At 40.0% G+C, this 67,866-nt stretch overlaps 1 protein-coding gene across 2 annotated transcripts; it reads right to left on the bottom strand.

Annotated features, from left to right (window-relative positions):
- Nucleotides 1-25,682: 25,682 nt before the first annotated feature.
- On the bottom strand, nucleotides 25,683-65,820 carry RNF168 (ring finger protein 168). Of its 2 annotated transcripts, none has more exons than XM_082654244.1 (7): nucleotides 65,727-65,820; nucleotides 64,924-65,260; nucleotides 42,506-42,582; nucleotides 39,089-39,268; nucleotides 36,764-36,885; nucleotides 31,456-31,537; nucleotides 25,683-28,696 (listed from the first exon to the last, which is right to left on the bottom strand). In XM_082654244.1, exons 2-7 carry the CDS (start codon nucleotides 65,222-65,224, stop codon nucleotides 27,743-27,745), a joined length of 1,716 nt encoding a protein of 571 aa, XP_082510370.1. In that variant the 5' UTR covers nucleotides 65,225-65,260; nucleotides 65,727-65,820; the 3' UTR covers nucleotides 25,683-27,742. The 2 variants fall into 2 exon arrangements, with proteins under 2 accessions (XP_082510370.1, XP_082510371.1); XM_082654245.1 differs by lacking the exon at nucleotides 65,727-65,820 and adding an exon at nucleotides 65,349-65,657.
- Nucleotides 65,821-67,866: the final 2,046 nt, after the last annotated feature.

Below are 67,866 nucleotides of genomic sequence, written 5' to 3'. Positions count from 1 at the left end.
CAACTCCAGAGCCCTCTGCTAGGTTTCCTGCAACTCCTATCAAAATACAAATCCTACATCGTTGCACTAAAGCGACTTTCGCACCTGCTCCCCAGCCTCTAAACTAATTGATTAGTGCGGCAGCCCATGCATCAGAAGTAAAATACCAGAACCCGTGGTCCAGTCCACTTTCCTTCAATAAATTTGCAACACAGCTTCCCTCAAGGTCTCAGTTTCCTCACCTATAAAATGAGAAGGTGTCATTTATGTAAGGAAAAAAATGTGTATATGTATATACAGTATAGGAAAGAAATGTATAGAAAGGTCACTGGAAAGGTGTCCTCAAAACAATAATGGTTACCTCTAAGAGAGGGAAGCAATGGAGGACATGGTGAAAGCGGACCTTGAGGGGGTTTTTATCCTTTATTTTTAAACAGAGGTGATATTAGTATGTTAACTATATGATTTAAAGTACTTTAAAAAACAATTACAGGAGTACACTCAAATCTGGTGATCCACCCACCTTGAACATAAAGAGACTCAGTTTAGGTTCTAGCCTCCCACCTCCCACCCACATATTTTGCATCTACACAGAAAAATGGCCCAATAAAAGATGAGATGAGTCATCTGGAGAACTGACCCATCCTAAGAGTCTGTAAATGCGCTATTGGGATGAATTAAAAAATAACCAAGTTAAATCAAAGTAACCATAGGGTTATATGATTGGTGTATAAGAAAGCAGACGCCTAACCAAGAGTATTGTCAGTTAAATGACAACCTCCTAGGTTGCTGCAGTTTTCTAGGTGGGTTGAGGAAGCCCAGGAACCAGTTGTAGATTTGGGAAGCTGTTTGGTTCACATTAACACAAAGGTGCAAAAATGGAGGTGAAAACCAAAGCAAGAAACAGTGTGACCTCTTCCTTCCTAAAGGCCTTAATCCTAAAGTCTGTGTCACTATAGCCAACCATGCAAAATGGGGTTCCAAATAAAATAGTCTCTCTACAAAAACTAGATGCAGTTATTTCTGTACCTCCATTAAATGGAGAGACTAACAATGAGATCTGTAGGTTTATTTCCAAGGTCTTAGGGTTCAGATATAGTGATGTCATTTTTAGATTAATCTTTTGAAAAACTGGTAAAGACCGTGGTATCCACAACTCTAGAAAAGATTTTGTAGAAATTAAAATGTAGGCTAAAAGAAAAGGAGGCAGGAAACTAATAACAAAACCTTGAAAATCAGTTTTGGATTGTTAAAGAATATGAAAGAGGGACTTCCCGCCGGTGCAGGAAACATGGGTTCCAGCCCTGGTCCAGGAGGATCCCACGTGCTGCAGAGCAACTGGGCCCGTGAGCCACAAGTACTGAGCCTGTGCTCTAGAGCCCCCGAGCCACAACTACTGAGCCTGCATGCCACAGCTACTGAAGCCTGCGCACCTAGAGCCTGTGCTCCGCAACAAAAGAAGCCACCGCAATGAGAAGCCCGTGCACCGCAACGAAGAGTAGCCCCTGCTCTCCACAGCTAGAGAAAGCCCATGGGCAACAACGAAGACCCAACACAGCCAAAAATAAATAAATAAATTTATAAAGAAAGAAAAGAATATGAAAGACCTTTAGAATCACAAGAAAATATATTTATATATATATCCCCCAAATCATGGAAAATATGTTCTTTAAAAAACATGGATTATCCTCAGAAAATTGAACTGCAAAAGTATTATACATTGAATGACGGAAAATTAAAGTTTTAGATGACAAAGAGCAAATACCCAAAGCTAAACATCAGTTACTATCTGAATTCTTTCACCAAATTGCACTAGGATTTTGTTTTTATTTTTAGGTCTGGTTTTAAGAGTCCCTGTCGCAAATCAATTTGTAACATGTTACTGTAATTGAAGGGAATGACAGTAAATGAGCTAGAGGGGATATTCAAGATAATCTGATTCAACACTTCTATTTTATCACTACTGTCCTGAGAGAGAGTTTGAAAGAGTTGCTCAAGGTCACACAACGGTGGGGTAGAGACGGGAATCCAAATCCCTTGAATCCTAAATGTACTATACTTTGATTGTAAGCTAAAATGACAATATTTCTTTTATTTAAAAACCAGATAATTAGATTATGTAGCTTAAAAAAAATCCAACTATATGCTGTTGATACAAGATATACCTAAAACATAAGGATAAAGAAATATTAAGGGAAAAGTAAAAAAGACATGCAGAAGTACTATTAAGGAAATGAAAGGTGGAGTAACTATATTCATTTCAGACAAAATAGGCTTTAAAGCAAAATGTATCATTAGAGATAAGGGGGGGGGGGCGGTCAATGACAAAAAGAACAAATCACCAGGAAGATAAAATAATTCTAAATCTGTATGCATCTAGTAACATGATCTCAAGTGTGTATAAAGAAAAATTAATTTTTAAAGAAGAAATGACAAACATACAATTATACAACCCCCATCTATCAGGCAAAAGTAGTAAAGGTACAGAAAATAATTATTCTATTCAAGCACCTGTGGAACAAAATAAAAATTGACCACAAAGCAATTCTCAACAAATGCCAAAGAATCATGATGATATAGAACATGTTCTCTAAATATTGATCAGTTAAAAATTAGAAGTTAGTTTTAAAAGAATAACTTTTAAAAAACTCACATACTTGGAAATTAAAAACAAACTTCTAAATAAGTCGTGGACCAAAGACAAAATAAAAGTGGTGTATCATTCAGGGTTCCAACAGATAACAGATGGTCACTCAATTTTTAAAAAACAAATTTTAAAGATGTGGGCAGGATATATGGGAATCAAGGGACAATGGAGGATCTGGGACTAGAAACAGTGGAACAGTCACAACCTCTAGGTCCAAAGGGACAGGAGATAGAGGAGTTACTGGAATACCAAAAGAGAATCTTATTTGCAGAACAGGCCATCTTTTAAGAAGCAGTGACCTTCTGTCAAGGGATGTAACCAGCAATCTCACAGAGAAGAGACCAGGAAAATAAATACCCTGACCTCGTTTTCCTTCTCCTCTACCATCTCTTGCCAGGAATTCCCACTAGCAGAACCCAGCTGGAAGACAGAGGACACAACAGCCTGTGGGGCAGAGAGCAGGGTGGAGAGGGGAGGAAGTGAGTGGGTCTGGAGGGGCAAAGGGAAGTTGATAGAAACAAATGGAAAGAGAGAAATATTTAAAACTGAATTGTCATGGAAATACATATCAGAATTTGTGGAATGCAGTTTTAACAGTGCCTAAAGTAAAAGTTTATAACCTTAACTGGTTATATTAGAGAAGGCTAGAAAATGAACAGCTCAATAACTAATCAAGAAGTTAATAAAGAAACAGCAGAGTTAACCTAGGGAAATTTGAAGGGGAAAATGCAGAAATAAATAAAATAGAAAACAAAATACAAAAGCTGGTTCTCTGAAATAACAAGTAAAATTTAAATCCTTTTACAAATTAGATTAAGAAAAAAAGGAACATAGCAGATACAGTGATTTTTAAACTAAGAGAATATTATGAACATTATGCCAATAAATTAGGAAACAGATAAATGGCAGTTTCCTGGAAAAATAAAATTTACCAAAATTGACTCAACTATGAGTAGACTTATGAAAATTAACAAAATTGACTTCACCACACAAATAAACAACGAGGCCCAGATGACTTTACAGGTGACTTCTACCAAGAAAAAAGAAAAAAGAAGAAGAAGAAGAAAAGAAACAGATGATCCCAAACTTATGCAAATTATTCCAGAAAAAGAAACAAAAGGGACAAATAGCTCTTTCTGAAAACAAAGCAGTAAATGAAAGCTCAGCCTCACTTATGGTTAACTGAGATAAAAATGTTATACTGAACCAAAATTTAGAAATCCAATAACACAGACACATATGTACATACATGTACACATTTATTTTTTAATCAGATTTATTCAGGAATGAAGGTATAATTTTACAGTAAAAAGATCTTTCAATGCAATCACGATAGTAGAATAAATTAAATATGAGAAACCATTTGATCCATGTGATCAGATACAGAAAAACATTGGTATAAATCAATATCCTTTCACAAAACAAAACTAAAAAAAAAAATCCTTAATGCTCTAGGTAGAGAAAAAAACTTGCTTAACCTAATAAAGTATATTTACTAAAAACACAGAGTAAACAGCTTTATAGCTAATAATAAAACATTTAAAGTCAAAAACAAGATAAGTGGGCTTCCCTGGTGGCGCAGTGGTTGAGAGTCCGCCTGCCGATGCAGGGGACACGGGTTCATGCCCCGATCCGGGAAGATCCCACATGCCGCGGAGCGGCTGGGCCCGTGAGCCATGGCCGCTGAGCCTGCGCGTCCGGAGCCTGTGCTCCGCAACGGGAGAGGCCACAACAGTGAGAGGCCCGCGTACGGCAAAAAGAAAAAAAAAACCAAGATAAGTATGCACTCTATCACTATTTCTATTCAGTGATATACTAGAAGTCCTAGCCTTAGCAGTAAGACAAGAAAGAATATATTAAAAATTTTTAAAGAAGAAAAAAATTGTTATTATATACTCTATGACTATTTACATAGAAAAATCTAAGCAAACAGACAAATTTTTGAACCAATAAAAGAGTTCAGGGACATTTCTGGATATAAAACTAAAATGCATATTTTAAAACTGTGTTCCTAAAGATGAGCAGCAAATAGTTTGGAACTGTAATTTTTAAAATATCCCATTCACGGGACTTCCCTGGTGGTGCAGTGGTTAAGAATCCACCTGCCAATGCAAGGGACACGGCTTAGAACCCTGGTCCAGGAAGATCCCACATGCCACAGAGCAACTAAGCCCATGCACCACAACTACTGAGCCTGCTCTCTAGAGCCCGCATGCCACAACTACTGAGGCTGCGTGCCACAACTACTGAAGCCCGCAAGCCTAGCACCTGTGCTCCCCAATGAGAGAAGCCACCGCAATGAGAAGCATGTGCACCACAACGAAGAGTAGCCCCTGCTCACCGCAACTAGAGAAAGCCCGCACGCAGCAACAAAGACCCAACGCAGTCAAAAACAAATTAAAAAAAAAAAATCCCATTCACAATAGCAACTAAAAATATAAAATACGTTAAGTATAGATCAAGAAAAATTCACAAGGTCTTATAAAGAAAATAATAAACTTTATTGATAGGCATTAAATGCCTATGTAATTAAATAATTAAATTATATTCATGTATAGGAAGACCCAATGTTATAAAGATACCAATTTTCTATACATTAATCAATAAATTCAGTGTAATTCCAATCAAAATCCCACAGGATTTCTCCAGTATTTTAATAAGGTGATTTTAAAATTCAAAAACAAAGGATCAACAATAGTCAAGACACTTTTAAAGTAGAAGAACAAGGTGGAAGTGTTGCCTACGAGATATCAAGAATTATTATAAAGGTACAGTAACTAAGACTGTGTGGTATTGGTGGGGAATAGACAAATAGAGTACAGAATAGAGATTCCAGACACAGACACAAACGTATATGGACACTGTGACAGAAGCAACATTACAGATCAGTGAGGGAAAGGTGGACTAAACAATCAATGACCCTGGGACCAAATAAAATTAGATCCTAACCCTATATCAGATACAAAAATAAATTACAGATTTATTCAAGATCAAGTAAGAAGAGCAAAACTTTGCAATTTTCATAATAGCATATGTATAGGGGCTTCTCTTAATGACTTTAAGTCAAACTGCTTTGCACAACTCAAGGAGGGGATGCCATGCACTTAGTACTCCAGGGGGTGCCATTCACATAGGCCAGAAGGTGATTGGAAAGCCCTGAAGTTGTGGATCAGGAGGTTCTGATCAAGGAAGGGAAAAATTTTCTTAAAGGAAACATAAAATCACAAACCATAAAGGCAAAAAAGTGATGAATTTGACTACCTTAAAACTAGAACTGTCTGTAATGTAAGGGATGAGATTTGAACCTAAACAAAAGGAGCTGACAGGAAGGTTGAGGAGTGGTGTATACTGCAAATATAAAAAGAAAATCCAAAGAATAAAAATATCTAGTTATTTTTTCATCTTTCAGGTGGGCTGAGTGTTACTGTCACCAAAAAAGGTATATTACGTTGTGGGACAGGCATTAAGTATTATGTATTCTATCAGGAAATTCCTACTCAGCTGGCTTAAATAATAAAAGTTAGGGCAGTGTCTATGCCCAGTACCACAGGGCTCCAGGCCTGCTTCTCTCTTGACTTTCCCTCATCTGTCTGAGCTTTGTCTTGAGCTGTTAGCAGGAAAGCTGCAGCAGTTCCAAGCATCACACCCCAAGATACAATAACATCCAGAGGAAGAAGAGCCAACTTATCTCTTCTGCCTTTTTTTTCTTTTTTTTAATTGAGAAAGAAAACATTTCCTAGAAGTCCCTTGAGAGACTTTCCTTCAAAATTCATCGGTCTGAATTGAGTCACAATTCTGTTCCTGAAGCTGTCCCTGCCAAGGGATATGAGATAAACATAACTGGTTTAGTAAAGCATATGGCTTTGTGGAGGAAGGTGGACACCTCCCTAAAGTCTGGTGCTTTTAGGAAGAAGGAGGGGAACGGGTGTTAATTAGGTAATTGTCAGAATCTGCTCCATTCATAAAGCTTCACTCTGAGCATGATGAAATATTCTTCTACTTCCTTTGTTCTGATTTTACCTTTACCTAGAATCCTTCTGAGTGATACTTAAATCTTCCAGGTTCCTTCATACCAGGAGAGCGGTGTAGGAATATGTTGGTCATTGGAAACTTCTGTCTCTCAATATGAGATTTAAAAACTGGTATTTTGGGGCTTCCCTGGTGGTGCAGTGGTTGAGAGTCCGCCTGCCGATGCAGGGGACATGGGTTCATGCCCCAGTCCGGGAAGATCCCACATGCCGCGGAGCGGTTGGGCCCGTGAGCCATGGCTGCTGAGCCTGTGCGTCCGGAGTGAGGGGCCGCGTACCGCAAAAAAAAAAAAAAAAAAAAAAAACTGGTATTTTGGTTTAGGGTTAGAGTTTTCTGTTCCTATGTTTTTTGCTATTTCCAGAATAATATGTAAATAGAATATACAGGGTAGAGCCTTTTGAGTCTGGCTTCTTGCACTTAGCATAATGCATTTAAAATTCATCCATGTTGTTGCCTGTATCAGTATTTCATTCCTTTTTATTGCTGAATATAATTCAATTGTAAGCATGTACCACAATCATTTTTGCACTCATCAGTTGAAGGGCATTTGGGTTGTTTCCAGCTAGGGGCCATTATGAATAAAACTACTATCAACTCATGTACAAGTTTTTGTGTGAACTTAAGTTTTCACTTCTCTTGGGAAAATACCTGGGTGTAGAATTGCTGGATTGTATAGTGCATGTTTGACTTTATAAGAAGCTGATAAACTGTCCAGGGATTTTTAAATTTCATTTTGGGGAAGATGTCTGGCAATCATCACCTCAACCGAGAGATCAAAGTTAATTAATATTACTAAGAATGGGGCAGCCTGATATTTTATATTCCTAATGTGATATGTTAGGAAATACACAGCATCACCTATGACACATTCTTGGCAAAAATGTTAAGCAAACTTCTAGGCCTAATTTCCAGACTACAAGAAAGATCAAGAAATAAGTTAAAGGACTCTATAAGGAAGCACTTAGGCAAATCCGGAATATGGGCATTCACAAGACAACCATACTGGTCTCTTCAAAATGTCATGTCATGGGCGGGGGCAGGCAGGTAGTGGAAGAGGGAGAAGGCAAGGGGATTGTTCTAGATGAAAAGGGAGTGAAAAGGAAAACAGCAAAATCAATGCCTTCATTGGATCCTAGTTATAAAAAAACAAAAAACGAAAAGAAAACAGCCATAAATACCTTTTTTTTGGACTTCCCTGGTGGTCCAATGGTTAAAACTCTGCACTTCCACTGCAGGGGGCTCGGGTTCCATCCCTGGTCAGGGAAGATCCTGCATGCCACGCAGCTCAGCCAAAAAGTAAAATAAAATAAAATAAGTTTAAGGCATCTTTGGGAAATGAAGGTAGAGTTTTTTTTTAAAAGAAAACTTTTTTTCTGCAAACTGAAAATTTTAATACAGACTCAATATGAGATGACATTAGGCAATTATTAATTTTCTTAGACGAGATAACATTGTAGTTATGAAAAAGTGGTTTTTATTTCTCAGAGATGCATTCTAACATACTTAGGGGTAAAATATTATGATGTCTGCAATTTACTTTTAAATGGTTCAGCAAATTTAAAAACTATAACAGAGCTATGATAAAATGTTAACAATTGTTGAATCTAGGTAGTAGTATACAGGTGTTCTTTCAAATTTTCTGTATGTTTAAAACATGAAATACCTTAAAAAAGCTAATTATTGTATTTTTTATTTCTATAAGTTCTATTTATATTTCAAATCTGGTTAGGTTTTTTTTTCCTTGGCCACGCCGTGCAGCTTGTGGGATTCCCAGCTCCCCGACCAGGGATGGAACTCAGGGCCCTGGTAACGAAAGCGCTGAGGTCCAACCAGTGGACCACCAGGGAATTCCCAGTTAGGTATTTTTTTTAAAAAGCATTTCTTGTTCCTTGCGGGTGCTTTCAAGCTAGTATTTTATTTCCCTAAACATGATAATCATAGTTATTTTTTAATCCTTGTCTGGTAATTCCAATATCTGAAGACTTTGCACGTCTGTTCATTCTGTCTGTTATTTATCCTGTTTCTCATCCACTGTGACTGGATTTCTCTGTGTATGCTTAGATTTTTTTTTTTAATGTGAGGTGCTTATTTTTTGCAAAATGACTTATGGGAATTCTTTGAAGTTCAAGATGAAATCACATTTCTCTAAAGAAGATTTACCTTTGTTCCTGCCAACCATTTAGAGGCACTACTGTAAAAAACTGATAAATAGAAACCTCAATTAAATAAGAATCTTGAGACCAGAAGGGGGAGCTCTCATTCACTGTGTCCATAGCAGAGCCCAACAGGAAGAGGAAAGATTTCTTTCCTAGCTATGGCTCAGCCAATGAAAAGCCATGGACTCCTTGTTTACTCTAGCCCTCCCAACTTCCTTTTCCTCTCTATAAAAGCTTTTCCTTCCCTTGCTGTGTGGGAACTTACACATGGCTCACCATATTCATAGGCCCCCAGCTGCAGTTCTCTGGTGATCCTGAATAAACCCATCTTTGTTGGAGAAATATCTGGCAGTCTATTTGCTTTACGTCAACACTACCATGGCAGGAACAATTTATAACTCTTTTTTTTAAATTAATTAATTAATTTTATTTATTTATTTTTGGCTGTGTTGGGTCTTCATTGCTGTGCGCGGGCTTTCTCTAGTTGCGGTGAACAGGGGCTACTCTTCGTTGCAGTGCGCAGGCTTCTCACTGCAGTGGCTTCTCTTGTTGCGGAGCATGGGCTCTAGGCACATGGGCTTCAGTAGTTGCGGCACATGGGCTAAATAGTTGTGGCTCGCAGGCTCTAGAGCACAGGCTCAGTAGTTGTGGAGCACAGGCTTAGTTGCTCCATGGCACGTGGGATCTTCCCGGACCAGGGCTCGAACCCGTGTCCCCTGCATTGGCAGGCGGATTCTCAACCACTGCACCACCAAGGAAGCCCCAGGAACAATTTAAACTAAGCTCATGAGGCTTTCTGAACCATGCAGATGATATGAACTGGGGCTGCTAATCAACATGTGAGAGCAGGCCTGGGGCTATGGCTTCTCAGAGACAGTTCCTACACCCCATGACCCATCACTCAGGCAAACTTCCACGCAGGCAGCCCCACGGTGACATGGGGTGGAAGAGTTATTTACTTCTGGTTCTCCCTCATCAGAGGGGTCCTAGTGTTATGGGAGTGTTTTATACTGTACTCCTGGGCTAAATTGAGCCACCTTCAGATTTGCATGTTGGAAGTCTAACACCAAGCACCTTAGAATGTGACTGCCTTTGGAGATAGAGACTTTAAAGAGATGTTTAGTTAAAACTAAGTCCTGGGCTTCCCTGGTGGCGCAGTGGTTGAGAGTCCGCCTGCCGATGCAGGGGACACGGGTTCGTGCCCCGGTCTGGGAGGATCCCACATGCCGCGGAGCGGCTGGGCCCGTGAGCCGTGGCCGCTGAGCCTGCGCATCCGAAGCCTGTGCTCCGCAACGGGAGAGGCCACAACAGTGAGAGGCCCGCGTACAGCAAAAAAAACAAAACAAAACAAAACAAAAAAAACTAAGTCCTTAGGGTGGCTGTAATACAGTCTTCCTGGTGTCTTTATTAAGAGGAAATGTGGACACAAAAGAAGACACCAGGGATGCACGTGCACAGAGGAAAGACCGTGCGAAGACACACAGAAAAGGTGGCCAACTATAAGCCAAGGAGAGAGGCCTCAGAATTAAACCAAACCTATGGGCACCTTGATCTTAGACTTCTAGCCTCCAGAACTGCAGGGAAAATAAATTTCTGTTGTTTAAGCCACCCAGTCTGTGGCATTTTGTTATGGAAGGCCGAGCAAACTAATACCACTTCCCACGTTGCATGACCCTGACCTTTGACTTCTTTACTCTAGACCCCAAGAGGCTGTGAAATTGCAGCTCATGTTTGCCACATCTGGCATATGCCCTCGAAAAGAGGAGACTTCAGAGCTCCCTCTTCCTTTCTGAGATTCCACATTCTCTTTGGCTTTGGCCCAGTAATTCCTCACTATCTTGTCATCTCTTTGATGGTTTTAAGAAGTTGTGTTTGTTTTAAAATAGTATCCAGCATTTTTAGTCGTTTTCTCTGGGACAGTCTGTCCAAACACCTCCCTCCACAGATCAGGTTTGATGGAGCTGCAGCTCCACTGTGGGGAGGAGTTAATGTACTAAAAATGTCAACAGTCCCAATAATGGAAGGCTTCAAGAAGGAAAGGGGGAAAGAGAGGGAGGCAAGTGGACAAAGAGGGTGGGGAGAGAGTGGGAGAGGAGAGAGAGATGAAAGAAAAGCAAGAAATAATAGATCAGATGTCAAAAGAGGGAAGGAGATGAAAAAGAGGGAAAAGTGAAGGACAACCTCAAGCCTTCAAGTTTGGGAGGAGAAAGAATGGTGATTTCTATCAAGAAATGTAGAATAGAAGTGAATTTTCCGAGAATGACCATGAGTACTGTTTAGAGTGGTAGTAAGACTTCAAAGGGTAAGACAGGAATAACATTTTCAGTCAGATGACAGTTACCACATGGTAAGTATAAATCTTTTTTTTTTGGCTGCGTTGGGTCTTCACTGCTGCGCACAGGCTTTCTCTAATTGCAGTGAGCCGGGGCTACGCTTTGTTGCGGTGCGCGGGCTTCTCATTGTGGTGGCTTCTCTTGTTGCGGAACACGGGCTCTAGGCGTGCAGGCTTCAGTAGTTGTGGCACACGGGCTCAGTAGTTGTGGCTCACAGGCTCAGTAGCTGTGGCTCACGGGCTTAGTTGCTCCACGGCACGTGGGATCTTCCCAGACCAGGGCTCGAACCCATGTCCCCTGAATTGGCAGGCGGATTCTTAACCACTGCACCAGCAGGGAATTCCCTACCATTTGGTAAGTATAAATCTTAGTGTACAAACTCATGTAACGAAAAATGCAATTTTATTTTTTCCATAACTCAGTTTAACTTTTATTATTTCCAGACCAGGGAATATTTATGTGGTCTAGGGGTTGGGTAGCCATCATTTAATCTCCCAAACGTATTGCCCATACCCTGAGGTTGTTTGTGGTTTTGTTTATCCTGTTTCCTACTTTGTCATTGGCATTAGTTAGGAAAAGTTATCAATAACAAAGGTTGACTACAAGTGGCTTAAGTAATAGCAAGTTGTTTCTCTTACATAACAAGATGTCCAGGGGTAAGCAGGCTGGTACTGGTTCAGTGAAGTCAGGCCTGATAACGCTTAGCTTCTGCATTAATAGCTGTAGGTTCTCTTTGTGAATTTAGGAATTGTCCATTTTTACCACAAAGTAGTAGTGGTGGGGGCCAGGGAGAGAAATGTTTGCACTTCCCTAAACTCTTAGCAGCAATCTTAAGGTCCTAAATAATTCCTCCCCTGGGTGCCAGGGGCTAGACAGTACTGTAGAGACTAGCTTCATCCTCCAAAACTCAGTTTCTCACCACCTATCCAGGCCACCAATTTTACAGCAGATTAAGAGGTACACCAGTTCTGGAAGGGTTTTGAGTGCCTCTCTACTTTGGCAACTGGGGTTAGTGCCATTGAAATTACTATTCCTTTCCTAAAAAGAGGCTCAGTCTTTTAGAAATTCCCCCTGGGACAAGGGCATTATAATAACTGTAATAGTTTCCTAGGGCTGCAGCAAATTACCACAAAGTGGGAGGCTTAAAACAACAGAAATGTATTCTCTCACAGTTTTGGAGGCTAGAAGTCTAAGATGTCAGCAGGATCATGCTCTCTTGAAGACTCGAAGGCAGAATTTATTCCTTGCTTATCTCTTAGCTTCTGGTTTCACCATCAATCCTTGGCACTTGGTTTAGAGCTGTATAACTCCAATGTCTGCCTCTCCCATCACACAGCGTTCTTCTGTGTGTCTCTGCATTTTCAAATGGCCGTTTTCTTGTAAAGAAACCAGTGATATTGGATTAGGGGCTTGAAATAATCCAGTATGACCTCAACTAATTATATCTGCAATGACCCTATTTCCAAATAAGGTCACATTCTGAGGTACTGGGGGTTAGGACTTCCAACATATATGTATTTTTTAGGGGCATGTAATTCAATCCATAACAGTGACCTCACTCCTCTCTGATTTAGGAAATTTAATCATAAATGCAAACTCTAACAAGGAGCCCTCTTTTATCAATCACCCTGTGTCTGTCAAGGAATTTAATCATTCTGTAGGCCTCTTTCATACTTGGTCTCATCACTGTACACTGGTATTTCTGAAATCAGCAGAGACTTCTGAGGGGTCACATCAGTTCTACACACCAAGTTTCCAATCAGATCATGGTCTTTGTCTCAGGATGGCTCAGCTCTAATCCTAGTCTAGGGTTAGTACTCAGTCTTTAAGCAGATACGGGTTACCCCAGAATTCTAAGACATCCTAGATGAGCCCCACAAATGGCTGATACTAATTTTTGTTTTTTAAGTTGATACTAATCTTTCTTTCTTTGCAGTATGCGGGCCTCTCACCGTTGTGGCCTCTCCCATTGCGGAGCACAGGCTCCGGACGCGCAGGTTCAGCGGCCATAGCTCACGGGCCCAGCCGCTCTGCGGCATGTGGGATCTTCCCGGACCGGGGCACGAACCCGTGTCCCCTGCATCGGCAGGCAGACTCACAACCACTGCGCCACCAGGGAAGCCCTGATACTAATCTTGAATGAGAAGTAGTTGTACAATATCTTTACTCTTCTATAATTTAATTTAATTTCTACTGAGCCCTTGTCATCTGGGATGGTAAGTTTCAGTTAAGTTGGTTTCCTCATGTTTTACCCAAGTTGTGCCTAAGTTCTAGAGTGTCTTGATTAGTTCCCCTAGGGGATATATGTGGTCCTTGGTTGTCATCTATTCATACCACCATCTTTGAGATATTGGCACAGCCTGTCTGGTGCTTAGTGGCCCCCAGGCATTGTAGGGTTCTCCCTTGCTCCCATCTGCAGGATTCCTTCGGGTCCAGAGGCCCTCAGGGCTACATGTCTGTGTCACTCTTGAGCATACAGGAAATGCCTTACTGCTCCTATTCCACAATGGGGCAAAGCAAGCTCTAAGGTTGTCTGCTCTATTTCCATGTTGTTTTGGATATGTTTCTGAGACATGCATAGATCTGGGCAAAGGGTCTCCTTCTCTAGGGACACATACTGCACCTGAACTTGTAATGCTTCTCCTTCTTCTCCCCTCTACCAGCCCAGAGAGTCTTTATTTGGGCTGAGGTCAGGGAATCCTGTCTTACTCATGTAGGGGAGGAAAAAACTTTTTCCTCTACTCTTAAGTTTAGTTATTGGGGTCATGAGAATTAAACTGACAAAAGACAGTTCAACAGAAGAAAAAAAGTTTATTTTCACATGCAATGCACATAAATGCAGGAAAACTCAGTGATGAGTAATTCAGAGTAGTACTTAGAATTTGGGGCTTATAGACCATCTTAGTAGGTAAAAGAGAGGGAGAAAGGCACTTACAGGAAGATAAATGACTTTTTGGAAAGATTTTTTTTTAATTGGGGGTTTTAGGAGAATAAACAGGATATAAAAAAGTCATAATAATCTTTGTCTATATAGGTATGAGTGGTCTTTGTGTCTACTTCAGGGCCATAAAATTTCCCTGGAGAAGGAATTTGGGGTAGGTTTTATTCGTATTCTCCCTTCTGGGAGTAGGTCTGCCCTGAAGAGTAATTTATGGCAGCCTTATTTCCAAGACATTGTTGCTTTGAGTCACATAAAGAGGCTTTGAGAAGACTATTTTTCTATGTCTGTTGAATCTCAAATGTCTTCAGCTTAAAATAATCTTTATACCAAGTAGCATATTTTGTTTTTGTTTTTGTTTTTGTTTCTTGCGGTACGCGGGCCGCTCACTGTTGTGGCCTCTCCCGTTGCGGAGCACAGGCTCCGGACGTGCAGGCTCAGCGGCCATGGCTCACGGGCCCAGCCGCTCCGCGGCATGTGGGATCTTCCCGGACCCGGGCACGAACCCGTGTCCCCTGCATTGGCAGGCGGACTCTCAACCACTGCGCCACCAGGGAAGCCCCCAAGTAGCATATTTTGGGTTGGCAAATTCTGATTCCCTTCACTCAGCATCAGGTATTCTTACAAATATATACTTCTTGTGTTGAGTTCTCTCTGGGGAGTAGATTTTGAGACTGAAAAGCATAGAACTTCTTTTTCCTCTGCTTCTTCCTGGGTGAATCTTTCCTGAAGGAATAAACGTCCAATAGGCCAGCTGACTAAATGTGGGAAGGACCAAATAATGCAAAGACAAGGTAAAACATTGGTTACTATTCCAAAAACCTATCCTGACACACACTTGCCATATCATTTCGTATCCTCAACAACTCTGTGAGGAAGATCTTTTTGTTTCTGTTTTACAGTTGAGGAAACAGAGAGGTTAAGAAGACTGCCCAACCAGAAGCAAAATTTGAATCCACATCTATCTGATCTTAGAAAATTCTCCATTTTCTCCCCTCACCTCAGAACCCGCTCCAATATGATTTCTGCTCACAATGCACCCAATCCACTTTTACTGGGGTCACCTAAGACCTCAAAGCTAATTCCTATAGACATTTATCAGTCTTTATCTCAACTGACTTTTCACTGGAATTTGGCATTTCCTTACTCCCCATTCTTACAACAGTCTCACTCTTGGCTTCCTGGGACCACACCTGCTGATTTTCGACCTATCTCTCTGGTCCTTCCCTCCTCTTCTGCAGTTTATTCTTCTCTACCAGCCATTCACTGTGTCCTGAGACTTGCCCAGGCCCACCGCTCTTTCCCTCTGTAGGAAAAGGGAAATCTTACCATACTCTCAGCTCTAATCACCAGAAATAAGTACGATTTACAAATTTCAGGTGTTATATAATCCTTATATTTATTTTATATAATTTATATTTAACGAGGCAGCACATTTTGCTTGAAAGAACATGGGCCTTAGACTCCAATCTGGATGCAAATCCTGGCCTTTTCCACTTACTATCAGAATGCCCTTGGGAAGTGACACCTGCCCCGATCTCACGTTCCTCCTCTGTAAAATGGGGCATGCCATCCCTTTACTGGGCGCCTAAAACTGCACACAATCCCTTCCTTTTTTATTATAAATCAGATCCTAGCTTATTTCCTTTTTGAACAGAATAGAAGAGTGAGTCTGAGTTCAGTATCTAGAGTCAAATAGTCCTGTATTCAAATCCTGACTTGGCCTCATTCTTACCATCTGACCTTGGGCAAATAATCTCTTTGAGGTTCTGTTCATCTGTAAACTAAGCACAGTAATAGTGTCTACCTCATAGAATTGTTGAAAGGATTAAATGAGATATCAAGCACACAGTGCAGTGCCTAGCCCGTAGTTAGTTTTCAGTAAATGTTAGCTCTTGAGAATGTGATCGTGTCTTACCTTTATGCAATCATATTTCAATTTTGATTAGTTGGGACTCTATACTTGTCCCCAAACAAGACTTAATTTAGAGGTGATGAATGAAATTGAATAGGTTGAGGCTCTTGGCACACATTGTAGCAAGGTTAATATCAGAATAAATTATAATCCTGAGTGTGACTCATAAGACTACCTTAATCCCAAACCCTGATATTTATGCCTGCAATTAGGACTTTAAAAATATGTAATGATAAGTTGATTTCTTTTCTTTAGAGTAAGGGTGGAGAAATTTAATTGTTTCTGAATTTAATTAACATACTTATATTTATACCAAAAAGCATGTGATATTAATAGTGCAGCCCTTGACTGATGTCCAAGTTATAAAAGGATACACACAAAAGACCACACAGTCTCTTTCTTCCATGATACTGCTGCTGTAGCCCCCTCACCTAGAGCCCCATTACCACAATAAGCCCTGCTAGACATTTACAAGAACCTGGAGATGCACAAACCTGAAAGGTGTTTTGAAAAGCAGAAATTCTGGAGAAAGTAACTTGAGAGGGAGAGCAGATACTGGTAGCATCACAGGCAAGGTCATTTTTCAACAGCATTTCCAGGAATGTTCTGAATTTTAACTTTTCTTCAAAGAAAATGCCTGGAAACCTGTCATTGAAATTAATAAATAATATTTTGAATACAATAGGTAGTTATATAATAGTACATGGGAATAGGTGTCTTTTCCTCCTAACTACTGGTTGAAAATAACTAAAATGAGGAATGGCAGGGAGAGAGTAGAGGAAATAGATGACAGTCTCCAAACTTAAAGTAAGGCTGTTGGGACTTCCCTGGTGGTGCACTGGTTAAGAATCTGCCTGCCAGTGCAAGGGACATGGGTTCGAGCCCTGGTCTGGGAAGATCCTACATGCTGCAGAAAAACTAAGCCTGTGCACCACAACTACTGAGCCTGTGCTTTAGAGCCCGCAAGCCACAACTACTGAGCCCGTGTGCCACAACTACTGAGCCTGTGCTCTAGAGCCTGTGCTCCGCAACAAGAGAAGCCACTGCAATGAGAAGCCTGCCAAAATAAATAAATAAGTAAATTTATTTTTAAAAAAAAGTAAGGCTGTCATTTCCTAAAATGACAGGAAGAAGAAATAGAGATGCACACATGCAGCTGAGGTTCAGTTCTCTCAGTACCTTAAGATTACAAACTTTAAAAAATATATCTTTTACACAGTACTATATATAAGACAGTTAACTACTAAGGACCTACTGTACAGCACAGGGAACTCTACTCAATACTCTGTAGTGGCCTGTACGGGAAAAGAATCTAAAAAAGAGTGGATATATGTATATGTATAGCTGATTCACTTTGCTGTACACCTGAAACTAACACAACGTTGTAAATCAACTATATTCGGATAAAAATTAAAAAAAAAAAACTTTACCTAAGGTATATTTAAATCCAAAAATCTAAATCTAAAAAAGAATATATATGCATATATATGTATAAATAAATCACTTTGCTATACACCTGAAACACAACATTGTAAATCAACTATACTTCAATTAAACAAATATATATATATTTGTATATACATCTTTATTCAGAACAAATATATAGAACTAGCATAGCAACTTGAGCAAGCCATGAAGGTTTTTTTTTTTTCCTCTGTTAACTATTTTTCTCTGTGGTTCAGGGATCTCTTGAGTCACAGGGGAGCATGTAGGCAGGGGTCTCTTGTGTCATGGGAAATATGCAAAGGATCATCAAGTGAGCCATGGGAGCCAATGGGTATGGGTCCATTTCAGGGGCTAATTTTGTAAAAATCAACTTTATTGAGGTATAATTTACATGTAATAAAAGTGCATCCATTTTAATAGTACTGTTTAATGGGTTTTCAAGATATTTGAACATTTCCATGACTTTTAATATCTGGTATGCTTCTTAGTGTAGCTAACAGTACCAGTCAGGGGCCTGGCGAGAAATAGATGGCCCAGTTAAACTGGATAATTTGAGAAGAGGGATTACTTACAAAGGCGTGGGCGTGGTGTAGGGAAAGCACAAGATGGTTCTTTGTAGCAATGCCAGAGAGCTGTTCCCACCGCACCAGAGGGGCAGAGAGGAGGAAGCAGCTGCCAGAACCTGGAAAGAGAGGCTGTGTGGTGAGGGAGACTGTGTGGAGGGTGCACCTTCACAGGAGCTCTGACTTCCAGTTGAGGGGCATAGCCAGCCAGACTTCGGTGATCCTGCAGAGAAGTCAGGGAGATAAATGTTCCAATCGTATTCCCCTCTCTCTCTGATTTCCTGCTAGGGCTCCTCTTGGCATAATTCAACTAGACACCAGAGGGTCAGGGAGCCCCCCGATTTAGTCCTTACAGGTTACAGTCCTCCCGGGGCATTCCCAGGACAAGGGTGAAAAGGAGGGGCAATCAGAAGATATGTGTTATACTGTTTAGTGAGTTAGGGTTAGTTTAAGGACAAAGTAGCAAGACTTCTTGTGAGAAGGTGTTTTGGGGGCGGTGAATGGGGAGGAAAGGCCATTTCAAGCTGGGTGGTTTCTCAGTCCATGCCATAGGGCTTGTATTAGTTAAGTTGATGCACAACAATATAACCCTAATGTCTTGATATGACACACCTATATTATCTCAGCCAGGGATCTGCGCACGGTTTAGCTATGTTTTCGGCTAGGGTCTCACCAGGCCGCAGTCAACGTGTTGGCCAGGGCTAGTTCTCGTTTGGAGGCTCCACTGGGGGAAAGACCCACTCCCCTGCTTGCATGGTTGTTGGCAGAATTAAGTTCCTTGCAGCTGTAGTACAGAGAACTTCAGTTTTTTGCTGGCTGTTGGGTGGAGGCCACCCTCTAGCTCCTAGAGCCCATTTACAGTTCCCTGACGCATGAGGCTCCCCATCACGGCCTCAAACACTTTTTACCAGAATAACCAACCTGGGGAGCTAAAAAGGTGCAGTGGGGAAGAATGGGAAGTGCCAAGGGGTCCTAAAGGTAGGATCTCAGAAGAACATCAGCAAGCATTCATCTGCAGAAGGTGAGGGCCCCGTTCTGAGTGGATCTGAGAACAGATCTGAGCAGATGAGCAGATCTGAGAACAGAGTCAGGCAGAGCATTTGGAGAGGGTGGCAGGGGGAGGTGGAAAGGAAAAGTCAAAAAATTACATAGGTCCAGTGGTGGCAGATTTAAGAGAGGGAATCCTTTTAGAAAGCAGAGGCAGTATCCCTTGGTAGCAGCCACTGGTGATGAAGCAAAGGAAGTGGCTGGGGGTAAGAGACTGACAGCAACAGAATGAGATTCTAGAGTTGATATGGAAAAATAACAAGAATAGCTGAAATACTGTGGGAGAAAACAAAAAGCAATGAGAGGTGACTTGCTGTATCAGAAAACTTCAGTAACTAAAGCAATATGCTATCAGTGCACGGGTGGGTAGCATGCCAATGGAACAAAGCAGGAAATCCAGAAATAGACCCTAACATGTACGGAAACTTAGCATATAAGTAGGCTCTCGGATTAGTGGCAATAATGGACTTAAAAAAAATGGTGTTGGGGAAATTGAATAAACAATGAAAAAAATAATAAAGTTGGACCATACCTTACTCCCTACACCAGGTTGAACATCAAATGAGAAAAAAATATTGAAATGTAAAAAATAAAACCATATAAAATATACATGTATTGAGGGGAAAGGGTAACATCTTTATAGCTGTGAAGAAAATTCTTTCAACAAAAAAAATCCATTTTTTCAAATGATTGAAAAATTAAACTATTTAAAGGTCAAAAACTTCAGCATGGGGGGAAAAAAAGCACCTCATAATTAAAGTCAAATGATAACTGGCAAACTGCTGTCAAAATATAAGACTAAGGAATTCCCTGGCAGTCCAGTGGTTAGCACAGGTATGCTGGTGGTCAGGTGACTGCACTGCACAAAGAAAACCTCAGATCTCATAGGGAAGTGTGACGGTGTTGGCTGTGCAGGAAGTGTGTTTACTGGCCTGAGACAACTGATGATTAGCTGGCTTTCAAAGCATGAGGCTGTCACTGATTGGTTGGTTTTCAGAGGTGTGTTCAATGAACCAAGTTGTCATTGATTGATTAGACAGGTTTATAACCTGTTCTGGTGGTTACTTGTTACCATGGCTATCAAACAATCAATCTTTTCCCAGGTGTGTGGGGACTCATTCCCATGGGGAAAATTTTTTGTAACTCATTACTTAAAAGGGTCAATCTTCCTAATACATTAAGAGGCCCTAAAAACTGAGAAGAATGTCTGACAACCTAATAGAAAAATAAGCAAAGAATGCAAACAGAAAATAAATACAAATGGTCTTAGAACATTGAGAAAAAAAACCCAAAACAACAAAAACCCTCAACCTCATTTAAAATAAATGTTTTCTGTAGCGACTGCTCTCAAGACCCTGGAGAAAAACACAAACCACGTTCCATAAAATTAAAGTGTCAAAATAAAGTTTTGACATTTAAAGATAATTTAATGTAGAAGCCACTAAATTTGTTTAGATTTTTTAAAATATATATTTTAAAACATTTTATTAAGTATAGTTGATTTATAATGTGGTGTTAGTTTCAGGTGTACAGCATAGTAATTCATATATATATATATATATTTTTTTTTTCTTTTTCGGATTCTTTTCCCATATAGGTTATTACAGAATATTGAGCATAGTACCCTGTACTATGCAGTAGGTCCTTGTTGGTGATCTATTTTATACATAGTAATGTGTATGTGTTAACCCCAACCTCCTAATTTATCCCTCCCCAGAAGCCACTAAATTTGGAATAAAGGTTTCAGTAAAATACATGATGCATAAATTATTATTATTATTTTTTGCGGTACGCGGGCCTCTCACCGCTGCGGCCTCTCCCGCTGCGGAGCACAGGCTCCGGACGCGCAGGCCCAGCGGCCACGGCTCACGGGCCAAGCCGCTCCGCGGCATGTGGGATCCTCCCGGACCAGGGCATGAACCCGCGTCCCCCGCATTGGCAGGTGGACTCTCAACCACTGCGCCACCAGGGAAGCCCCATAAATTATTTTTTTAAACCAAAGAAAAGAGGCATGGTTGGTTCAGTTCCCATCTTTTTGGTAGTTTTTGCTATTATGCAACATTAAAATTGCCACTTCTCCCCAACCAAGGACCTAAGTCTTAGGTAATTAGACCTCTTATCTACTTTTTGGTTTGTGACGTGCTAATCAGCACCAAAAAAAATATTTTTCTTCTAAAAGTAAACCAGTTAACTAATGTAATCTGTAGCTTTATACAAATAAAAGCTTTAATTATAAGTTTTCTAAGCATTTTCCAATAGAAGGAATCAAGTACCTTTTTTTGTTTACAAGGTGCTTTTCCAAAAGGACAATCATTTTGAACACTTTTCAAGACGACGAACTTAGAATACATTTGTATAAACTATAGTACTTCAAGTTCTTTGGGAGTAGAAAGATTCTGTCACACTGAAACCAAACTGATTAGGTATTATCTCAGTGTCTCTTGCTAAGATTATTACATAATTCCTGTCATCTTATTTTTTGCAATCTAGGATTACTCTGGAGTTGCTTCATTATGATCTATTCCAATTACTAAAATGCCCTCCTTTAAATCTTATCCTGGTGTTCTATTATTTCTAGGGCGTACCCTCCTAGGATCTCTGGGAATTTAGCGATGATGTCTGATGGCCTTAATTTTCTGTAGAAGAAATTTCAGAGGGGTTCTTGGCATCCTGGTAGGTGAGGAATTAGAAAGCTTTGTAGGCACTCGGGACAATGGTGGCTTTAGGTGATTGTTAGCTTCTGTATAGAGTGGCACACACAAACCTTACTCTCTAATCATCAGTTCTGGTCGAGATGGGGACACTTGGGTATACAGGAACTGAACAATTGGCAGGGCTCTCTACACGTACTTGGGAAGGTTCTCCAGTTTTCTTCCATAGATCCTTTATGAGGTTTTACTTCTTCTGGGCATTTGTGCTTAAGCATAATTTCCCACATATATTACTCCATCTTAACAGGATAGGAACTTTCCAAGTTTTTGCCTTAGAGATTTCAAGACATCTTTGTACTAGAATCTATTTACGGAAAACTTCTCTGCTGTATTTTTCCCCCTCTCTTATCTCTTAGCTCCTGCCTGTCTTCTCACGCCTGCCATTCTAAACTCCGCTGGGATATAAAAAACACTTTTCCAGATTCTCCCAGACTCCTTTGCCAGCAAGCTTCCTATTAAGTTCTATTACCTATAAGAGGTACTAGAAGGGAAGGGAAAAAGGGACATTTTTTTTTGCTGTTCCTATCAGTGTTGCCCCAGCAGTGGCAGTTGACCCCAGCTTCCAAATGCCTTCAACTCTTCTAGAACCAGACTCACCGGGCCCTTTCAGAGTACCAGCAGTAGCTGGGAGGTGTTTCTTTCTCAAACGTCTGAACACCAAGTCTGCAGGGCCCGCTCTCCAAAATAATCCTGAGCACCTACATTCTAGTAACCAAAACCTTTCCTGTGTGTTTCCCAGCTTTGAGGGTGGTAGCCACTTCCTGCAGTTATCATCTTTGGGTTATCTGTGTTTCCTTGTTTCAACACCTGTCTAACCAATTTCCTATACTGCATTTCCTCTGTTGAAATACCTATTTTGGTTGCTTTCTTAAGTGGATCCCAAGCAACAGATCCAGTATAATCTACATTTGTCTAGTATAAACTGACAAAGGAGTGGGATTCTAATCCTGCAGTAAAAAACAGAGACACCCAAACTTTTTATGGGTCTTAAGAAATGAAGAGGAATGATACAAAAGATGGGCAAACTCAATTTATGATCTCCAATTGAGAGAAAACTTTCTGGATTCAACTAGTTTCATGGGTAGAGCCTAACTGCAGCAGCCTGGGACCACAAAAGCCAAGTTGAAGAGAAACATAAAGTGAAATGTAAAGTAAGAGAACGGTCCCCTAAGTTGAACTCAGGGTCCATGTTGCTCCAAGTCCTGCCAAAACAAGGAAATATGTATTGGGGAGAACAAAACTGACTCAAAACTTGAAGTCATGGTTGTTTATTAAGATCTTTACACAGGAATTAAGATATGGGCAAACATACAGTAGTGGCCCAACTCCCCATTTCAAAGTCTGCAGTGATTTACAAACCTTTATCCATACCAAAGGTGTAGAACTTGTATAGGAATTTGAGGAAGCCACAAAATATTTCTGAGAAATGGTTTCTTCCGAGGCCAAAGTCTCTTGCAATCTGGGAACTGTGACACAGGGGAACTTATGGGCAGGGGTCTCTTGTGACATGGAGCTGTAGATACATCTGGTAGGGGAGAGGTGAGTAGTCTTCATGAGTAGACAAAAGGTAACTTGCAATTTACTGGATGCCACACGTGGGTACTTACGGTACACAAAGTCACTGGATAAAGTGAAACTCTCCCAAAAGTGGGAGTGATGGAGTAGTGGGGCTGAAGGATAGCCAGGAGAAAGTCACTATCACTTATTAAGGTTCTTTTTTGAGTCAGGGCCTGTGCCAGGTGCTCTATTACTTCCCTTAACTCTTTTTTTTTTTTTTAAATTAATTAATTAATTAATTAGGCTGTGTCGGGTCTTACTTGCGGCACACAGGATCTTTCTTGCAGCATGCGGGATCTTTCATTGAGGCACATGGGCTTACTTGCCCCGCGGCATGTGTGACAGTTCCCCGACCAGGGATCGAACCCGTGTGCCCTGCATTGGAAGGCGGATTCTTAACCACTGAACCACCAGGGAAGTCCCACTACCCTTAACTCTTGATAGCAACTCTTGGTTACACTGATTCCCATTTACAGATTAAGAAAGTGAGATTAACAGGTAGAGACCAAGTTAAGAAGGAAATTATTCTTTCTTCCCTCCTGCACGACATGCCCTTGTTTTGGTGGTCCAAAACTCATGCACAAATGACTAGTCCCATCGTTCAATTCCTTATATGTGAACTAAGGAATCGAAGAGCCATTTAAAACCATTCTTAGCTCACAGGCCCTATAAATATCGGCGGCATGCAGATTTGGCCCCTGGGATGCAGTTTGCAGACTTCTGTGCTAGGGCTTTCAATTGAGGCCCTGGTGTGTTCAACAGGCTTCCTTCCCCGGTAGGTCCTGAACTCTGTTCTTGTCTCATCAGCAGTGTGAGCCTGACGACAACTCCTCTCTGCTTTTCAGAGGTTTTCAGCCTTTTAGCCTCTGCTCTGAACAGTTTCAAAACTGCAGTTATCTTGATGGGAAAACCGACCTTGTGTTTGATGACCCTCAAGTCTCCAATACTGTCACTCTAGCTTCATGAGATGGCCCAGAGCTCTGCCGGTTTCTCTGTTCACCAGCAGCAGCCCTGATTCTCGTCCTGCATTCAGAATAGGCACATGCTACAAACAAAAAAGTGTTTGCAAACATCAGTTTACCTCTCAAATCTCCCCTCTCTAGAATCTTAGCCCCTAAGTTAGTCCTCATTGTTTCAGTAGCTTTCTGATGCTTTTAAGTAAAGCATTTTAATTTTTAAATGTAAAAATTTTACATTTTTATCTGGCTTTTCTCATTGTTCTCAGCAGGACTGCAGGTCTGCAGCATTGCTACCTGAAAAGCATAAGCTTTGCTTTCAAATAATTTAAAAATAGTATATTAAAGCTAAATATATTCAAATTCATTCACAACACTATTTCCAAAAATTTGCGTTATTTTTTTTTTGCACTGAAAAACCTTCCTATGATTCTTAGAATTTAAAGGCAAAAAAGCACTGTCTAGAGTGGTATAGGTTGAGATGTCTAAGTATCCTTAATCTTGTAATATTTTAAGAACATTTAAATTTTGAGATGATATATTCAATATGATTGAAAATTTTAAAAGTATAAAAGAACATATAGAGAAAAGTCATTCTTCCACTCCTGTCTCCCAGCCACCCAGTTTCTCTCCCTGCTGGCAACACTGTTTATCTCTTAAATATATATTTCTCTTCTTTGGATAAATGGTTGCACACTATGTACACTACTCTACATCTTGTATTTTTTGTTTAACTCTATATCTTATAGTTCTTTTTGTATCAGTAAAGTGGGTTTTTTGCTTAATTGCTGTATAGTATTCTATTTTACCATCATTTATTTAGTGTTTCTTGATATGATTAAGGTTGTTTCTAAGCTTATTACAAACAATGCCAAACAAAAATGTTTTATGCATGCCATTCTACATATATGTGAAAACAGCTTTAAGAAATTCCTAGAGGTAGATTGCCAAGGTTACCTCTCTAGGGCTTTAAAAGTTTCTATACATACCAAGCAACATATAAGAGTGCCTATTTACCCACATGCTTGCCGAGACGGGGGGGAAAAAAAAAACCCCAAAACAAAACACCTTTACTAATCTGAAGGGTGGAAAAATGTATGAGTATTAGTATAAGTGACATTATGCATCTTTTCACACATTTAAGAGCCACTTATATTTCCTTTCCTGGGAACTATGTTTCTTGGGGAAATAAACTTCTAATTTTCCTTTTGGGTTGTTGGTCTTTTTCTAAAAGTATTGGCAGACACTTTATGTAAAGGAAATAAGCTCTTTGTGATGAGTTGTATCTATTTCTTCGCAAGTTTGCCATGTCTTCCAATTTTCCTTTATGGTAGTTTTTGTTATGCAGAACTTTTTATTTTCATGTGTTAATTTTTATTTTTAACTGTGAAAAACACATAGTCCATTTCAATTTTTAACAATTATTTTAATTTTCAGATTCTCAACCTCTGCGTAGTTTTAGCACTCCCTGAGAAATTAAACACACTCATATCCCTTCCATAAAAATGGGAGGAAAGTATCAGTAAATTCTAATGACTGACACAAAACATTTACTAGTTTCTCACAAAAATGCATACGTGGTAGTATCAGAAGGACTAATTGAGAAATTATCTTATGGGCTTCCCTGGTGGCACAGTGGTTGAGAGTCCGCCTGCCGATGCAGGGGACGTGGGTTTGTGCCCCGGTCCGGGAGGATCCCACATGTCGCGGAGCGGCTGGGCCCGTGAGCCATGGTCGCTGAGCCTGCGCGTCCGGAGCCTGTGCTCCGCAACGGGAGAGGCTACAACATTGAGAGGCCCGCATACCGCAAAAAAAAAAAATTATCTTAAAACCAACTTTAGTCAGGAAGACTTCTTCACAGACAAATGAGTGGTTATATATGTAAATCCTAAATACATTACACTATTTTCCCCCCTTTTTGGTCATGGACTATTCCAGGAAGATTTAATTATATAACTTTTAATTTGCAGAGTCACTAAAATGTAAAGCAAAATTGGTCTTAAAAAATATTGGTTTGATGAAAAGATATATTTTAGACAAATTTGGTTAGTTTCTAACTACATTTCAGCACAATCATTACTCAGGGGACAATCACTTTTGAGAAAAGGCAAACTAAAATTTAAATCAGCATCAGAATTCTACCCATAATTACCCAATCAATATTGAAGTAGACGCCATCAAGTATGCAAAGATTACAGAATTTCAGTTACAAAATTTGGAGGAAAAAAATCTTAATTATGTATAAAAACACTGACAAATTTAAGCTAGCATTATTAGCTCTAGGACAGTTCACTGCATTATTACCTTAAAAGGATGGCTAACTAGATATCAGCAGCAATGCTGTTAAAACAGTTGTTTGCTCAAAGTTGTTCCTATTAATGAAACAAAAGATTAATAGTCTCCAAGTTAAATTTCACAAAATGAAATCGCAGCCTTCTGATTTAACTTTCAGGGGCAAGACAGAGCAAAACCCAAATATCATACTTTCTATTTTTGTCCATAAACACAAATAAAAGTCAGTATCAATACAAAGGTTAACATAAGGAAATAAAAACATGATTAGTCAGGTTCTACAACATAGGATACTGCGACGTAACTCTCCTACAGTAAATTCCCCCCCCCTCCACTTTTTTGGAATAGCAGATTAGATAGTATGGTATGAAAAGCTGTTAAAACCCAAATGTTTTCTGTGCCATCTAGCAAAGAAAGCACGAGGAAGAATACTTTGCCAAACTACACCTGCTACTCCAGCCTGGACCCAGTTGTCTGATCATCCACTCAGTTTCAAGGCCTCCAAATTGTCAATCTACCCCACTCAGCCTCATCCCAAGCTTAGCTACTTTTGCATCAAGAGTCTAGTTTCCTTTCTGTCAACTAAGTCCTAATTTTCCAGAAAACTCTGATTTTTCTGCTTTCACGTTGATCCTAACCCATTTTAAGTCAAAAAAAAAAAATGCTGTAATACTTAAAGTAATTGAAGTGGACATGGAAATTAGATTACTTTAGTGTTATGAAAGATGGACTTCAAGTGCTCTGCAAATATATGGGAAAGTTGCAAGAAAACTTAGATTCTAAACCCTGCCTGGATTCCTTAGCTACTTGGTAGATTATAATGTTGCTTTGATTACTAGTCAGTACAAAAAGGTGCGTGAAGGCCACAAAACACGCGTATGGGGGGAAATGCATGGAAATGAAGATTTCTTGGGAGTTGGCCAAGGCATTTTTATATCCATAAGGACTGTCAACTTAAATTTAGTACACCAGTGATTAAAAAAGGAAAGGAGTGGGACTCTTGCTTACAACCGAGTTTGGCAGAAACACATTTGTATATTCCTCCCCTGTAATCACACCGTCCTTTAATTAAGGACAGTGAGTATGCCCACGGAGCAGAATTAATGAAAAATTTAAAAAGAATCTATGATAGAGAGCTTAACTAGATTATACAACACTCCCCTTACCCAAGCACTACTTTGTGTATCGCTGAAACATCTGAAAAATACTTTTCTGTGACTTACTAGGCTGTAGGGAATGAGGAGTTTTAGATACATTACAATTATCTCTAGTAGAATTTGTTATCTTTCTTCCATTAACTGAACGTTTCAACTGGATCTTAAAAGAAGGTTGCCAATTTTCATTTTTTGAGCCTCTCCTAGGTTTTGGATGCTCTAGATTAGTCTGTCTTTTGAAGTTTCTATCTTTGGAATTCTTCCTTTGTTCCTTTAGTAATCTGTCTGGAGGTGAGGATGTAGCACGTAACTGATATTCATCTGGGGATCCTTTTTGCCGGTTTGGCCTCATCTGTTCTTGATCCACCTCTTTCTGAAGCTGTAGTGCTAATAACCTGTCCTGTTCTTCTTGTTTATGTCTCTCAAAAAGTAGACATTCCAAATCTATCAGTTTTTGGGTAAAGTTGATTTCTGTTTCTTCTTGGTCTGAGGAAGCTTTGGGGAACATTTTTCTTCTTTTTCCAGAAAAGCATGGATCCCTGACTGCTTCAGACAAAGATTCCTGGTTTTTTCTTTTGGAGATATCTTTACTGATCAGTAGGTGAGACTCTTCATTTTCTGTCTCAACTGTGTTATTTCTAATTATCTGTGTCATATCTGATACAGTGCACCGACTCTCTGTTTTGCCACAAGGCTTAACTGCAGCTTCTCCAGAGTAGGGAACTCTGGCTTCAGGTCCCTCATGATTTATGACACACAACTCTTTTTCATGATTGCTTGGTCTTGTTTTGACTTTTCCTTCAAGGCACCATTCTTTACCACTGGCACATAACTGAGGCATAGGTGACTCCACTGAAGATTGTGCACCTTGTTCATGAACTTCAAGGCATATCTGAGGAGAAAGTGTTGGCATATCTTCCTCAATTTCTGTGTCTTGCCATGTAGGGCTCTTCACATCACTGCTGTCAGTTTCCTGTAGAGAACAGAAAAACACTGAGTGAACCAGGGGAAAACATCAAGTCGTAATACATAAGTCTAATTACACTGATACCAAAGCTGAGTTGTCACTATAAGGTAATTATTATTATTACTAATAAGATATATTAATTCTTAATAGTATTTTTATTCTGTGTGCCAATTTAGATTAAGGTATTTCTTCATTTTCACTCCCATGAAGACCTACAGTTTAAAATCCACAAACTAGTTCTATATATGGCCAGGAGCTGGCACCATGACTTGATTTCTCATCTTACAAACTTCCTCTAGCCCAGGGATTTTTAATCCCTTTTTGTGTCACAAACTCTCCTCCTTTTGGCATTTTTGTGAAGCTTACAGACCTCTTTGAGAATAATATTTTTAAACATAACAATAAATACATAGGGGGACTTCCCTGGTGGCTCAGTGGTTAAGAATCCGCCTACCAATGCAGGGGACATGGGTTTGAGCCCTGATCTGGGAAGATCCCACATGCCGCGAAACAACTAAGCCTGTGCGCCACAACTACTAAAGCCTACGCGCCTAGAGTCCGTGCTCTGCAACAAGAGAAGCCACTGCAATGAGAAGCTCACATACCGCAACAGAGAGGAGCCCTCACTGGTTGCAACTAGAGAAAGTCCGCGTGCAGCAACAAAGACCCAACACAGCCAAAAATAAATACATACATATGGAACAATTTATATTGCAACACAATTATTAAAATCTTACAATTTATGATGTAATAATGCATATCTATTAATACATTAAATAATAAGATCTAGTGGCAAGTCTAATAATTTGTAACACTGAAGGAGGGATGAGTATAAACGATATTTCAAGAGATCTGCAACAAATGTAATGTGATTAAAAACCAGTGTTATCTATTGGTGACAAAGTCCCAGGTACTGTTAACAGTATTATGGTTTACTGGTTTGCTGCCTACATTCATAACTAAAGGAAATGCCAAAATGAGAGGTCAGGTGGAAGTAAAGATAAACTTTTCCTTATATCTAGGTTCATATGTACTCTGTGGATTCTACCCACAGACCTTAGGTTAAGAACCCCTGCTTTAGCCAGTATAATTCTTCTCACTTACAGGTCTTGGGTAAGTTAAGACCTAGGATTAGTTTTGACCATGAGAAAGCCTTAAGAAGAAAGGTTTCGGTACTTCCCTGGTGGCGCAGTGGTTAAGACTGCACGCTCCCAATGCAGGAGGCCCGGGTTCGATTCCTGGTCAGGGAACTAGATCCCACATGCATGCTGCAACTAAGGAGCCAGCGAGCCGCAACTAAGGCATGCTGCAACTAAGACCTAGCGCAACCAACCAACCAACCAACCAACCAAATAAATGAAATAAATAAAAAAGAAAGGCTTCAATGAGAACTTGCTTCAAAACAAAAATTCCTCCTTGTTTGCGATCTTAAATCTGTTCTTTTACCTACTTTGCTTTGCATTTATCATTCCTCATAAGATTTTTTATGAACCAATGTAGTTTGGATTGGACAAATTCTAGGTTGCTTACCTAGTTTTGCTGTGAATATTAACACCAGGATAGGAAAAAAAAATCCCAGCCTACAATGCCTCTCCCATCAATCCTTAGTTCCAGCATAAGCCAGACCATCTGGACTTGAATTCTCCCTCTGATACCTCTACTTAAGGGACACTGAGCAATTCTCTTGCCTCTGCATGCCTCAGTTTTCTCAACTATAATTGGGCACAAGAAGGGTACCTTATAGAGTTGGTGGCTGTGATGAAGATTAAAGAAAATAAATACATTATTTGGCACATAAACGTCCATTAAATGTTAGGTGCTATAAAACCACCTAGCTAAACTGAAAAAAGTTTAGGAACCTGTGAGTAAAGGGCTAATAAAACTTCTATGTAGGAAACTGACCTTGGTGTCACAGCTGGCTTTTCCTAGTTCTATTTTCCTGGAAGCCTGATACAGGTGAAATGTCACCTGTGTTACTAGGCCACATAGCTTATGGTAAAAATGACCCTTACTGGTGAACTGCATCTGTACTAGGAGAACTAGGAGTGATCTATAAATACCTTGCAGGAAGCCAAAGCTCAGGCCTTCTGTAAGTGACTTACAACTCTTTGACTGGCTGTGTTCCTTCCCAAGACCCCTGGAAGCCACACCCATGAGTTGTTACAGTAAATAATTTACTCTTATGGGGCATGGGACTTCTAAGTCTGGGTGGTTACTACACTCCTCTGCATGGTCTCACTTCCAGGCCATCACTTAGGAGCTCTGCAGTGAGGACTCTTGCTGAACAGATACGCCTGATGTCTGATGCTACCCTACTAGCACGCTTTGTTTACCATTGTGTAATCCTTTAAGTGAAGCTGGTACCAGGGGTAGCCTATTTAGTTTTGTGAGTCTGATGATCTCGGTCAGGGATGTACAAACTACAGCCCATGGACCAAATTCAGCCTGGTGCTTGTTTTTGTACGGTTTTACTGGAACAAAGAGAAGCTCATTTGTTTATATATCGTTATGGATGCTTTCAAATGACAACAGCATCATTGAACAGTTGTGACTGAGACCATTTGGGCCACAAAGCCTAAAATATTTACTATCTGGCTCTTTAGAGAAAAGGTCTGCTGACTCCTAGCCTAAGTGAGCCTAAGGTGACTAAGAAAGGTTGTTCCATTTACTATAGTGACTTAAAAAAAGTTAGGAAACTGCAAGTATTAACATTCTATAGCATTAATAAAACTGCCAAGCCAAGAACATCTTTAGCATCCACATACCTTAGACATGGAGTCTTCCCTGTCTTCTTGTACAACTTCAGACTGTGATGCTGACCAAGGCTGAGATTTAGGTGACAAATACCTTAAAAAAAAAAAAAAAAGTTTGCCAAAATTTGAATGCTTTGAAACACAAGTGGCATGTATCCAACATAATAAAGCCAGATTAGCTATTTATGCTGAAGGCTGTCTGGCTTGCTGCTTGGCTGATTTATCAGAAAGAGTGTAATTCATCTCCCTGTCTCAGGTATTTTGGTCTATTTCTGGAGCAAAACTTAGAAGTCTGAGTATTGATATATTTTAGTGAAAAACAGCAGAAAAGGAAGTAAAAGTCAAATCTAAATTATTCCTTAATTCTCAAAAGAATTTAAACGGGTAGGTACTAGCATCAAAACAACGTAAGACTGTATACAGTCTTCCCCAAAGTAATGGAACTGACATTTCAAGTCAGGAGAAGGAATATGTTAGTTTCTTTTTAATGCCAGTAATTCTACATTTTTTATCTCTATTTGAAAAATGGTCTATGATTAGATTCTTTACCATTTTGGTATAGAGATTTTATTATATACATATTTTATATCAACTATCTACTTAGAGATATAAAAGATTTATCAATGTATCAGCATAAGAGCACATCTCTAAATATCTAAGCATCTTTAATAGGCTGTTTGCCACTAAAAATATTAAGTCTGTAATATAATGGAAAACATAAAAGAAATGGGAATAAAAGGACAGGTTATAAGAGGTTAGGTATATTTTTTAAATATTTTTTTTTGGATTTTGTTAAAAAAAATCCAAACACATACAACTCTGCTCAAAAATGGCACAAATGTTGGCTGTCTTCAAGTGGTGGTAACTTTGGGTGATTTTCAAAGAGAAGCTATCTTTTATAATTAAAGAAAACAATGGAAAAATGTCTGATTGCAAATATGTAAAATCATAAGTTCCATTGTCCAAAGCACCAACGTGTAGCATATAACATTAAAAGATCTCATATAAAGAATAAATATCCCTTATAGACAAAATAGTATCCAAACCGCATATTTAGTTGCATCAACCTAAATATTTACTCTGAGAACTTATGAGAATAAGAACTACCTCTCAGTTGATAAAACAGGAGTCCAGGTTTAGTCTCATTTTAATTTTGTTTCCCAAAGCTGAAGAATTCCTTCTGCCAATGTTAGATATTAGTAACCAAGTATATTAAAACCAACATAGAATTATTACAGCTTAATAGTTGTTCAGAAATCCATAAGCAGAAAACAAAACAAAGTGTGATCAGATACCCATCTAACATAATTGGTGAAGATTTGTGAACTCTCTGGGATATTGTTTATTTATAATAACCAAGTAATATATGAATACATGTAGGAAATATGTGTCATCATCCCTTTCCATTCCTATTTGCTTCCTCATATGTAACCAATTTTTTAAAAAATTATTTCTATATACTGCATACTATCTTTTTTTAAAGCTATCATATTCTTTTGTGATTTCCTTTTTTCACTTATGTCTTATAGATCTTTATAAAAAACTATATACATAGGCCTACCTCATAAAAACAAATAGTTTACAAGAAAATAGTTACAAAATATATGTAAGGGGTGGTGGTAGTGGTGATGTAATTAATTGGGCGATTGGGATTGACATGTATACACTAATGTGTATAAAATTGATGACTAATACATCATAGTTACAGGGAAGGAGATACTGACTGGGAAAGGATACGAGTGAACCTTTTGGAAACAGTCTGTATCTTAATCTGGAGTGTGGTTTATACATATGTAAAAATTCTCCAGAAGTTACATTTAACATTAATATATATATACTTTAAAAAGTTTTAAAATCTTATATTATCATAAAAACCCGTACACTTATCACTCAGTTTAAGGGGAAAAAAATCACTGATTTTAAAATTCTTTATGGGGCCTTCTCTTTGTGCCCCAGCTGACAGGCTACAACTATCCTAAGATGCTCTTATCTCTTGCTTTTATTTATTTATTTTTCCCTTGGTCTATTTTATTTTTATTGGGGTATAGTTGTTTTATAATGTGTTAGTCTTATGTCTTGCTTTTAAAAATAGTCTTAACACACACTAGTACCCCTAAACACTTTATTGCTTAGTACTGCATGATTTCTGAACTTTACATATATGGAATTATACTACATGTATCTTTCCACAAGTTGACTTCTTCACATGCCTTCCTGAATCAGGCATGTTTTCCTTAGCCAGAATTCATTTTCATTGCTGGAAAGTAACAGTATTCTGGTCTACTGTTGGACATGTGGGTGCTTCTGGCTCTTTACTGTTACTAATAGTACTGCTGGGAACATTCCTGCACATGTCTTCTGGGGTTTTAGTGTCTACACTCCAGTCATAGAGCATCAACCTTTTACACTCCCACCTATAGTTTAAGTGCTTCTTATCCTCTAGGATACTTAATATTGCCAGAAAGTTTAATTTTCCAATAGGGTGAGTATGAAATGTTACCTCATCATTATTTTGTTGCTGTTTTAATTGAGGTGCAATTGACATATGACATTATATTAGTATCAGGTATACAACATAATAATTCAATATTTGTATACATGAAATGACCTCACTGTAATTTTTAAAAAATCCTATTGAAGTATAGTTGATTTACAATGTGCTAATGTGTTAATTTCTGCTGTACAGCAAAGTGGTTCAGTTATACAGATATATATATATATTCTTTTCCATCACGGTTTATCACAGGATATTGAATGTAGTTCCCTGTGATCCAAGTAGGACCTTGTTCACCCATCCTATATATAATAGTTTGCATCTGCTAATCCCAAACTCCCAATCCTTCCCTTCCCCACCCACCCTCCCCCTTGACAACCGCAAGTCTGTTCTCTATGTCTGCCTCACTGTAATTTAAATTGAAATTTCCTTGATTACTAATAAAGTTCAATCTTTTCACATGTTTTGGCCTTCAGCTTTCGTGTTCTGTGATGTCAAAAGTTTTTGCCTCTTTTTCTGTAGTTCTGTCTTTTTCTCACAAATAGGTGGGTATTCTTTAATAATAAACTTTTTCCAGTAAATAAGTTGAAATATCTTCTTTTAGAGGGCAGCTTATCTTTTCATTCCCTAAAGGTATTTTGATAAAGACATTTTAAATCTTATTATAGTCTATTTGGTTTGCTCCTTAAAGCATCCCTCTCTACAGATATCCTCCTTTGTTATCTTCCTAAAGATTTATTTTATGTATATATGTATATATTTACATATTTGCTTGCTTACTTATTTACGCATGCTGCGCTGCACGGCTTGCTGGATCTTAGTTCCCGGACCAGGGATTGAACTCGGCAGTGAAAGTGCCGAGTCCTAACCACGGGACCGCCAGGGAATTCCCTTGTCTTTTTAATAGGTCTTTAATTCGCCTTAATTTTTATAGATAGTATGAATAGAGGTCCAAGCTAATTTTCCCCACATATTATCCACTGTCCCACAGGCATTTATTGACAAGCACCTCCTTTCCCCACTGACCAGCAACGATGACTACTGTGTTGGTTACCCAAAGTACCCCAAAACTTAGTGGCTTAAACCAACAAACATTATCTCATAGTTTCTGAGGGTCAGGAATTCAAGAGAAGCTTAGCAGGGTAGTTCTGGCTCAGGATTTTCATGAGGGTCCAGTCAAGATGTTGGTCAGTCATCTGGTCAGTAGCCTGACTGAGGCTAGAGGATCACCCTCCAACAAGGCTCACGCACAAAGCCTATTCTGGAGGTCTCACTTCCTTACTGGTTGTTGGCAGAAGGCCCCAGTTCCTTACCATGTGGGACTTTCCATAGGGCTGCTCACAACATGACAGCTAACTTTCCCAGAGCAAATAATCCAAAAGAGAAAAGTCACTTTAGGACTTAGTCTCTGAAGTGTACAATGTCCCCCTCTCTGAAGTGTACAATGTCCCTTCTGGTAATTCTATGTGTATACTTAAGTCCAGCTCACATTCAAGGGGAGGGGAATTAGGCTCAGCCTTCTGAAGGGAGAAATATCAAAGATTTGTGAACATATTTTAAAAACACCAAAGCTAGGGCTTCCCTGGTGGCGCAGTGGTTGAGAGTTCGCCTGCCGATGCAGGGGACACGGGTTCATGCCCCGGTCCAGGAAGATCCCACATGCCGCAGAGCGGCTGGGCCCGTGAGCTATGGCCGCTGGGCCTGCGCGTCCGAAGCCTGTGCTCCGCGGCGGGAGAGGCCACAACAGTGAGAGGCCCGCGTACCGCAAATAAATAAATAAATAAATAAATAAAATAACCACTTTAAAGCGTACATTTAGTACATTTACAAAGTTGTGCAACCATCACTTCTATCTAGTTTGTTGTTTATTTTTAAGAATTCTTTATATATTCCAGAGACTAGACCTTATCTGTTTTTAACTTTGTGTACCTTTAACCCACCAGTTTCTCCAATTTCTACTTTTAAATTCATCAGTTTATTCTTATATTTCTAGTAAAGTTTTATCTTTATATATTTCAAAATATATATTTAGATTCATGAGTTATATCCTTTATGCAGAATAGTATTATATCAATATGAAATATCCCTGCTTTTCTTTTAATGGTTTTTCTCGACTTCTACTTTGCATTATATCAGGCATTAACAATATTGATGTTACACGTCTATTTCTTCTTTTAATAGCAACCACCTCATTTAATGCTGCCCTCTTCCCATCTATCTCCATCTCCCTGTCCCAAATTTCCACCATCTAAAATCCTAAATTTCTATGAATTTTGAAAGGAAGCAAATTACTTGCACATACTCAGCTGAATCAAAAGCCCTTACATGTTTTTGAAGTCTAGATTGTAGTTGATAAACTTTTTCAACTACGAATTACTATGGAAAAGCTTATATCCTCATAGAGTCATCAACTCTTCCTGCTGCTAAGAGGGGCACTCTGGGGCAACTAAATTCACTCCACTGTTGACTACCTGACTCATGTTTTTTGTACAGTGGGGAAGAAATGTAATATATAAACTGGGAAAAAGAGGGTGGGGTAATGATCTAGATGCCAAACTGTAAACTCCTTCAATGAGGATGACCTTATATGGAACTAGATTCTCACTTGAATCTAAATCAAGAGAAAAAGGAAATGGGAACAACATGGAAATCCTGAGCAATGAAGATAAAAAAAGGTTTCACATCCCTCTTCATGCTAGCCAGGAATCTAAGCTATGTGAGCATCTCTCTTATTTTCACTTTACATCAACCTCAGACCATCTGGAGGGTTTTCATGCAGAGCTGATGGGCCAAATTTTGATATAGCAGTAAACTATATTCACTTACTTCTGAATATCTCCAGTGTTCGTTTGTTTGTTCTTACTTTTCTTCTGTGACTTGGTTGTGACTGGATCAGATTTTTCAGAATTCAAGGGCAAAGCCAAGATACTTCCCTCACAGAAATTGTTCTTCAACAGCAGAAAAAGCATAAAACAATTTTAAAATAAAATAAGCTATTAATCAATTCAGAATCCACAATAGAATTTTTCAGGAATTATTAAATTCTATATATCCTTTGAATAATACTGACCATGAAAAAAATTAATATAAACAAGATAAAGTTTATCTAAGTTGGTCTAAATTGCATTTTTACTCTATATTATAAACACAAAGAGCATGATGGTACTAACCTCATTAGCTGATAATTTCTGCTAACTTTTCTAATGAATAATTTCATATTTATAACTACCGTAATCTGTAGGGAAAAATTCAGAGCTGTGGCTATACCTGGTATAAAATTTATTTTACGTTAAATAATTTAATTTGGGGATTTAAGGGCATACCAATAAATATCATCAATATTTACTTGCTATCTCATGGCAGTCTCATAAGTTTCTTACTACACTATTGGAAAAATTAATATACTTGGTGGTGGTAGACATCTGGCCTAGGACGACCAAACTTTTACAAGTAAATGAAAAACTATTTTAAAGTATCAGTAGATCTGCTCTTATAAGCCCATGTGAAAACACGAAGAATTAAAACAATAACTCTTGAAAGACAAAGTTGACCCCAGATTTTCCTCTCTGATATATTTTCTCTCCTATCCCATTTGTTATTCTATTGATCTATGTCTTTTTTTTTTTTCTTGGCCACGCTGTGCAGCTTACAGGATCTTAGTCCCCAACCAGGGATTGAACCCAGGGCCACGGCAGTGAAAGTGCCAAGTCCTAACCACTGGACTGCCAGGGAAGTTCCATGGTCTATGTCTTTTATTTAATTTCTCAATTGTGTACTGCTCCAAAGCTATTCCACTTAAATTTTAAAAGGAAATATATTTTTTAAAAGGGCATATAGGGCTTCCCTGGTGGCGCAGTGGTTAAGAGTCCGCCTGCCAATGCAGGGGACACGGGTTCGGGCCCCGGTCCGGGAAGATCCCACATGCCGCGGAGCGGCTGGGCCTGTGAGCTATGGCCGCTGAGCCTGCGCATCCGGAGCCTGTGCTCCGCAATGGGAGAGGCCACAACAGTGAAAGGCCCGCGTACCACAAAAAAAAAAAAAAAAAGGGCATATAATCTAAAACTTGGGTATATTATTATGAATGGCAGGCCTCTCAAAAATGGGGGAAAAAAACCACAACCCAATTCTGGATATACTTCATTTTGGTAAGTATATTTTAAGATATTTGTTGTTTGAAAGCAGAGGAATTGTTTTTAGAGGCTCTCAAACCTGAATGTACATCAGACTTCCCTAGATGCCTCTGGGAGTGGTATTCCTTAAATCCCATCCCCAGAGATTCAGTATTTTAAAAGAACTACAAGTGATTCTGCCAGGTTCTTTCAAATCACTGGGTCCCACTGTATCCTTTGGTCTTACAGTATGTGTTTTATCATCCTTTCTTTAATTCATTGTCCCCTGGGCAGTAATTTAACTACAGCAAGATAACAAAATCCAGGGTTAATATGTTATTTAAGAATTTAGGGACTTCCCTGGTGGTCCAGGGAAGCACAGTTAAGACTGCGCTTGCACTGCAGGGGACACTGGTTTGATTCCTGGTTGGGGAACTAAGATCCTGCAAGCCACACAGCGTGGTCAGGGAAAAAAAAGAAGTTAAAAAAAAATTTAATGTGCTTCAATTTCAAAAAGTGATCTGCATCCATACAATGGAATATTTTGCCACTCTTACAAAAGAATTATACACTATATGTAGTAATATAATAGGAAAAATCTCTAAGAAATAGCGAGTGAAAAAGGTCAGGAGAAAAACAGTGTGATTCACACATCCTTTTTAGGTAAAAAAAAAAAAAAGTTATAAGAAACTGTTAATAGTGCTAACTAACCTTTGGGGAAAAAGACTGATGTAATGGAATAGGAATAGGAGTGGAGAAGTGGGGGGGGGGGGGCGGGCGGGGAATGGAGCTTTCATTTTCCACTGAATAGCTTTCCTGCATAACTGAATTTACTAACAACATACAAAAATGTTTTTTTTAAAGCATACTTGGATTAGAGCAAATATATAACAGTATGCCAAAAAAGTTTTGCTTTAAGTAGAGCAAATATGTCAGGAATAGTTTCTAGTTATGGTGAATGCTTCCTTTTTTAGATTGTTCAAACTCACATAGTCAAAGCAATAGGAATGTAAATACTTCAAAGTTCTTTCTTAAAACTTACAATATTAAGGCTTAGCTTTCTTGCCAGCTCTTCATCGCTTTTCAGTTGTTCTTCCATCTCTCTTTGCCTTTTTTCTGCCTGTCTCTTTTCCTCTTCTTCTTCCTCTGCCAGTAATCTCTGTATGTATTCTTCACTGGCTTTGTTTTCTTCTTCCTCATTGGCTCGTCGCTCTGCCTCCACCTTAAAAATGATTAATAAAGAACAATCCTTCTCTGAACTTTTTAGTATACTTGCAATATTTCTTTCTTTTTTTAAAGATTTAATTTTATTTATTTTTGGCTGTGTTGGGTCTTCGTTGCTGTGTGCGGGCTTTCTCTAGTTGTGGCGAGGGGGGGCTACTCTTTGTCATGGTGTGCAGGCTTCTCCTGTTGTGGAGCACGCGTTCTAGGCATGTGGCCTCAGTAGTTGTGGCTCGCGGGCTCTAGAGCGCAGGCTCAGTAGTTGTGGCGCACAGGCTTTGTTGCTCCACAGGATGTGGGATCTTCCCAGACTAGGGATCGAACCTGCGTCCCCTGCATTGGCAGGTGGATTCTTTCCCTCTCAAACACCCGGGAAGTCCCAATATTTCTTAATAAGAATAGAAAAATTAAAAAAAAAAGAACAAATTGGCAGGAATTAAAATTTCTCAAATGAAGTACAAATCTGGAGAGGCAAATTCCTGTAGAATAGTTCAGGAAGTCTCCTTCAGGAAGCCTTCCCCAGTCAGTCCAATGAAACCTTGATCAAAGTCTCATCCTTCCACATTTCGGTCCTTATCACATTTTCCATTACACTGTCACACATTTCTGGAAGTCTTTCTAGGTGATACTTTTCCTCAGTTAACAGAAAGCCATGTTCTGACTAATTTTGGCATAGGTTTCTGAACTAAACCCTAGCAAGGGAATGGAAATGATAAAAACTGACTTAAACCAAACAGTGTCCTTCCCTGAAGTTGGGATGAATCCCCAAACACGGTGGGCAGGGGTGAATAGTTGCTGAAGAAACAACCACAATGGTCATTATATGATTTACAGATGAGGAAAGACACAGAAAAGCTTTCCTAGATCAGAAAGTGATGTAACTTTCTTTTCTTAGCTCAGTAACTGGCAGCGGGGAGACTCAAACTCAGCATCTAGGACCTAAGGCCATGCTTGTGGGCATCTGAACTATACTTCCTGAAAGAAATAATGTAACAACTACTTTAGACATCTAAAGAATTTGACTCAAGAATAAGTCCTTGACCCAATTCAAGTGAAGGTGACATGAGTAAAGGTTTGTTAAGGAACTTTTAAGTCTTCTTGCTCTTAAAGGAAAGCCACTGGAAGAGACAGCTGGTTCTTCCTCTGCATACTGTTGTATATGCACCTGAGGTTCAGAAATGTGCAGCTACCTTGTTATTAGCCTGAGGATAAAGCCAGCTGACAGAAGTTAGCAAAGAAATGGAACTAGAGCTCTGGATGAAACCGACCCTGAAGCCCCTATTAACCTCTGGAATTCCAGTGAATTACAATTTTCTGTCACCTGTACTCAAAAGCATCCTGAAAAAACCTGTTCTCACTATACTGTTGTAAAGATTAAATTACTCCTTACTTAAGGAACTTCCCTGGTGGTGCAATGGTTAGGAATCCGCCTGCCAATGCAGGGGACACGGGTTCGATCCCTGGTCTGGGAAGATGCCACATGCCACAGAGCAACTAAGCCCGTGTGCCACAACTACAGAGCCTGCGCTCTAGAGCCCGCATGCCCTAGAGCCCGAGCACTGCAACTACTGAAGCCTGCACGCCTAGAGCCCATGCTCCACCACAAGAGAAGCCTGAAAACCACGAGGAAGAGTAGCTTCTGCTCGCCACAACTAGAGAAAGCACGTGCGTAGCAAAGAAGACCCGACGCAGCCAAAAAACAAATAAATAAAACCCTTACTTAAGAACATCGTCTAGACAATATGCTGACAATTAACTATCATAATTATTTACTAGTTCTTCTAGAGCTCTCATGGTCTAATACAGTAGCCACTAGCTACATGTGGCTACTGAGTAGTTGAAATGTGACTAGTCCAAATTGAGATGTATTATAAGTACAAAATACACAATTGCACACTAAATAAGAATAAAAGTCAATACTTTCTATACTGATTACATAATAAAATATTTTAGATATACGGGATTAAATAAAATATACATAAAAATTAATTTCATCATTTTTTAAAATACTTTTTAAAAATATTTATTTATTTTGGGCTGCGTTGGGTCTTCGTTGTTGCACGTGGACCTTCTCTAGTTGTGGCGAGCGGGAGCTACTCTTCGTTGCGGTGCGTGGGCTTCTCGTTGTGGTGGCTTCTCTTGTGGCAGAACATGAGCTCTAGGGTGCATGGGTTTCAGTAGTTGCGGCACATGGGCCCAGTAGTTGTGGCTCGCGGGCTCTAGAGCACAGGCTCAGCAGTTGTGGCACACGGGCTTAGTTGCTCCGCGGCATGTGGGATCTTCCCAGACCAGAACTTGAACCCATGTCCCCTGCGTCAGCAGGCAGATTCTTAACCACTGCACCACCAGGGAAGCCCCTCATCTGATTTTTTTTTTTTAATCTTTAAAAAATGTGGCTAATAGAAAATTTTCAATGATATATGAACCCACACCATATTTCTATTGAACAACACTGCTCTACATTAATCAGGGTAGGGGGAGTACTAGGGCTTTCCTAGTACTAGTGAAGTTCAAAGGCCGTAAGCACCACTCCCTCTTTTCATATTTAGGTACTTCACAATTAGCCCTTTATGCTTTCCTCACCTAAATGCATTGTTTGTGCCCCCCAAGCTTCATATATTGAAGCCCTAACTCCCAATGTGATGATATTTGGAGGTGGGGCCTTTGGGAGGTAAGGGTCATAAGGGTGGAGTCCTCATGAAAGGGATTAGTACCCTTAGAAGAAGACACACAAGACAGATGATCTATCTCTCCCTTCCTCTCTCTATCATGTGAGAATACAGTGAGAAGGCAGCTGTCTACAAGCCAGGAAGCAGGCCCTTGCCCAATACCAGATCTCCCAGTACCTTAATCTTGCACTTCCTAGATCCAGAACTGTAAGAACAAATGTTTGTTGTTTAAGTCACCCAGTCTATGGTGTTTTTGATATAGCAGCCTAAATGGACTTAAGACACCCATAATCTACCACCTTTTTCTCATCCTTTATGCTCAAAGCTTCCCGGAAATTAAAAAAATTTCCTTCATACTTAAATGCTTACAGATCACTATCACATAAGAAGAGCATGTATAAATAAATTAAAGCTAGTTTTAAACTATTTTGAACACATATAAAAAAAAGAGCCTTTATAAAGCACATTAAAATTATTAACATTTCAATATATACTATTTATTTACATAAGCACATAATGTAAACACAGCAGAAAAATCTTCCAGAAAAGAGCAACTATTTAGTACTTACCTTGCTTATCTCCTCTTCATATTCTCTTCTTAATTCCCCAGGTTTACTTAATAGGCGAACTGGCTGATAGTCATCAACTGTTTCAGATCAAGAAAGAAAATTATATTATAGGCAACACCGAATTCTATGGCTAACTTTGATCTTCCACTAAACCTATATTAATATAAAAATGCAAAATTAAAATAAACATACAATTATTAACAGATATAGCAATATTTTTTTAATGGAATTCCATTTTAAAAGAAAGGCCAGGACTTCCCTGGTAGTGCAGTGGTTAAGAATCTGCCTGCCAATGCAGGGTACATGGGTTCGATCCCTGGTCCGGGAAGATGCCACATGCCATGGAGCAACTGAGCCCATGCGCCACAACTGCTGAAGCCCGCACGCCTAGAGTCCATGCTCCGCAACAAGAGAAGCCACCACAATGAGAAGCCTGCGCACCACAGCAAAGAGTAGCCCCCACTTGCCGCAACTAGAGGAAGCCCGTGCACAGCAACGAAGACCCAATGCAGCCAAAAAATAAATAAATAAAATTAAAAGAAAAGAAAAGAAAGGAATCTATGTTCCCTGGAATTAACCAAATACAAAAAAAAAAGGTCAGGGACTTCCCTGGTGGTGCAGTGACCAAGAATCTGCGCTCCCAACGCAGGCGGCCCAGGTTTGATTCCTGGTCAGGGGAAAAGTCCACATGCTGCAACTAAGAGTTTGCATGCCACAACTAAAGATCCCGCATGCCACAACTAACACCTGCCTCAGCCAAAAAAATAAATAAATAAATAAAATAAATAAGTATTAAAAAACAAAAAAAGAGGGCTTCCCTGGTGGCGCAGTGGTTGAGAGTCTGCCTGCTGATGCAGGGGACACGGGCTCATGCCCCAGTCCAGGAAGATCCCACATGCCGCGGAGCGGCTGGGCCCGTGAGCCATGGCCGCTGAGCCTGCGCATCCTGAGCCTGTGCTCCGCAACGGGAGAGGCCACAACAGTGAGAGGCCCACGTACCACAAAAAAATAAAAAATAAATAAAGACCAAGGTTTGTGGCAAAGGATCCTTTAAAAAAAAAAAGAGAGAGAGGCCAGAGGTTTTCTGGTTCAAAATGGCACATGAACACATGTACTTCGCTTTTTCTCTAGAAGCCATTAACATAACAATAAAGTAAGTTTTAAAAAGTAATTCTACAATAATAGCAAACACATATTTCTCAAAAAAGGTGTATATAAATGGCCCACAAGCACATGAAAAGATGCTCAACATCACTAGTCATCAGGCAAATCAAAACCACAAAGAAATACACTTTGTACCCATTAGAGTGGCTACTATAAAACAAACAAAATAACAAGCATTGGCAAGGAGATGAAACTGCAATCCTTGTGCACTGTCAGTGGAAGTGTAAAATGGTATAGCTGCTATAGAAAACAGTATGGCGGTTGCTCAAAAAACTAAACATAGAAATACCGTGTGATCCAGCATTTCCACTTTTAGATACATATCCAAAAGATCTGAAAGTAGGGTATCAAACAGATACTTATACACCATGTCATAGCCAGCATTATTCACAACAGCCAAATGGTGGAAGTAACCCAAGTGTCCATCAACATGAATGGATAAATAAAATACGGTAAATACATACAATAGAATATTATTCAGTTGTATAAAAGAATGAAATTCTGACACATGCTACAACACGGATGAACCCTGAAGACACCATGCTAAGTGAAAGAAATCAGACACAAAAGCATAAATACCTACTTTGTCCTCTACTTATATGAGGTACCCAGAGTAATCAAGTTTGACAGAAAGTGGAATGATGGTTGCCAGGGGTTAGTTAGAGGAAGGGGGAATTGAGGAGATATTGTTTAACGGGTACAGTTTCAATTGTGTAAGATGAAAAAGTTCTGCAGATGGATGGTGGTGATGGCTGCACACCAATATGATGTTCTTAATGTCACTGAACTGTACACTTAAAAATGGTTAAAATGGGGATTTCCCTGATGGTGCAGTGGTTAAGAATCCGCCTGCCAATGCAGGGGACACGGGTTCGAGCCCTGGTCCGGGAAGATCCCACGTGCTGTGGAGCAACTAAGCCCGTGCGCCACAACTACTGAGCCAGCGCTCTAGAGCCCGTGATCCACAACTACTGAAGCCTGCACGCTCTAGGGCCTGCATGCCACAACTACTGAATCCACATGCTGCAACTACTGAAGCCCACACGCCTAGAGCCCATGCTCCGCAACAAGAGAAGCCACTGCAATGAGAAGCCTGTGCACTGCAACAAAGAGTAGCCCCCGCTCACCACAACTAGAGAAAGCCTGCGCACAGCAACGAAGACCGAACGCAGCCAAAAAACAAAAATGGTAAATTTTATGTTATGTATATTTTTACCACAATAAACAAAACTTGATAAAAAATAAATCACTTTGGGAGTTCCCCGGTGGTCTCGTGATTAGGATTTGGTGCTTTCACTGCCGTGGCCTGGGTTCAATCCCTGGTAGGGGAACTGAGATCCCAAAAGCCACGCAAAAAAAAGGAAAAAAGTAAATCACTTTACACATTAGACACAATAAAAAATAGATAAGATAATTTAGAAAAAGAACAATGAAGAGAGATTTACTGTATTAGATATGAAACACAATTAAGTAGAATTAAATGAAGAAGGCGTGGTACAAGCACAGCCATCAAGAAACAGTTAAAAAAAAAAGAAAATCCCCCAAACAGCTCTGGAAAACAAGCAGACTGTTGTTTGATTAGGTAAACAGTATACAATGAGGATGTATCATTCACCAAGCAGTGTGGTTCCCCAGGAACTTTCAATTCCTGGGGGAAAAAAAGTTAAGATGGCTGTTTTACACAATACTCAGATTGCAGGTGAATTTTAAAAAATTTAATGGAAACTAAAAATGACTGAAGAAAATATAAACGATAAATTCAAAATTTTAAGATAGGGTAGATTTCCTGAATAACAGAAGAAATACCCAAACAATACTTTTATATGATGACAAACATCACAAAGTTAAAAACAACAAACTGGGAGAAATTATTTGCAAATACAGAAATCAATAGACAATTAACATGCAGACTATAACAAGAACTTCTACAGATTAAGAAAAACACACTTCAGTAATGGGCAAATGAAAGGAACATGCAATTTACAGAAGATGCTTAACTACTCACTCTATAGTAAGCAGAGCATTGTAATTAAAAAAAAAAAATTGGGGACTTCCCTGGCAGTCCAGTGCTTAAGACGCTGTGCTTCCACTGCAGGGGGTGCGGGTTTGATCTCTGGTCGGGGAATTAAGACCCCACAAGCCACACGGTGGGGCAAAAAAAAAAAATTTTTTTTTAATAGAACTACTGAGATTTTTAATGTTTACTTATTTGTACACAGGTAAATCTAAACTAAGATCAGTAACTTTTTCAACCAAAAACACAACAAATTTAAATTGCCTTAATATGCTTCCAATAATCTAAATGCAGCAATTATTTGCTGTTTCTTAAACAATTTCTAAGAGTATGACAAATCTTAAAAAATCCGTTTTATAGACTAGAAGCGACTATGACAGTCAGTGCCATCTGTTTGAAGTACCTCACAACACTCATTTGTGTTAGTTAGCTCTAAAATTTCTCTCGTAAACTACTGAAATTAAATGTTCCCACTGTACTTAATATTGCTTTCTTACGGTGAGTGTTCTTCTTAAGAAGTCAAGATTCACTAAAGGAAATTTATCCCCATATTTTTTATTTTACTCTGAAAGAAAAATCCAAGTTAAATGAAGAACTAAATGTCCAATACTGGACCAAAAATAAAAACAAATAATAAAATCTAACTAGAACAATCAGGCTGTTTATAAAATTATTCTTCCATCCCTCAATTTGACTCCGCTTGCATCATCAAGGAAACAGTTTCTACTCCCAATTAAATTAAATTTGCTCTGTAGTACCAATCTCCCTCTGAAACCTGTAGGAATTATTCTTTGGCTTTTTCTAGCTTCTGGTGGTTTGCCAGCAATCTCTGGTGTTCCTTGGCTTACAGATGCATCACTCCAACCCTCTGTCTTCACATAGTCTTCTCACTGTGTGAATTCACATCATCTTCCTTCTGTGTGTGTGTGTCTGTGTCCAAATTTCCCCTTTTTATGAAGAGACCAGTCATAATAGATTGCAGCCCATCCTAATGACCTTAACTTGATTACCTCTGTAAAGACCTTATTTCCAAATAAGGTCACATTCAGAAGTATTAGAGGTTAGAACTTAAATATATCTTTCTGTTACGTTACATGTAACAATGTGTAATACATCCTCACTGAAAAACTAAAAAACACTACTGAGAGGAATAAAGATCTAAATAAGTAGAGAAATATACTATTTTCATGGGTACGAGGGCTCTATATTGTTAAGATGTCAATTCTCCCCAAATTGATCTATAGATTCAATGCAACCCCAATCAAACTCCCACTAGGCTTTCAGTAGAAACTGACAGGTTGATTTTTAAATTTACATGGAAATAGAAAGGACCTAGAATACTCAAAGCAAACATGAAAAAGAATAATAAAGTTGGAGAACTATTACTGTTATTGACCTAGGTTGTTGGACTCTTTAATCAACAGAAAGTGGTAAGAGGACAGATGAGAAATTCAGGCAAGCCTTTACTGGGACTTGTGCTACAGCACAAGGGAGCAAGAACAAGTAACAGGTGCCCCCCGTTCGCTCCCCAAGGGGCGCAAGCTGGGTCCTTAGATGGGGTGAGGGTAGGAGTGGACTGGTGGGTTGGGCCAGAGGGGTGGCTTAGGTGGTCTGCCCACCCCCTTGGTGGTGCTGTGTGCAGGGAGCATGCTATTGCTATTGCTCCTGGCACCTCAAAAGTGGCAGTTGGGTTTTGGCCTTTTTGTGTTTCATTGTTCATAATTTGCCCCAAATGCCCATGAATGTAGTTATTATTTTTAGTCCCTTATAGTTTTTGTTTTATTCTGTTGGTTGAGGAGATGTTTGTCCAGGCACAAGCACTCCAGTAAAGGGTCTCATGGCCCAGGTCATCTCATTACCATAAAGCTACAGTAATGAAGACACTGTGATTTAAACATTAGAATCAACAAATCAATCAGTGGTGGGACCTCCCTGGTGGTCCTGTGGTTAAGACTCCATGCTCCCAATGCAGGGGGCCCAGGTTCAATCCCCAGTCAGGGAACTAGATCCCACACACCACAACGAAGATCCAACATGCCCCAACTAAGATCCAGTGCAGCTAAATAAATAAACTAAATAAATATTTTTAAAAAAAGTCAGTGGAATATAGACCCACACTTACAAGAAAAGCTTTTACAAGTGATAAAGGAATAACTAATATTCATAAGGAAAAAATTAACCTCTATCTCATCCACTATTCAAAAATTAATTTGAAATGGACCATAAGCCTAAACATAAAAGCTAAAACTGTAAAGTTTTTAGGGGAAAAAAAGAGGAATACTTTCATATTCCTAGGGTTTTCTTAGATAGGACACAGAAAGTAATAGCCATAAAAGGAAAAGTTTATGAATTAGACTTCATGAAAATTAAAAATTACAGCTCATCAAAAGACACCATTAAGGGGCTTCCCTGGTGGCGCAGTGGTTTAGAGTCCGCCTGCCGATGCAGGGGACGCGGGTTCGTGCCCCGGTCCGGGAAGATCCCACATGCCGCGGAGCGCCTGGGCCCGTGAGCCATGGCCGCTGAGCCTGCGCATCCGGAGCTTGTGCTCTGCAACGGGAGAGGCCACAACAGTGAGAGGCCCGCGTACCGCAAAAATAAATAAAATAAATAAAATAAGCAAATTAAAAAAAAAAAAAAAAAGACACCATTAAGGACTTCCCTGGTGGTGCAGTGGTTAAGAATCCCCCTGCCAATGCAGGGGACACGGGTTCGAGCCCTGGTCCGGGAAGATCCCACATGCCACAGAGCAATGAAGCCCGTGTGCCACAACTACTGAAGCCCGCACTCTAGACCCCGTGAGCCACAACTACTGAGCCCATTCGCCTAGAGCCTCCACCACAAGAGAAGTCACCGCAATGAGAAGCCTCTGCACCACAACAAAAAGTAGCCCCCGCTCGCTGCAATGAGAGAAAGCCCGCGTGCAGCAACGAAGACCCAACACAGCCATATATAAATAAAAAATAAATTTATAAAAAAAAAGGAAAGAAAATGAATATGCAAACCACAGACCACAGAAAATATTCACAAAACACATCTGGCAAAGTACTGATACATATCACTACTTAACTCCTACACTCAATAATACAAAGATAAAACTCAAGGGGCAAAAGATTCAAGCAGGCACTTCACAATGGAAGACATACAAGTGGCCGGACAATAAAAAATGAAAAAAGATTCAATATCATTAGTTACCTGGGACATGAAATTACAACTACAATGAGATACTACTACAAATCCATCAGAAGGATTAAAATTAAAAAGACAGGTAACAGCAAATGTTGGTGAGTATACTGTAAGTGAACCAAATGTGTCCCCTCGAAATTCACGTAGAAATCTTAATTCAATGTGATGGTATTTGGAGATGGGGCCTTTGGGAGGTCTAATTAGCTCACGAGGGTAGAGATCCCATGAATGGGATTAGCACCCTAATAAGAGGCCAGAGAGCTGGCTAGCTCTCCACTATATGAGAACATAATCAGGAAGAGGGCCAAATCAGGAACCAAATTGGCCAGCACCTTGATCTTGGACTTCCCAGCTCCAGAACTGTGAAAAACAAATCTATTGTTTAAGTGACCCACTCCATATACTTTGTTACAGCAGCCCAAACTAACTAACGCAGATGAGCAGAAGCCAGGATTTGTATATGTTGTTGCTGGGATTAGAAAATAATACAACCACTTTGGAAAATGACCTGGCAGTTTATTTTATAACCAAACACATACCTACTCTATGACAGAGCACTTCCACTCCTAAGTATTTGTTCAAGAAAAGTGAAAACATATGACCACAAAAATAAACTTGTACAAGAATCTTCACAGCAACTTTATTCAAAATAGCCAAAAGCTGGAAACAGCTGAGGGACCACGAACTGGAGAACCAACAAGGGAAGTGGATGGAGGAAGGGAGCCCACAATCAGCTCCACTCAGCTCTGCAGCACTGAGCTGGAAGTGATAAGAAATGCTGGTATTCTGCTCCTCCTGGAGGGATGCTTGACTGGGAGCTAGGGAGACAGGGAGCCCTGTCTTCCTGTCTTGGCCACACCCACTTGGAGTGGAGCTTCCCTCTTGTTGAGTTAGGGAGGGAGGAGAGCAAATTGTGGCTGCAGAGAACAAGGGAATTCCCTGGCGGTCCAGTGGTTAGGACTCCACACTCTCACTGCCGAAGGCCTGGGTTCAATCCCTGGTGGAGGAACTAAAATCCCACAAGCTGTGCAGCATAGCCAAAAAAATAAGAAAGATTAAAAAAAAAAGTATAGTAGAACAATACTTAAAAAGAAATAAACTACTAATAATCACAAAGGGATAAATCTGGAACATTATACTATGTAAAAGAAACGTGTACAAAAGAATACACACTGTATGATTACTGTTACGGGCTGAATTGTGTGCCCCCAAAAGATATGCTTAAGTGCTAACCCCTGTACCCAAGAATGTGATCTTATTTGGAAATAGGGTTGTTGTAGACATAACTGAGTTTATACTGGAGAAGGGTGGGCCCTTAATCTAATATCACTGGTGTCCTTGAAAGAGAGACAAAGAGAAGATATGACTTTGTACAGACACATAGGGAGAATGTCATGTGACTATGAAAGCAGAGGCTGGAGTTATGCAGCTGCAAGCCAAGAACACCAACGACTGTCAGCAACACTCAGAAGCTAAGAGAAAGGCATGTAACAGATTCTCTCCGAGAGACTTCAAGAGAACATGTGTCTGGACTCCTAGCCTCCAGAATTGTGAGAAAATAAAATCTGTTATTTTAAGCCACCTGATTTGTGGTAGTTTGTTATGGCAACCCTAGGAAACTAATAGAATTCCATTTACATGAAGTTCTAGAGCAGACAAAACTCATCTATGGTGGGAAAAAATAAAAACAATTGTTGACGTTTGTGGGGTGGAGGGAGGGCTTAACTGGAAGGGACATGAGGATAATTTCAGGTGTGATGATAATGTTCTACATTTTTATAGGGGTTTGTGTTACAAAGGGTTATACTTATGTGAACACACAGTGAGTTACAATTAAGATGTGTACATTTCAATTATATGTAAATTTTACAGTGAAAGAAAAAAGTTATAAGCTAATATTTATCTTTAATAATATGTATACTTCTATGTGAAGATGTGGCACATATATACAATGGAATATTACTCAGCCATAAAAAGAAACGAAATTGAGTTAATCTGTAGTGAGGTGGATGGACCTAGAATCTGTCATTCAGAGTGAAGTAAGTCAGAAAGAGAAAAACAAATACTGTATGCTAACACATATATATAGAATCCAAAAAAAAAAAAAAAGGGGTTCTGAAAAACCTAGGGGCAGGACAGGAATAAAGACACAGACATAGAGAATGGACTTGAGAACACGGGAGGGGGAAGGGTAAGCTGGGACAAAGTGAGAGAGTGGCATGGACATATATACACTACCAAATGTAAAATAGATAGCTAGTGGGAAGCAGCCACATAGCACAGAGAGATCAGCTCAGTGCTTTGTGTCCACCTAGAGGGGTGGGATAGGGAGGGTGGGAGGGAGACACAAGAGGGAGTGGATATGGGGATATATGTATATGTATAGCTGATTCACTTTGTTGTAAAGCAGAAACTAATACACCATTGTAAAGCAATCATACTCCAATAAAGATATTAAAAAAAACAAAAAACAAAACAAAGCAAATAATATATATACTTATATGTATATTTAAGGGGAAATGAAATAAAAAAATAGGAAATCAATGGATGGATAGATGAAAAGATATATGACAGGTATAGCAAAATGTTAATTGCCACATCTGGTTATGGATATATGAGAGTTCACCATAGAATTCTTTCAACTTTTCTCTATATTAAAATTTTTTCATAATAACATGCTGAAAAAAATGTAAGCATACTACCAAAATCTCTTTTACAATGAAAGGAGGGAAGGAAGGAAGGAAAGAAAGAAGGGAGGGAGGGAAATAAAAACAAAAACAAAAACCAAGGGTTGGCAAGGTGTAACTACACCTCTCGTACACTACTGGTAGGAGCGTAAATTGGTAAAACCATTTTGGAAAACTGCTTGGCAGTATCTCCTAAGGCTTACCCTACCTGTAATACCCACCAAGGGATAGTCTTAGGTTCTATTAAACATTCAAACTCAGAAAATGACCATAAGGCCACGTTTGGCATCAATCTAACAGCATGAAAGCAAGCAAGCCAGGTAACCCCTACCCCACAGAAGCCAACATCTCTTGTGGCAACAATACAGGCACAGGTTCCCCACAAGAAAAATGCCCAGTTACAGTGGTCACTACACTCAAGAGAAGCACAAAGCATAGTATCCCAATCAGCATTATCATTCCTCCCAATAAAGACGTAATTTGTCAATCAGAAATAATTTTTACCACAATCAATGCTTGCTACCTAGTAACATCATTGACATTCTTACCCTCATTCTGTTTTGGGAGAAACAAAGCTAGAGATTTCATCAAAGGACAGATTTTCATATAGCACAGGAAAAGATTTAACTCTTTATCCACATTCTATGACCCCCAAATCCCACTCTACATCCAACAGAAATGTAGACATATGTTCACCAAAATACAAGTGTAAAAATGTTCACAGTAACACTATTCATAACAGCCTAACAGGATACAGAATTTTTCATTGCTTTCACTATTTAATATTTATACAACATAGTACTATGTAGCAATGAAAATAAACCATAACCACATGTATCTCATCAATCTAACCATGAGCTGAAGAAACCCCACACAAGAGTACAGGATTCCATTTTTAAAAAGGTTCAGAAACAAGCAAATATGATCCATGGTGTTACAGGCCAGAATAACATCAACAGTTACAGGAACGGGTGAGTGAATAGATTCTGCAAGAGAGGATTCAGGAGTTCTGGCAAAGTTCTGGGTCTTGAATGTAGTACTGGTTACACAGACATGTTCACTCTGAAAATTCACTGAACTGTAGACTTATGATTTGTACACTTTTGCATGTACCTGTCAATAAAATTTACATGAAAAACAAAGCAAAGAGGATCAACTTCCAGAATCGTAGAGTAAGGAGATCTGCAGACTTTTTCTTCAACAAAACAACCATAACTGGAGAAAGGTATAAAAAATCTGGTAGAATAAAGTTCCCGAAAACTGTCCTAAGAGCCCACAGCAAAAGAAGTATTTCCCCCACCCCACCAAATTTACTAAATCTCAGCAAGAAAAGTGAGAATCTGTGGCACTGCAGCCACAACTGCTCTGCCCCCTCCCTAACTCAACAAGAAGGAAGCTCCACTCCAAGTGGGTGTGTCAAGACAGGAAGACAGGGCTCCCTGTCTCCCTAGCTCCCAGTCAAGGGGTACATCATCCCTCCAGGAGGAGCAGCATAACAGCATTTCTTATCACTTCCAGCTCAGTGCTGCAGAGCTAAGTGGAGCTGACTGTGGGCTCTGCTCTTCTCTCCACTTCCCACTCAGGCATAATGTGGAACAATAACGGGGCCCCACTGCCCTCATCACAGCTCACTCATAGGGCCAAGGGTTCTAGGAGAGGCAAGCCAAGGAGAATAGACTACCATGCCTGTCCACTGGCCTGTTCCTAAAGAGAGAGGTAAGCCATTGTCTCTGCCTCCAGCTCCAGAGCAGTGGCTCAGAGATTTTGCCAAGGGAAAGAGACAGGCCTTAAGAACTGAGGGCTCCAAAGATTTCCCTCAAAGAAAATGACTTTATTTGGAACAGAATGTGAATTAGTTCAAGCCTAAAGGCACTCTTGAAAACAATAGCAATTTTAGTGGTAAACACTTAAAGAGAAGGCAGGGTGGGACTTCCCTGGTGGCTCAGTGGTTAAGAATCTGCCTGCCAATGCAGGGGACACGTGTTCAAGCCCTGGTCTAGGAAGATCACACATGCCGTGGAGCAACTAAGCCTGTGTGCCACAACTACTGAGCCTGCGATCTACAGCCTGTAACCCATAACTACTGAGCCCGTGTGCCACAACTACTGAAGTCCACGTGCCTAGAGCCCATGCTCTACAACAAGAGAAGCCACCACAATGAGAAGCCCGTGCACCGCAACAAGGAGTAGCCCCTGCTCGCCGCAATTAGCGAAAGCCCGCGCACAGCAACAAAGACCCAATGAAGCCAAAAATAAATTATAAATTATTTTTTTTTTTTTAAAAAAAAAAGAGAAGGCAGGGTGGAGTGATGTCAGCAAAATGGCAGAGCAGGCAGCTCCAAGCTCTCATCCCTCCACAGAAATGTCAAAAAAGCAAGGAGAAACTACCAGAGCCAACACTTCCAGAACTCTGGAAAACAAAGGTTTAGAGCAACCAAGAAAATGGTGAACCAAGAAAAAGGCAACTTCAGGAAGATTGGTTCAAGATGGTGGAGTAGAAGGAGTTGTGCTCGCTCCCTCGTGCGACGGCACCGAAATCACAAATAACTGCTGAACAGTCATCAACAGGAAGACACTGGAACTCACCAAAAAGATATCCCACATCCAAACACAAAGAAGCCACAATGAGATGGTAGGAGGGGCACAATCACAATTAAATCAAATCCCATAACTGCTGGGTGTGTGACTCACAAACTGGAGAACACTTATACCACAGAAGTCCACCCACCAGAGTGAAGGTTCTGAGCCCCACGTCAGGCTTCCCAACCTCGGGGTGCGGCAACGGGAGGAGGAATTCCCAGAGAATCAGACTTTGAAGGCTAGCGGGATTTGATTGCAGGACTTCGACAGGACTGGGGAGAACAGAGACTCCACTCTTGGGGGCACACACAAAGTACTGTGTGCACTGGGACCCAGGGGAAGAAGCAGTGACCCCATAGGAGACTGAACCAGACCTACATGCTAGTGTTGGAGGGTCTCCTGCAGAGGCGGGGGGTGGCTGTGGCTCACCGTGGGGACAAGGACACTGGAAGCAGAAGTTCTGGGAAGTACTCCTTGGCGTGAGTCCTCCCAGAGTCGGCCATTAGCCCCACCAAAGAGCTGGGTAGGCTCCAGGGCTGGGTCGCCTGAGGCCAAACAACCAAAAGGGAGGGAACCCAACTCCACCCATCAGCAGACAAGAGGATTAAAGTTTTACTGAGCTCTGTCCATCAGAGCAACACCCAGCTCTACCCACCATCAGTCCCTCCCATCAGGAAGCTTGCACAAGCCTCTTAGACAGCCTCATCCAGCAGAAGCCAGGCAGCAGAAGAAACAAGAACTATAATTCTGCAGCCTGTGGAACAAAAACATTCACAGAAAGACAGACAAAATGAAAAGGCAAAAAAAAAAAAAAGAAAAGAAAAGGCAGAGGACTTTGTACCATATGAACAAACAAGATAAAACCCCAGAAAAACAACTAAATGAAGTGGAGATAGGCAACCTTCCAGAAAAAGAATTCAGAATAATGATACTGAAGATGATCCAGGACCTTGGAAAAGGAATAGAGGCAAAGATAGAGAAGATGCAAGAAATGTTTAACAAAGAGCTAGAAGAATTAAAGAACAAACAAACAGAGATGAACAATACAATAACTGAAATGAAAAATACACTAGAAGGAATCAATAGCAGAATAGCTGAGGCAGAAGAACAGATAAGTGACCTGGAAGATAAAATGCTGGAATTCACTGCCATGGAAGAGAATAAAGAAATAAGAATGAAAAGAAATGAAGACAGCCTAAGAGACCTCTGGGACAACATTAAACACAACAACATTCGCATTATAGGGGTCCCAGAAGGAGAAGAGAGAGAGAAAGGACCCGAGAAAATATTTGAAGAGATTATAGCTGAAAAATTCCCGAAAATGGGAAAGGAAATAGCCACCCAAGTCCAGGAAGCGCAGAATCCCAGGCAGGATAAACCCAAGGAGAAACACGGCGAGACATGCAGTAATCAAACTGAAAAAAATTAAAGACAAAGAAAAATTATTGAAAGCAGCAAGGGAAAAATGACAAATAACATACAAGGGAACTCCCATAAAGTTAACAGCTGATTCCTCAGAAGAAACTCTACAAGCCAGAAGGGATTGGCATGACATATTTAAAGTGATGAAAGGGAAGAACCTACAACCAAGATTACTCCACCCAGCAAGGCTCTTATTCAGATTCAACAGAGAAATCAAAAGCTTTACAAACAAAAGCTAAGAGAAATCAGCACCACCAAACCAGCTCTACAACAAATGCTAAAGTAACTTCTCAAAGTGGGAAACACAAGAGAAGAAAAGGACCTACAAAAACGAACCTGCAACAATTAAAAAAATGGTAACAGGAACATAATTATCGATAATTACCTTAGACATGAATGGATTAAATGCTCCAACCAAAAGACATAGGCTCGTTGAATGGATACAAAAGCAAGACCTATATATATGCTGTCTACAAGAGTCTCACTTCAGACCTAGGGACACATACAGACTGAAAGTGAGGGGATGGAAAAAGATATTCCATGCAAATGGAAATCAAAAAGAAAGCTGGAGTAGCAATACTCATATCAGATAAAATAGACTTTAAAATAAAGAATGTTACAAGAGACAAGGAAGGACACTACATAATGATCAAGGGCTCGATCCAAAAAGAAGATATAACAATTATAAATATATATGCACCCAACATAGGAGCACCTCAATACATAAGGTAACTGCTAACAGATATAAAAGAGGAAATTGACAGTTACACAATAATAATGGGGGACTTTAACACTTCACTTACTCCAATGGACACATCATCCAGACAGAAAATTAATAAGGAGACACAGGCTTTAAATGACTCAATAGACCAGGTAGATTTAATTGATATTTATAGGACATTCCATCCAAACACAGCAGATTACACTTTCTTCTCAGGAATAGGAATAAACCTAGGAATAAACCTACCTAAGGAGACAAAAGACCTGTAGGCAGAAAACTATAAGACACTGATGAAAGAAATTAAACATGATACCAACAGAGAGATATACCACGTTCTTGGATTGGAAGAATCAATCATGTGAAAATGACTATACTACCCAAAGTAATCTACAGATTCAATGCAATCCCTATCAAATTACCAATGGCATTTTTTACGGAACTAGAACAAAAACTCTTAAAATGTGTATGAAGACACAAAAGACCCCGAATAGCCAAAGCAGTCTTGAGGGAAAAAAACGGAGCTGGAGGAATCAGACTTCCTGACTTCAGACTATACTACAAAGCTTCAGTAATCAAAACAATATGGTACTGGCACAAAAACAGAAATACAAATCAATGGAACAAGATAGAAAGCCCAGAGATAAACCCACGCACCTATGGTCAACTAATCTATGATAAAGGAGGCAAGGATATACAATGGACAAAAGACAGTCTCTTCAAAAAGTGGTGCTGGCAAAACTGGACAGCTACATGTAAAAGAATGAAATCAGAACACTCCCTAACACCATACACAAAAATGAACTCAAAATGGACTAGAGACCTAAATTTAAGACTGGACACTATAAAACTCTTAGAGGAAAACATAGGAAGAACACTCTGACATAAATCACAGCAAGATCTTTTTTGATCCACCTCCTAGAGTAATGGAAATAAAAGCAAAAATAAACAAATGGGACCTAATGAAACATGAAAGCTTTTGCACAGCAAAGGAAACCATAAACAAGATGAAAAGACAACCCTCAGAATGGGAGAAAATATTTGCAAACGAATCAACGGACAAAGGATTAATCTCCAAAATACATAAACAGCTCAAGCAGCTCAATATTAAAAAAACAAACAACTCAATCCAAAAATGGGCAGAAGACCTAAATAGACATTTCTCCAAGGAAGACATACAGATGGCCAAGAAGCACATGAAAAGCTGCTCAACATCACTAATTATTAGAGAAATGCAAATCAAAACTACAATGAGGTATCACCTCACACAAGTTAGAATGGGCATCATCAGAAAAGCTACAAACAGCAAATGCTGGAAAGGGTGTGGAGAAAAGGGAACCCTTTTGCACCGTTGATGGGAATGTAAATCGATACAGCCACTATAGAGAACAGTACAGAGGTTCCTTAAAAAACTAAAAATAGAAGTACCATATGACCCAGCAATCCCACTAACTGGGCACATACCCAGAGAAAACCGTAATTCAAAAAGACACATGCACCCCAATGTTCATTGCAGCACTATTTACAATAGCCAAGACATGGAAGCAACCTAGATGCCCTTTGACAGACAAATGGATAAAGAAGATGTGGTACATATATACAATGGAATATTACTCAGCCATAAAAATGAACGAAATTGGGTCATTTGTAGAGACGTGGATGGATCTAGAGACTGTCATACAGAGTGAAGTAAGTCAGAAAGAGAAAAACAAATATAGTATATTAACACATATATGTGGAACCTAGAAAAATGGTACAAATGAACCAGTTTGCAGGGCAGAGATAGAGACACAGATGTAGAGAACAAACATATGGACACCAAGGGGGGAAAAGTGGAACAGTGGGTGGTGGTGATGGGATGAATTGGGCGATTGGGATTGACATATATAAGTTAATATGTATAAAATAGATAACTAATAAGAACCTGCTGCATAAAAAATAAATAAAATAAAATAGAAAACTTCAAAAGAAAATGTCTTGCTGTTTCCAATGGGGTTTTTTAGTGGTTTGTCTAAGATATATCTCTATGGAGATCCTAGTGTTGTACCTTTCTTATTCTTCTAAACCCGAGTAAATGTGAATTATAACATTAAATGTTTAAAAAAAAAGAAAATGAAAAAGCCAATCTCAAAAAGCAGTAGGGGGCTTCCCGGGTGACGCAGTGGTTGAGAGGCCGTCTGCCAATGCAGGGGACACGGGTTCGTGCCCAGGTCCGGGAAGATCCCACATGCCGTGGAGCGGTTGGGCCCGTGAGCCATGGCCGCTGAGCCTACACGTCCCGAGCCTGTGCTCCGCAACGGGAGAGGCCGCAACAGTGAGAGGCCCGCGTACCGCAAAAAAAAAAAAAAAAAAAAAAAAAAAAAAAGGCAGTAGGAAAATTTTGGGGACACTTTACTTGTTCTTGCCCCACACACTCCTCAGCATACTGGCAGTCTTTAAGAGGGAAACCCACGTTCTCAGATTGGGACACTTGTTCCTGGTTCTGGAGGGAAATGAGCAGACTCAGGGCAAGACACATGCTCAGAAAACATCTGAGAAGACCCTAAGCTTTCACCTTGGGCTGATCCCAGGCTCAATTCAAGGCTGGCTAAGTGCTGAAGGACAGCCTTGGCACCAAGCCAATGTGTCAAGACAGAGAAGTGCTTCTTTGTTTTGTTTCTTTTTCTTGTTTTTTCAGCTCCTGACATTCAAAGAAATCTGTCAAAACACTAACCAAACACAAACTAAGACAAAGACTCGGTGATCACACACATTAAGGAACACAGTCTTTGCAAAAATAGTTTGGGAAACTCAGTAACAAATGGCCTATTATAGCCTTCAACAATCAAAAAAATGGTAAACCCCAGGGAAAGGGAAGAATCTGATTCCCAGAGTTACCACATTGTAATATTCAAATGTTCAATTTTCTCCAAAAAACCAACCACAAGGCATACTAAGAAACAAGAACGTTTGGACAATTCAAAGGAACAGAAACCATCCCTAAGGAAGTCTAGACAACAGACTTACTAAACAAAAACTTTAAAATAACTGTCTTATCAACAAATGGCACCAGGAAAACGAGATATCCACATGTAAAAGAATGAAGTTGGACCCTTCCCTCACACCATATACAAAAATTAACTCAAAATGGGTTAAAAACTTAGGGACTTCCATGGCAGTCCAGTGGTTAAGACTCTGCGATTCCAATGAAGGGGGGCAGGTTCAATCCCTGGTCAGGGAACTAAGATCCCACATACTGCACAGCACAGGGGGTGGGGGGTGCGGTAAAAAAAAGGATATACAACCCAATAAGAAAAAAATGAGCCTGAGATCTGAACAGACTCTTTACCAAGAGACAGACAGCAAAAAAGCACATGAAAAGATGCTCATATCAAAACTTGTCAAATTGCAAATTTTAAATACACTCAGTTACTGCACATTAATTATACTTCAATAAAGCTATGAAATTTTAAAAAATAAACTTAAATAGCACTCACAGAAAAGCAAACAGATGTGCTCACGTGACATGCAATGGCTTGGACTGACTACAGATAATAACACCGTGTATCATGAAGGCTGATTTTAAAGAATGACATTATGATGGACTCTGTTAGTTTCCTATTTCACACCCAGTCTTCTTTGCTTCCTTATTAAAAGAACCTCAACTGTGTTCAAGAAAATGTGTCCAGCTAAAACAAGCAGAACTCTTTATCTGTGGCTGTTTTACCTTTGTAATAGAGACGCCACCCAGTTCCCTCCATGTCCATGCTGGAATACGGGAGTGTAGCATTTGTACTGTGACCACGAGGACAAAAGCCAATACTAAGGATGGAGGGGGGAAAAAACGGGGAGGAACCTGGTTCCTTGATGACATCCACATGAGTCAAGTCCTAGATTGCTTGCCTCTGAACTTGTTGAGAAAAGATGTCTTCCTTGTTTAAGCCATTATTTGTTGCTGTGTCTCTTACACATAGTTGATCAAAATTTGTAACAGTGAGAGAATTTAGTTCAGAAGTGGGGTCTGAGGTACTAGTCACCCAAATCAGCGCTATGTCACTGTCCAATTTTATGGTCCCACTCTTTTCCCTACTAAGTCCTTTAACTTTTATAAGAGATCTAGTGAGATTTTAAACTCAATTTATGTTGTAATTCATCAACTCACAAGCTCAGGCTCTGTGTTTTGACAGTATCAGCCTATGACTGCAAAAGATGAGAAAACTCTCTTAGGGAAATCACAGAAACTTCCTGGGTTTTTTAATGCCTTAAGAAAGAATTCTACTTAAGTAAAATTTCTGAGTAATGGAGGGGGGGAAAAAAGAATTCTATACAAACCCATGGCAAGCACCCATAGCCTCTCCTTAAGTGGGCACTTTATTCTAGGTAATAACTTAAGGAACTGTTTCATCACTGCATGATATTGGACTGCTAAAGTCACATCCTCTGTAACTAATTTTATCCTCACGGCCATCAAACCCAAACAGTTGCTACAACCAATGTGAGATTCCCACATCTCTGAAGGTCTCCTACTTGCAACTAATCTTGCTATCAATTATCAAACAGGTCTGCCTAGTAATAGCATATTATAGAAATCAAACATAGAAATAATCTTTGGGTGGGCCTGAGACCCAGGTCCTAAAGGTATGTAACCAGCAATAATGCCCAATTACACCATGAGAGTTGTTCTAGCAAAAATACCATTTCCGCTGCTGCTCAGACCTGGATTCCAAAAGTCCAAGCGGTGCTGCCCCTGAAGAAGTGGGTTTCCCTGTCACCAGGCTTGCAGGTCAGTCTTCCTGCTCACTGCTACATATTCATATTGTTTACTTCTAAATCCAGGTCTTAGGTCACATGCCTGACCCTAGGAGATGGGAAGTATGAATCCTGTAATTTCATGGAGAAGACAGAACCCTTAGGTAGGAAACTATCAAAATGTAAGATGTTGTGCAGCCACAAATTGTAACTGTCCACCACTTACGTTATTATCTTTACCATCTTAACCTCAAACATTTTACACAAGACACTTCTATACAATGACAGTTAATTACCCATCACCACTTTTTAGTCATACTTACTGAACGGCCACCTAAAACTACATATAAAGCTCCTGAAGAAAACAGGGGAAAAGCTTCATGACATGGGATTTAGCAATGATTTCTTGGATATGACACCAAAAGCACAAGTAACAAAAGTAAAAATAGACAAATGGGCTACATCAAACTTAAATACTTCTGTCCATCAAAGGACACAATCAATAAAGTGAAATGGCAACCTATGAAATGAGAAAATATTTGCAAATCATATCTGATAAGGGTTAACTCCAGAATATATTAGGAATACTAACAACTCAATAACAAAAAAACAAATACCTGATTAAAAAATGAGCAAAGGACCTAAATAAACATCTTTCCAAAGAAGATATGCAATGGCCAATAAGCACATGAAAAGATGCTCAATATCATTAGTCATTTGGGAAATGCAAATCAAAACCACAATGGGATAGCATCTCCCACCCACTAGGATGGCTGTATGAAACAAAACAAAACCATAAAGTAACAAATGACCAAGATATCCTAAAAAGGAACCCTTGCACATTGCTAGTGGGAGTGTTTAAGATTGTATAGCTGCTATGGAAGAGTATAGCAGTTCCTCAAAAAATTAAACATAGAATTACCATGTGATCCAGCAGTTCCTTTCTGGGTACATACCCAAAAGAGTTGAAAGCAGGGATACAGACACTTGTACACCAAAGTTCATAGCAGCATTATTCACAATAGCCAAAAGGTGGAAGCCAAAGATGGAAGTAACCCAAAGATCCATTGACAGATGAATGCATAAACAAAGCATGGTAAATACATACAATGAAACATTATTTAGCCATAAAAAGGAATGAAATTCCGACCCATGCTACAACATGGATGAACTCTGACATTATGCTAAGTGAAAGAAGGTGGTGATCTTTTTGTAGTGTATAAAAATATCGAATCACTGCTGTACCTCTGAAACCAATACTGTAAGTCAATTATACTTCAATTTTTAAAAAAACTGCCCAATTGCCCTCCTGGAAAAAAGAGAGAGGAGAGGAGATAAGGGAAGGGGAGGGGAGAGGAGGGGAGAGAAGGGGAGGGGAGGGGAGGGGAGAAAAGGGAAGGGGAGGGGAGGGGAGAAAAGGGAAGGGAAGGGGACGGGAGGGGAGGGGAGGAGAGGGGAGGGGAGGGGAGGGGAGGGGAGGAGAGGGGAGGGGAGGGGAGGAAAGGAAGAAGCCGCATACAAAAGCACAAACAGCTACTATGATTCTACTTATATGAGGTACCCAAAGTAGTCAAATTCATAGAGGCAGGAAGTAACAATGGTGGTTGCCACGGGCTGAAGGAAGAAGGAATTGGGGAACTGTTGTTTAATGGTATGGAGTTTCAGTTTGGGAAGATGAAAAAGTTCTGGAAAGGGATGGTGGTGATGGTTGCACACCTATGTGAGCGTACTTAATACCTTGGACTGCACACCTAAAAATGGTTAAAATGGTAAATTTTGTTATGTATACTTTACCAACAATTTAAAAAACACACTAAGCTACCACTTAACACCTCCTAGGATGGCTGTAAAAAAATTAAAAGAAAAAAAAAAAAAAACCCAGAAAATAACAAGTGTTGGTTAGGATGTGCAGAAATTGGAACCATTACACATTGTGGTGGGAATGTAAAACGGTGCAGACCTGTGGAAAAGTTTGGCAGTTTCTCAAAAAGCTAAACATAGAATCACCATATGATCCAGCAATTCCACTCCTAGATATATACACAAAAGAAATGAAAACATATTCAAACAAATACTTGTACATGAATATTCATATCAGCACTGTTCGAACAGCCAAAAGATGAAAACTACCCAAATGTCCATCAATGGATAAGTGAAAAAAATATATCCATAAAATTATTCAGCCCTAAAAAGGAAAGAAGTACTGATATAACCTTGTATGAACTTTGGAAGCATTATGCTAAGTGAAAGAAGCCAGACACAACAGATCACATACTGAATGAACACACTTATATGAAAAACCTAGAACAAGCAAATTCAGAGATTAGAAACTCCGGAAAGGGGGAGGGGAGCGGAAGAGTCATTGCTTAATGGTTGAAGAGTCTGTCTGGGGTAATGAAAAAGTTTTGGAAACACAGTGATGATGGCTGCAAAACATTGTGAATGTAATTAACAACACTGAACTGTACACTTAAAAATGGTTAAAATGGCAAATTTTATTTACCACAATAAAAAGAATTCCAAAATAAGGCAAGTAGACCAGAGCATAAGCACCACATTCAAAGCCTAAACATGAAACACCGCATGACTTATTGATCACGTGAGTGATCAGGCTGCTAGAGTCCAGTGTTCAGTTTGGAGCATAATGAATAGTACATACTGTGGAGAGCTATGAATAAAAATGGATGAACTAGATGGAACTGGCCACAGAAAGCTATTTTAGGCTCCCAGTGTAACAGGGAAGAGGCAAATCAGACTAGATGTAGGATCTGTTTTTTACTTTAACCTTTGCTTCCTGTTGCTTTTGTTCACTAAAAGGATACTGTCTACACATAATGGCTTGCCTGGGGGAACCCTGCCTCTCTGCCTGAATGTTAAACCAAAGTGCCTTTGCTCAAGGAAACGTCTGGGATATTTGCAAAATTTATGGCTTTTTTACTTTACTTCCTCATCTCCTCCCCCTCTCTGTGCTATAAAAGAAACTGGCATCCAAACCCGGTAAGATGGTTATTTTGAGACTTTAGTCGGCTATCTTCTTGGTCTGCCGGCTTTCCAAATAAACTCGTATTCCTTTCCTGAACACCTCGTCTCTGATTTATTGACCTGTCGCCAGGGAGCAGAGAGAGCTTGTATACTGTAACACTTGCAAGCTGAAGAATTAAATGAATGGCGATGCACGGCAAGTAAGTTAGAGAAAGTAATTTAAAGTGAAAAAGATATTAACACAAGAATCCAGTAGTTTCCTTACTTCTGCTGTTGCTATACTACACTACTGCTCATCTGTGACTATATAACTTTTCACATGACTTAAGACTCTAGCAGGCAATTCTTTTGTTCTGGGTTTTTTCTTTCCATTTTTAATCCAGCAAATATCAATTGAATACAGCCTGCGCTGTGACAATGAACAAAATCGTGCCACTGACCTTAATCAACATTTTGGGACCCATAAAATCCAAATACCCCTGAAAAATTTAGACAAACACTAACCGGGCTTTCTGTTTTATTCTTTAAAAAAATGGATTAGGGGCTTCCCTGGTGGCGCAGTGATTAAGAATCTGCCTATCAATGCAGGGGACACGGGTTCGATCCCTTTCGACCCCTGGTCCGCAAGATCCCACATGCCGCGGAGCAACGAAGGCCTCGCACTACTGAGTCTGTGCTCTAGAGCCGGCGTGCCGCAACTATTGAAGCCCGTGCGCCTAGAGCCCGGGCTCCGCAACGAGAAGCCACTGCAATGAGAAGCCCGTGCACCCCAACACAGAGCAGCCCCCGCTCGCGGTAACTAGAGAAAGCCCACACGCAGCCACGAAGACTCAACGCAGCCAAAAAATAATTAATTAATTTAAAAAAATGGATTAGTGGTGATTGGTTTTTAAAAGGATTTTTGATTTTAGATAACAAACGCGCTGGGTTTTACTCACCAATTTCCTCTGATTCTTGCCCAGAGGCTCTCAGCTTGCATTCCTCTGTATAGTGTTTTTGAATTATCTCCCACAGTTCCGTATTGACAAGAGAATTTGTTCGGGTATGGTACCGAGTCCACGAAGAGACCCGGCGGCGACAGAAGGGACAGCACAAATTTGCCTTTTCGACAGTCGATTGGAAGCATGGTTTACAGAGCGTGTGGTTACAAGGGAGTGTCACAGGCTCAATTAGGATTTCCACACAGATCTGGCACTGGCATTCCAACAAGGAAGGGATGGCGTCTTTGGGTACAGCCATTTTAATATGCTAATAAGGCATATTCAACATCAACACCTGAAAGAGAAAGAATCGTATTTCCAGCCCAAGTAAGGAAAAAGCAAATTAACAGTTTTGTGTTTAAATATTATGCTCAGCAGCCTACCAGAATTCAGAGATTGGGAGTATCAAACGTCTTGAAGTAAAAAGATGTTCTGCTGGCAAGGTAAACAGTACGACCCTGGAAGGCGGTGTATTTGTCCATGTTTAAGACAAACATCCGGAAAGAAAACAAATGAACCTTGGCTGCTCCCAGGCGTTAACAACCGCTGCGGCAAGGAGAACGGTGGGCTCTGGCTCTTTGGCGCCGCAGGAGGCTCGCACCAAGTTCCCCTCCTCCCTCTTACCAGGTGAGGATGCTCTCTTAGTCCCAGGCAGCCAAGCCCGAGGCCGCCTAGGCGCGCAACCACCAGGCCACCGCTCGAGAAAGAACGCTGCTTCCCCCCGGACGCCGGGCTCTGCTGGAGCGGGACTCCAGTCTTACCGCTGCTGTGGGGCCGCAAGCGAGCATTTCCCGGGGCTCTGAGTCCACCCCTCGCCTTTCTTCGGTCAGTCAGAAAGCCTCATCTTGGCTGCAGTGCTGTAGCAAACCGACAAGGGCTAGTGACGTCACAGCTGCCCGCCAAAACGGCCCCTCCCACCTTACAGAACCGACCAAGAGCAGACACGGCTAACATTTGGTCGGGAGGGACTTCCGGGCCTGCGCGCGCGCCGCCCGCCCCGCCCCCGGGAGAGGGCCCTCCCCTTGCGTCGCAACCCCTGCGGCTCCACTTTTCCCGCGTGATTCTTGCTTCCGGAGGCTGCGGAAGCCCGGCAGTGTCGCAAGGTTAGCGTCTGGGCAGAAAATGGGAAACCTCAAAACAAACTAAAAACCGAATAGTAGTTTAAAAAATTCTTTCCTCAGTACTCCTCAGAATACACTTCTGTTTTCGTTAATTTGTAACTAAGCCTCTTAGGTCGCTTTCCAAAGTTCTTGGAAAAGCGTCTCCGAGAAAGGCTGTGGTCAGAGAATCCACAAACTTGCTGCAGTTTAACAGGCACTTGGGAAACAAACTTTGGTGCTGCTGCCACGATCCTGGGCTTAACTACTTTATTGTTAAATTTCAGTCTAGAGCAGTCAGAATTACAAAGGAAGTCAAAAGGAAAATATTTCATCTTTTTATGCTTTTGGAATAAGTTTTTCTACTTTGGTATTGAGTTCTTTTACTGACAACTGATCCTACTGAATTGAGTTGTATGAAAAAGTAGATTTTGGCTAAGAAAACGGTGGGGATTATATAAAGACTGTGATCTCTAGTACTTAAGAACCAAGCTTCATAGAGACAAAGTAGAGTTATTATTTAATGGATATAGAGTTTCAGTTTTACAGGTTCTGGAGACGGATGGTGGTGATGGTTGCACAATTTTATGAATGTAAATATTTAATACTGCTGAACTGTACACATAAGAATGGTTAAGGTGGTTCTCACTACTGCACTTGACTAGTCTTAAAAAAATAATAAAAAAATTTTTAAATGGTTAAGGTGGTGAATTTTATGTTATGTGTGTTTTACCTCAATTTTAAAATTTTTGGGGAAAAAAACAGGTCTGAGTTTTCTGAGGAAATGCTAAATAGCTGTGGACGAAGAGGAAAGAAAGTCACTGTGCATGTAAATAGTCATTAAGGTCTTTTAGGTTTGCTGAGGTCATTTAGGTGCTGGAGATGAGTGGTTTACAGATGAAGGCAAAACTAGGAGGTGTGGATCCTTTCTAGAGAGCTTTGGAAGTTTCGTTTTTTTTTAACTCGAGTTCAAAAAACTGGTTGTCATCCAGTTGTCCATAGTATCAATCCCTTAATTCCAGGCTCGCTAATGTGATCCCAACCTCCTTTTCCTGTGGAATCTCCTATTATTCTTTTAAACATTCAGTTATGATCTATTCACTGTCATACAAATCTTGTGTTTTGGGGCCATTGCTTGAAATCTCAGTTCATCCTAAATGAGTTGCTTCATGGCTTTGCCTCCTTCAAGGATCAGTTCAAGGCACTTCCTCTAGGAGATATTTCTCCACCACACAATGATACCCCTCCTCTGAACTCACTCATTTGTATATTGCCTAGTGATTATGGGGTTTTTTGTAATCTTATTTTAACTCTTGCATTTTGATTTCTATTTTCCGGTACCTGTGTCTTGTGTAATGGATACATTTTATGTGCTTCCTCAGATTTCCCTGGCCTCGTTTACTTTGCGGACCCACAGTCCTTTCCTCTGCCTGGGGCTAACCAGTTGCATTTCTGGAATCTCTGGCTTCTCCTGCCACTTCTGGGATCCTGTGAAACACTGCACTGAACAATGCAGTCACTGGCTTCCCAGTGGCTGCTAGGAGGGCTTAGATGATGCATCCTGGAAGTATGAGGGGGTCACTCCCCACAGAGCCAATTTTGACCAATTGAAAACAGTAGACTTTGTGAGCACAACAGAGAAATTTTCCTTCCTTCTTCCTATTGAAACCAAGCCCCTCTAAAATCGAGTTTCCCTGCCAAGTTTATGATTAACCTCTCTGTAGAAAACTTTATTCCCTTTTTTGTTCCAGTAGGATTGAGGAGTATCAAAGAAAAGGGGGGATTGAAACCAAGCAGGACCCTG

The sequence above is a fragment of the Grampus griseus genome (assembly GCF_964374135.1).
Source record: "Grampus griseus genome assembly, chromosome: 5".
In the NCBI taxonomy this organism is placed as follows: Eukaryota; Metazoa; Chordata; class Mammalia; order Artiodactyla; family Delphinidae; genus Grampus; species Grampus griseus.
This window is presented reverse-complemented; position numbering and strand designations above follow the sequence as displayed.

Coding starts and splice junctions, on each gene's coding strand:
- RNF168 (XM_082654244.1), bottom strand. CDS start 65,224: ATGGCTGTACCCAAAGACGCCATCCCTTCCTTGTTGGAATGCCAGTGC. Junction 39,269..42,505: donor ATGAAGAGGAGATAAGCAAG/GTAAGTACTAAA, acceptor ATCATTTTTAAG/GTGGAGGCAGAGCGACGAGC. Junction 36,886..39,088: donor GAAAGCTAAGCCTTAATATT/GTAAGTTTTAAG, acceptor CTGCTGTTGAAG/AACAATTTCTGTGAGGGAAG.